At 32.7% G+C, this 64,278-nt stretch overlaps 8 protein-coding genes and 1 pseudogene across 9 annotated transcripts; 4 read left to right on the forward strand and 5 right to left on the reverse strand.

The window, feature by feature from the left end:
- Positions 1–9,792: 9,792 nt before the first annotated feature.
- On the forward strand, positions 9,793–11,562 carry LOC131632777 (heat stress transcription factor A-5-like). 2 transcript variants are annotated; one of them, XM_058903505.1, is made up of 3 exons: positions 9,793–10,108; positions 10,334–10,886; positions 11,091–11,562. In XM_058903505.1, exons 1-3 carry the CDS (start codon positions 9,887–9,889, stop codon positions 11,354–11,356), a joined length of 1,041 nt encoding a protein of 346 aa, XP_058759488.1. In that variant the 5' UTR covers positions 9,793–9,886; the 3' UTR covers positions 11,357–11,562. The 2 variants fall into 2 exon arrangements, with proteins under 2 accessions (XP_058759488.1, XP_058759489.1); XM_058903506.1 differs by having other exon boundaries at positions 11,130–11,562.
- Positions 11,563–11,725: 163 nt separating this feature from the next.
- On the forward strand, positions 11,726–12,335 carry LOC131632774 (protein RALF-like 24). The gene has a single exon (XM_058903499.1). It carries the CDS (start codon positions 11,808–11,810, stop codon positions 12,177–12,179), a length of 372 nt encoding a protein of 123 aa, XP_058759482.1. The 5' UTR covers positions 11,726–11,807; the 3' UTR covers positions 12,180–12,335.
- Positions 12,336–21,467: 9,132 nt separating this feature from the next.
- On the forward strand, positions 21,468–22,265 carry LOC131632794 (heat stress transcription factor A-5-like). Its single transcript, XM_058903522.1, has 2 exons — positions 21,468–21,695; positions 21,831–22,265. The coding sequence occupies exons 1-2, from the start codon at positions 21,468–21,470 to the stop codon at positions 22,263–22,265; spliced, it is 663 nt and encodes a 220-aa protein (XP_058759505.1).
- A 6,076-nt stretch (positions 22,266–28,341) lies between these two features.
- Positions 28,342–29,207, forward strand: LOC131632795 (low affinity inorganic phosphate transporter 1-like; annotated as a pseudogene).
- A 1,162-nt stretch (positions 29,208–30,369) lies between these two features.
- On the reverse strand, positions 30,370–32,363 carry LOC131632797 (uncharacterized). The gene is made up of 3 exons (XM_058903523.1): positions 32,173–32,363; positions 31,358–31,978; positions 30,370–30,415 (listed from the first exon to the last, which is right to left on the reverse strand). The coding sequence occupies exons 1-3, from the start codon at positions 32,361–32,363 to the stop codon at positions 30,370–30,372; spliced, it is 858 nt and encodes a 285-aa protein (XP_058759506.1).
- A 219-nt stretch (positions 32,364–32,582) lies between these two features.
- LOC131632798 (uncharacterized) lies at positions 32,583–32,996 on the reverse strand. The gene has a single exon (XM_058903524.1). The coding sequence runs from the start codon at positions 32,994–32,996 to the stop codon at positions 32,583–32,585; it is 414 nt and encodes a 137-aa protein (XP_058759507.1).
- Positions 32,997–36,143: 3,147 nt separating this feature from the next.
- Positions 36,144–37,233, reverse strand: LOC131632799 (heat stress transcription factor A-5-like). Its single transcript, XM_058903525.1, has 2 exons — positions 37,012–37,233; positions 36,144–36,882 (listed from the first exon to the last, which is right to left on the reverse strand). Exons 1-2 carry the CDS (start codon positions 37,231–37,233, stop codon positions 36,283–36,285), a joined length of 822 nt encoding a protein of 273 aa, XP_058759508.1. The 3' UTR covers positions 36,144–36,282.
- Positions 37,234–39,312: 2,079 nt separating this feature from the next.
- LOC131632800 (uncharacterized) lies at positions 39,313–40,685 on the reverse strand. The gene is made up of 2 exons (XM_058903527.1): positions 40,644–40,685; positions 39,313–39,801 (listed from the first exon to the last, which is right to left on the reverse strand). Exons 1-2 carry the CDS (start codon positions 40,683–40,685, stop codon positions 39,313–39,315), a joined length of 531 nt encoding a protein of 176 aa, XP_058759510.1.
- A 6,491-nt stretch (positions 40,686–47,176) lies between these two features.
- Positions 47,177–49,204, reverse strand: LOC131632808 (adenosylhomocysteinase). Its single transcript, XM_058903537.1, has 2 exons — positions 48,408–49,204; positions 47,177–48,251 (listed from the first exon to the last, which is right to left on the reverse strand). Exons 1-2 carry the CDS (start codon positions 49,116–49,118, stop codon positions 47,505–47,507), a joined length of 1,458 nt encoding a protein of 485 aa, XP_058759520.1. The 5' UTR covers positions 49,119–49,204; the 3' UTR covers positions 47,177–47,504.
- Between the last annotated feature and the right edge of the window lie 15,074 nt (positions 49,205–64,278).

Consider the following 64,278-nt stretch of genomic DNA (forward strand, 5'->3'; position numbering starts at 1 on the left):
CATCGAAAATGAAAATTCACATTCTTGAAGGCCTAACAATGGTGGATCGTGTTTCAGCTATGGAAAACATCAAGCGATGGGTCTAAACTGCTCTAATGAACCTCAGGAATACGTTAGACATGTTAGTTTCAATCAAAGCATCATATAATTAAAAATACGAATTCAAGAAAAAAAGTAAGTAAATGGTGTTCATGCATGGTATAATTCAGAGTGCTTTGACTATAGAAATCGATGCATTCTTACTCTCTTTTACCTCAGGAGCTAGAATATGTGCTTGAAAGTGTTTGAAACTGGCTGCAATATGAAATTCGATGGTGCAATTTTGTTTGGAATTTTTTAGATGCAAACCCTAGTTCCTTGGCTGCTGACTTCGTCCCTTGAGGGTCTGAAAGGCTTGTGTACCTATAGAGGATGGAAATTAGGTCAAGAGATGTGAAGAAAATATATTGCATTGAATAGAAAATATTTGATTTTCCCATCTTTCAAATTTGCATCCAAAGCTTCCAATTTTGTATCAATCTCATGCCAATCATATATTTTTGAAATTGACAGCTATTGATGAGTATCTTGGACCTCAAGAATGCTGAATAACAAGCCTTGCACTTATTGATTTGATTTTTGCATTTTGTTTTAATTAAAATTGAATTAATCCAAAAATAAATAAAATAAATAAAGGCATGGCGTGCCAATAAGCTTTAGAGACTAATGGCAATGTTAGAAACAAGTTTGAATCAAAGAAATATAGGCCCATTTGGAAAATTTCCAAGTTTGGTCAATATTTCCTTCATGCATTTCTTTAAAATTTCCCATTTTGCCCAAGCCATAACTTGCTCAATTTTTATCATTTGGGAATATTCTTGGACTTTTTGGAAAGCTCAAGATGTTCTCTAAGTGATCCTTTTGGTTCCATCTCCATTGAAGTTTCCATGTTCAAGTTCAAATCTTTGGAAAAATATGACTTTTGTTGACATTTAGAAGGACCTATAATGTCTTGATCCATATCTCTCAAATGAAGCATTTTTGGGCAAAGCTTGTGAGTCACAAAGTTGTAGAGAATTGAATTCTATTTAAAATGAGTTTTGGTGGAAAATTTTCTGGTGAACCATATGAAAGTTATGGCTGATCAAAGTTCAGTTACCTTTTAGTTCAAAAACCCTAATTTGGAAACTTTGAGTTTTGTTGATTTGAGCTTTTCTTGATGAATCATGATCAAACCATGATCAAATGATGAATGTGACTTCAAATGATTGATGTTGGCCAAAAATATTGACTTTTGTATGTTGACCATAGTTGACTTTTAGGTCAAACTAGTCGATTGTTGATCATTTGAGCAAATGACTGAGTAATCTTGTGATTCGAGGCTTGCAACTTAGCATGAGGATTCTTTGAAGCATGTGAGACCAAGTGAAATCCATTTGAGGCCTTAGAAGTTCCTTTTTCCTTGATTAAATCAAAACCCTAATTTTGGTCTTCATTGTTTAGGAGGAGAGCAGACATGTTTGCTTTTTGTACATCTTTTGAACCAAAATGCTTTGAAATTTTGAGGGAAAATTTTGGAGTATGACAGGTAGGGAAATAAACCCTAACCCTTGCTCTGATGAAGAATAGCCCTTGGATCTTAAAAAGAAAGAAATCCATGGTAACCATGCTTCAAAACCTAATCCCACAGTCCACTGCTAAATAAGGGACTAGAGAAATCAACCTTATTGAATGTAGAAGCCTTAAACCAATATAAAACCCTAATCTTGCACAAATGGTGATTCGTTGAACCCTTTCCTTATTGAATGAATGAATGATATGCAAATGACCTAGTGAAAATGATGAAAATGAAATGCAAAGCCTAAGCCAGATAAAATCAAAATTAGGAGGGAAAATTTGGGGGTGCAACAATGTTGGGTATGTTGAAGGTGAACAATGATTTTCTTACTAGTATTAAAGAGAGTCATAAGTTAGATGTGAAATTGGTGGATTTGATATTTGCGAGTAATCAAAATGAGGAGGGTGATTTTAAAGTAGATGAGCAAGGTGTGTTAAGATTCTGAGGTAGTATCTCTATACTTGGTAATTGTGAGTTGAAGAAGATGATCTTAGAAGTAGCTTGAGTATCCATCTGAGAGCTACTAAAATGTTACAAGATTTGAAAAAGATATTTTGGTGGTCGAGACTGACGTGTGATGTGGTGCAGGTTGTATATGCGTGTTTGACTTGCCATAAGTCAGAGTTTGAGCATCAGAAGCATACAAGTATGATGCAACCGTTAGACATTCTAGAGTGGAAGTGAGATAGCATTTCGACGGATTTTATGACTGGATTACCGAATACCCCTAGAGGGCATGACGAAATTTGGGTGTTGGTTGATACACTGACAAAGTCGGTCCATTTTATTTCAATTAACATTAGTTTTCCTTTGCAGAAGTTGGCAGAGATTTACATCTGTGTATTGTGAAGTTGCATGGAGTTCAGTTGGGTATTATTTTGGATAGAGACCCGAGGTTTACTTCCATATTTTGGGAGAGTTTGTAGGAGGCTTTGGGTTCCAAGTTGAGGTTGATCTATGCCTATCATCCACGGACAAATGGTCAAACAGAGAGAACAATTAATTCATTAGAGGAATTGTTGAGATCTTGTGTCCTTGAGCAATGGGTGCTTGGGATAGTCATTTTCCACTGATAGAGTTCACTTATAATAATAGTTTCCATTCTAGCATTGGGATGACACCCTTTTAGGCATTGTATGATCGGAGGTGTATGACACATTTGTGTTGGTATGAATTTGGTGAGAGTGTGGTGCTTGGATTTGAGATTGTTCAGCAGACTACTGAAAAGGTGAAGTTGATTCGAGAGAAGATGAAAACTTCACAGAGTAAGAAAATGAGTTACCATGATAAGAGAATGAAGGATCTTGAGTTTCAAGACGGAGACCATGTATTATTGAGAGTCACTTCTTGAATGGTGTAGGAAGTGCTTTGAATTGAGAAAGCTTACTCCTCGATTTATCGGTCTATATCAGATTTCCCAACGGGTTGGAGAAAGCGTGTTAGAATTTTGCGTCATTACGACCGCGTTGGCATGCATCACGATTGCGATATTGAAATCGCGCCCACGATCAGACCATCATGGTTTACGAGAAAACTAGTGGCAAAACTATGTTTTTTTGCTTGCTTTTTCTTCCAATTTTCATAAAGTTCCTACTTTATTCACCTTTGGAGATTTTACTCATTTATTCAATATTTTAGCTTGGATTTTTCTCACAATTCTAATTATTTATCCAAAATTGCTTGCAAGTATTATGTAATGACCGTGTGGCATCACTCACACCCTACTCATTTCTTTAACAAGTCAAAACTTAAAAGACATATAGACGGTTTTATAGGAGTAAGAAGCACTCTCCCCACTTCCTCCTCCATCAAAATTCTCATCTCTATAAATACTCAGTTAGTTAGTTGAGTGAAACATTCACTTATTATGTATCAGAATTTTAAGCCCTCTTGTGTTCCTCATTGCAAGCAAGATAACATCTAACGTACTCACAACAAGCACATTATGCTACATAAAAAAATTAATTTTTAATTTCAAAAGTGTATTTTCGTTATTTTATACAGGTGCATTAAAAATAAGGTTAAATATATTAAGCCTCCTGCCATTATAGCGTGTTTTGCTTTGGGCCCCCTGAAGTTTTTTTTTACTAAAGTCCCCTTATAAAACATAAATCCTAGATTTACCATACCCTTTATCCTATTTCTGATTGGGATTTGACTTAATTGATGATGTGGCAAAAGGGTCCTTGATGACTCTATAATTGCCCTCTTTTCTTCAATATACTATTTTTTCCTATCTTGATCCTAAGCTTAAACTTCAAAAATATCTCATGCCATTCCAAAGAGGTCCCTCACTAATACGCAATACCCTGCACAAAAAAGGAGCTAGATTAAACCTTCAACAAATTCAATCTAACACAATAAAACCGAAACCGACTGCATATCAGAAAAAGAAACGCTGCAACACAAGAAGAGACCAGCAACACTTAAACTAGTATGAAAACCTGCATAAAAATAAACCCAAGTGGGGTCAGCCTGGAACCTCTTCAGAAACTGGTTAACAAAGTTCTACACTAATAACATATAACAGAAGTGGAGAAGGAGAATTAGGGAAGAGATTATCAGAACAAAAGAAAAGAATCGTAATAGAAAGGAGGGGAGAGAGAAATATCAGTATTGTAACAGAATTGAAGGACCATACCTCATAAGAGAAAACCTCCGTGACAGCATAACTTCAGAACAAAATCTCTGAAAAAACATTGACAGAGGAAGAACCATAACTCTCTCGCTCTTCATCGATCTTTTCATCATCATCCTTGAATCATCAACACTCATTGTAATACGGTGAGAGAACTGACTTTTAGAAATGTGCGGATAGCAAGAGTCGCCACCGACTTTTATTTTATCCAATTTTTAGAAAGGCTAAAAGAATAGAAAAAGACCTTTAAAAGAGATTGAGTTCGGGGGTAAGTTATACAAAGGGAAGGTTTAAAGCACCCTTTGTATCCATGGTTATCCATGGGCTCTTAATTTCTTAGCTCACTTTGTTTTCAAAAATGTCGGTAGTGTGTGAATAAGAAAAGATTTTTGAAGAAGAACTTTAGCTTGTAAATAAGCGAAGTCTTTTTGAATTTGATTTTGAAAAGGAGTGGGAAAAGATTTTGAATTTAGAGCAAGCAATTAGTAGCAACTACCCTAAGTTTAAAATTTTTGTTCTTTTAGCTTTTCAGGGCTATCCATACCATAGGAGGGTAGGAAGTCCTTTTATTGGATGTAAAGGGTCATCAGAGTTATCGTTTGCCATAAGACTGACCCTACCATATAGAGGGTAGGTAGTCTTTAGGGAAGGATATAGTAGTCATTAATCTTTTTTAGGCAACCAACGAGGATACCTTAGCAATTGGGACAATCATCATTTACCGAGGCAACTTCGAGGGACAAGATCATTTACTGTTAAGGCAACTTCGAAGGGACTATGATCTTATGATGATGAACTGAGAGTAACATTTTTTTGCTTAGGTATCCTCGGAATCGAGGGACTTGACTATTGTAGGATCGTAATTAAAAGGCAACAGGCAGCATAAGAAGGGTTACCCTAAAGGTGTGTGTGTGGCACAATCAAGTGATTCAGTTCGGATATTTTATCTTGTAATTAGTTATTCTAAGTTAATTCAAGGCTTGCACTCCCTAGGATTACTAACCACGCAGTTAAAAATAAAGGCAGAGTTAAAAGTTCCTACGCTATTACAATAAACACCTGTAGGGCAGAAAAATAAAGGCAGGAATGAAAAGGCAGAAAAATAAAATCCTAAACTATTACAATAAACACCTGCAGGGAAATATAGAGGCAAAAATAGAAACCCTAAGCTATTACAAGGCTTTGGGGCAGATACAAAATTAGGCAAATAAAGATATAATAAAGGCAAACCCCAAATGGGGGAACAAGTTAACCACAGTTAATAGAATAAATAAGGCAAGGCAAATGGTATAAGGCCAACAAAAAGTTTTGAAAAGAGGGTAAGCCCTGATTTTTTAGCAAAGGTTTTTGAAGAAAGAAGGTACATAAAATTAAAAAATAAAAAATAAAAAATAAAAAGAAAAGGTTTCTGGAAACGCCAGGGTAAACCCTGATTTTTAGGGAATAAGATTTTATGAAAAACGACATTAAGTTAATGGAAGACACCTACCTAATAGGGTTTTTAGGATTTAAAGAAATTAAATTAATTAAATAAAAAAACAATTACTAAGTTAATTATAAACCTAAAATTAAATTAAAAAAATCTAATTACTAAGTTAATTATAAACTTAAAATTAATTGATGTTAAGTTTACCTAAAAATAGGGTTAATAGTTAATAGGGGGAAATTGAGATTTTACCAAGGTTATCAAGGGTAGTGGCAAGTGACTGCTCCCCTTTGGCCAAAGGAAGTACCCTTGAGGTCAAGGGATAAAGCTCCTTCCACTTGGTCAATCCATAAGAAATCTGTTCAAAAACCACTAGAAAAGTGATCAAAATAAAATCAAAAAAATATAAAAACCTGATTATAAATCAAATAAAACAAGATAATGAAGCTACAAATTTTTTGAGATTTTTTTGAAAATATGAAAATAGAAATTAAATCAAATAAAATAGAAAAACGAGGAATTTGCGATTTTGAGCGTCAAAATCCTCGATTTTTTTCTGAACTTCAGGAAAAAATTCGGAGCAAATCGAAACAGTAGTGTCAGAATTCGGCTGATAGGCTGGAAAATTTATCACTCTGCTGCAACCGGAATTAGAATGACAGAAGATTATTCGTAACGGTCATAAACGATGGTTGTGGATGGGTGTAAAGTTGTTGATTGTTAGTGTATGGGAACAGAGAATTTGGTAGAGGTGAATGATTGGTGTCCGGTTAAAAATAAGGCTTGTTAGTTATTTATAAGAAAACATTAGGTTAAAAGGAAGATGGGCTTGGACATCACTAAGAGCTTAATTTATTTTATTTTCTTTATTTTGAATTATTTAAACGAATAAATCAAAACAACTAAAATAAAAACAATTTAAGGGATGATTGGATTAAAACTATGGCCCAATAATGAATTTGCTCAATTTGGATTTTATGCACTGACTCAAAATTTCCCAACTTTCATGAGCCATAATTTTCTCAATTCTCATTATTTGGGAATAATTTTGAATTTGTTGGAAAGTTTAGGGTGTCCTCTTCAATTATTTTCGCATTTGAAGATTTTTGTCTTTAAAAATAAGGGGACAAGTTTTGGGGTATGACACTCATCAATCACCAAATCTTCATTCACTAAACGAATCTTCAATTTTCTTCCCAATTCTTCATCAATTCTCCACATCAATCTTCAAGGCGCTCTTCAATCATTCAAGAAAAAGAACCTTCAATCTTCAAACACTGATCCTTCAACCTTCTCCATTTTTTTGTTCACGATTATGCAATCTCTCCATATTCGTTCATGACTAGAAGTTTAACAAAAGAAAAACGTGACAATCATCAGGATTGCATCTTCAATCCATAGTCACACGTTAATCGACATCATCATCTCTTTATCAGTAAGATCACCATAAAAAATCTGAAAAGAAAAGATAAAGGAAGGAACCGACTGGAGAAGGATCTCCGCCGCCGATTATACGTTCGTGGGAGAGAGTAACATGAGGTATTATTGAAATCGAGAGAAGAGAGTGGATGGAGGTTGTTCTGATCTTCAGTTCACGGGGGCACAATATCATCGATCGGAGATGACAAATGAGAGGAGGACAAAGAAGGAGAATCGGAGAAGGGTGAATTTTTTTCCATAAAAGAGGCCAAGTTAGGGGAGAACAAACCCTAGAATAGTATATTGAAGAAAAGAGGGCAATTATACAGTCATCAAGTACCCTTTTACCACATCATCAATTAAGTCAAAGCCCAGTCAGCAAATAGGATAAAAGGGTGTGGTAAATCTAGGATTTATGTTTTATAAGGGGCCTTTAGTAAAAAAAAAAACTTCAGGGGGCCCAAAGCAAAACACGCTATAATGGCAGAGGGCTTAATATATTTAACCCTTAAAAATAAAACAAAATATTGTGAACTTCTTTAAAAGTTTATCAAAATAAATTATATTAAAGTTAAATTATTAATTAATTAATTAATTCTATAAAAAAATCATAGAAAATTTATCAAAAAAAAATTATATACTTGGGGTTAAATTATACTTTTTCTCTTCCTATTTTGATCAACTCATAAAATTAGTCCCTCTATTTATTTTTTAAACAACTTTGATCTCCCATGTCCATTTTTTTTTTCAAAAAACGTTGATGCGTATTATTTTTTAGACACGTGACATATTTTATTAACTCGGCATAAAAAAGTTAATTATTCATTTCATTTTTTACACAGTTTTCTTCCTTCAGTCGTCTTCTCCGATCGACTTCTTCATCTTCTTTTTCTCTCAGCTTATTCGTTCGCCTTCTTTATTTTAAAAAAAATACTCTCTATATTCTTTCTCCAAAAAAGTATGGCATGTATACAAAAAATGACATATCAGCATTTTTTTTAATGAAAAATGGACATGAGGGACCAAAACTATTTAAAAATAAATAAGAAAACTAATTTTGTGAGTTGACCAAAATAAGGGTACCAAAACTGTAATTTATCTAAATACTTAATCAACAGGATAAAAATTTCTCCCTCTGGTCCTTTTTATAAGAGACATTTCACCTTTCTAGATTTATTGACTAATTAATGTATTTGATTTATAATACTGACTAGATACATTAATTATTTAATTAATCTAAAAAGGTGAAGTGTCTCTTATAAAAAAATCGGATGTAGTATTATATATAATTTATTTAAATATTTATATCTCACAAAAAATCAAATGAAAAAACTAGTATGTTAAAATATTTATGATAGATAAAAAATTAATTTAAAAATATTTTTTATTTTGTGACTTTGATATGTATTGACAATGTAAAATAGTTTGATATTGTCGTCCAATAAAAAAAAATTATAGTCTGTTATTGAAACAACTGTAAATTTTACGTATGATTTTGTAAAATACAAATCGACGATTGATTTGATGATATAAAATTATTTTAATTAATATATCTTTGAATAATGAGTTTTTATATTTTGAGTCAATCACAAATACTAAATTTTTAAACATGTTTGATTTTTAGTGACCAAGAACGATTTTTTATATTAATTTATAATATTTTATAAAAAATTATTTGAAGTAGTTTTTGAGTTTAATATTTTTTTAAAAAACTATATAAAATATCCTTATTATTTTAATAAAAACTCATTTTCACTGTTTATATTTTAGTATAATTAAAATAAAAATAAATGTGTATAAAGGTTAATGTTTTAGAAATTTAATTTTTCTTTTTAAAAGATGTTTTTATTTATTTTATTTTTCACAACTAAATATTATTTAGTCGATAAAGGATATCCTGATAGCAATAGATATTTGGTGCCTTATCCAAAATAAAGTATCATCTGTCTCATTTAGAACATGAAATCTTCAACAAGACACATACATCACTTAAAAAGTTGTATATAAAGATCATCACACATTACTTAAAAGTTGTATATAAAGATCATTTGAAGTGTTGAATAAAAGATAGAAAATGCTTAATAAAATGTCACAATTAAGTATTAAAGTCCATATTGATGTTATAATAGTTCCGTTTGCATTGCATAATTATATGCGATTCAATTTGCAAGATAATATAATATTTAATAATATTATATAAAAGATAATAAAATTACTTTTAGATAAAAATCTCCTTTTATATCATTTGTATTTATCAATTAGTATAATTCATAATTTACCTAAAATTCAAATTAATTTATTTAAAAATATCCTTTTATATCATTTGTATTTATCAATTAGTATAATTCATAATTTACCTAAAATTCAAATTAATTTATTTAAAAATATCCTTTTATATCATTTACATTTATAAATTAGTATAATTCCTAATTTACCAAAAATTCTAATTAATTTATCAATTATCCATTATTGGCTCAATTTAATAGTTATCCCTTATAAACTATTAATTATCAATTATCTTATAACTATATTTTACTTTTACAAGATAGAGGCTCCAACAAGACAAACAAATCCTTATTGTAAAAAAAAATATTTTAATATAAAATAACTATATTTGCAAAATAAAAAATTTGAAACAAGGGACAAGCGCGTCAAAGAAGCTGAATGAAACCGAGTCTCATCACATATATAAGAAACGTTGTGTACATTTTTGTTGAACATACCAACTAGTCAAATATACAAGAAATCTGAGTTGATTATTATTCAAAAGAATTCTGTTTAGTTAATTTGTAACAAAAAAAAAATCATGGAGGGTTCCTCGACTGAATCAAGTGGTGGTGATCCTGCACCATTCGTAGTGAAAACTTACGAGATGGTTGATGATTCCACTACGGATGATATGGTATCATGGAGTCCAACTAACAATAGTTTCATCGTCCGGAATCCTGATGAATTCTCTAGTCGTCTTCTTAGTCATTACTTCAAACATAACAATTTCTCCAGCTTCATCCGTCAGCTCAACACCTATGTACGTAATATATCTTCGTTAATTTTATGAATTATTATCATAAAATTCAACTATATATTTTGTGTTATTTCTTTGAGATTTTTTTAACAGATTGATTTGTCACTGTTAAACTGTGGTTGATATTTGGAATAATGTTTTCGCATTAGGCTAGATTGTTTTTGCTCAATATGTAAATATTTGATGTCTAATTTGTTTATGGTTCATTGTTATGTGTTTCAATGTCAGGGATTTCACAAAATAAATCATGATCAATGGGAGTTTGCTAACGAATATTTTGTAAGAGATCAACGTCATCTTCTTATTAATATTCAACGCAAGAGAACTAATAACAATCACTCTGCTGGAGATCCAGAAAGGTTAGCATATGAGGAAGAAATTGAGAGACTTTCTAATGAAAATGCCGCTATTGAATCCAATATTTCTAGCTTGAAGCAACGCATCTCAGCTAGAAAGTTTCATATGGGGAATCTACAACAAAGATTAGATGGAATAGCGCTGAGGCAGAAAAACCTGCTGAACTCGTTTAATAGCGTTCTTCGGAATCCTAAAGCTGTTGAACGAATTTATGAGAAAATTGTGTCTGCAGAATTGATAGGATGTCACAAGAAAATGCGGTTTCCTCCTGTTGGAAATGAAGACGAAAAAGGTGCACATGATAAGGTTATAGGTGAAGGAGAGTTACCAAAAGAAATGCAGACAAAAGCAACTCCTGGATTTGTATCTGGCAAAGAGGGAAGTTTTGTCTCTTACTCTCCTTCAGACAATTCTACTACCTCAGGTACAAAATTTGGTGTCATTTTTCATATATAAAAATGTTTTCTGATGTCCCTGCACAACTATTATCTGAGTTGATTAACGAAACATATGTAAACATGCTTAAATTTGTATCTATGATGATTCTGTTAAATTTTTCTTCCGAAACATTAGAGCATATGGATGACATAGCGGATTTTACTTTTAATATGTATTCATGCTTTATCAGAAGGTGAAAAAAGACTCCCCTCGGAACAAAAAAGTGAAGAAGGTGAAAAAAGACTCTCCTCAGAACAAAAAAGTGAAGAAAGTGATCATGATCAAACAAGCTGTCTTTCCAATCTAACTCTGATATCTTCTGCCAACGATAAGGAATCTGACGGCGGAGGAGCATTATCAAACAAGAATTCGGATGATGCTGTTACAAATTTAGCTTCCTCACAAAAGTCTCCTAGTCCTAGTAACAACCAAGAGATCAAGGCTGAGATGGTTTGAATTGTGTGTTTTGGTCACAGTACCATATAGATGAAGACTAATGTAAACAAAGTTACTAGCTACTTTGCAGATGTATTGAAATTTGTGGTTTGAAAGGTTTTAGTTTAATTTATATGTGGTTAATGTAAACTTCTTAATAAATAACTGTTTGGTTTTTTCTTGGTGTAATGTGAAGTTTACAACATCAAATAAGAAAAATAGTCAATTTTAGCAAAAGTTAAGCATTTAAGATAGATTTTGTGTTTATATTATGAGAAATAAATTTTAGATATGATCTATAAAAATAAAATTAGATTTGAATATTAATACATTAGTACTGTATAGTTTGACTAGTTGTAAATACCTTTATATATGTTACCCTACCATTGTCCTATCCAATTTAAGACCCTTCAACAACCAAGCAATCTCTTTCACAAACCCAAAAACAACAAACCTCCAAACAGAACCAACAATGTTCCAACCCAGATTCACTTCCACAATCATCCTCTCTCTCACACTCCTCCTCTTTCACACCCATCTCCAAATCTGCACTTCTTTGTTATCAACTACTCTGTTGAAGCACACTGAAACCGATGCAGTGATCACAAAGAGGGTCAGCACCAAAAGCATTGGAGATTGTTTGACTGAGACTGAGCTAATGGATTCTGAGACAAATAGGAGAGTTTTGGCAATGCAGAAAAAGTACATAAGCTATGATACTTTGAAGAGAGATAAGGTTCCTTGTGAAAGAGCTGGTGCTTCTTATTATAACTGTCATCCAAGACAGGCTAACCCTTATAGTAGAGGTTGTGAGGTTATTACTGCATGTGCAAGAGGTTCTTGAGAAATTGAGATTTGATGATTTTTAATGGAAAATAGATCAAGGAAAGTCCCTTTTTTCTTTCCTTTCTTTTCCTTAATTTAATCTTCTTTTTTTTTTTTTAATGTTTGGTTTATGAACTTTCCTATGTAGCTAATAAAATAAGATTAGGATTTGATATGTTTTTTTGGTTTATTGTATTATATTATATGACACTATGACTGGTGTATGTATCTATGAAAATATCTTATTTGGTGTTTCTGAGTAGATATATTTATGACTGTTGAACTTGCACTTTCTTTGGCATTATGATGCTTATCTGATAGTAGTAATTTGTGGTTGCAATTTCATTTTTGTCAGAAAGTTAGAGAAACATTTAATGGTGTCAATTTTGGCAAAAAAAAGAGTACAATCAAATGCTCATATAAGAATTAATAATTGGACATGGTTGCAATTTTGAACTTTTTCTTGAGTTTGTGTTGATAACCTTATGTTATTAGGATGATAAAATATGCTGATAGTTTTAAGTTTTTGTTGAAAACTGTAGAAAGTTTCCGCTGATTTGCCACAGTTGTGGTTGTAAAGGCTTCAAAATCTTTCATAGATTTTTGGCATTATCGACTTTGAGGTGATTGAGTTCTTTGTGGTATCTCGTGTTTATATATTTCCTCTGATGTTTCCGGCATTTGATGAACATTATTCACAAATTTAAGAACTCAATCACCTTTGCGGTTTGGATATTCGACCTACTTACATTCCATATATTCGTAAACTTAACACCAAGTAGAAATCTGAATCAAAGTTCAAGATCACAATTAATCCTTGGTAAACGTTTTAAGCTCTGCTATAAGAAGGGTAGAGTGGCATTCTAGAATTTAGACGTGTAGAGCATGGACATCAAACACGACACAAACACGGATACATGTCGGGATAATCACATCTGCTGGTGTCAGACATGCCTTCAATGTGAAATGCCGGTGCTACGTACATAGATTTAAACTAGTATCTGTTGTGATATTTTTACTATAATCAGATCTATTAATTTAAAATTAGGTTTCTTGCATTATCAAACTGTTACTGTATTGAAAAATTAAATTAGTTTATCTGTCACTATCCAAATTTTGTCATTTTAGGACTATATTGGATAGCCTGTTGAAAACTTTGCATCTAGGACTGACTTTTTAGCTCTGGAAATATAAGTATCCAATCTATATAATGAGTTCACAGAAAATTTTACTATAACATCTTGTTCTACATCTGTGTCCCGAATCTTTAGTAATTATTGCTGTAGTTCAGAAAATGGAGCACCATTTTAAATGGTTATACACATGCTGAATGATGAATATCTATATCTTTTGAATTGGTAAAATCTTACTATCTTGTCTTGGTTGGAAAGTTTCAGCATCTAAGATATGTTCAACAGCATATGGAAAGTTTCGTGATAACTCTGATAAGATATAAACAGTCTTTAAATCAACCAGATAGTTGAAGTAGAAAACCAGTGATTTCTTCATATTGATGAAGAGAAGACATAAACTGAAAATATGAACTTCATGACTAACCAACTTATTAAAACAATCTGAAGTTCATAACCAACCAACTTATTTAAAACAGTCTCTTATTGACCCAAACATCAAACTTCATAGGTCTTTGCCGTTATCTAAATCGAGATGATTGAGTTCTTTGGGGAATCTTGTCTGTATTTCATCTAATGTTTATAGCATAGCTACAACATTGCAATGCCAAACAGAACATACAATTAGTCTCCTCAACTCACTGAGTTTTTCGCATAAAATTCAAAATGGCAATATTTTAAAAAAGTGTTGTAGATGACTTGAGGTCAAAACATTTGTGCTAGAAAGAGATCCTAAGTCACCAACGAGATCTAACCGATTCTCTAAGCCCTCAGTTTTAACATGAGTTATTGTTCAAGTACAGCAAAAGTCACACATTGTTTGAGAATTGAGGTTCATAGTTGTTTATAAACATTCACTTTACTCAATCTACTCATGCTTTTTTTAACTAATGACAAAGTTGTGATGACTTACATACACAAGACCAAAAGCAGACAATATTTCAGAAAAATTGTGTAGTAGACTTGGAAATAGGATTGTTTAGATTCTCTTATGTTGTTCATTGTATGTTGTTTTAAAAGGTAATATTCCTATTCATCACAAAAAAAGGTGTCCATATTTTCCATTTGTTACTGGTAAAAGTTGTCTGGAATAATGTTATGTCAAACTCACAAGGCTGGTGTTGCATGTTCCAGGCGCTATTCTAACATTTACGCAACAATATCTTCTCAATGTTATGGAAAGTCCCTTTCAAAATATCATAAATTTGAGTGTTCTTGATCATCACGTGTGACATGTCCATAGAAATAACATTGGTAAAACCATGGATAATATAAAATGGCATTTTCTGTCATATACTGTATTAAACTAGTTAATAAAAATTTGTGTATATTTCATCTGTGAAATGCTTAAGAAAATGGTGATTGAGATCTAAATTAAATTTATAGATTTAACTTCAAAATTTTAGATGTAAATTTTATATAGAAATTATCTTAAGCCAATGCTTAAGCCATTGAAGGTTGGTTTAGTATAATTGAAAATTAAGGAAAATTGAATCTTGGTAACTGATGACCAAGAGTCGGGGCAGACCTATGTACCACTTTAAAGTTGCATTTTTGAAGGTGTCATAGAAAAGCGTGCATCACAAAGAATCAGAAGCTCCAATAATCACAATCTGCATGCTGATCGAGGTGACATGCTCATATGAGTTGTCGCGTCCATCAAACGGGACAGTGGTCCTAAATAGATTTATCTCAAACAAGAAGTCCTTTAAGCCCCCATTTATCAATCAAGCGACCTCAAATTAGAAAGCGGTCTAACATACTCATAGAGCAACTAGAAGAATTGAAACAAGTAAATTCACTACCTGAAAGCAGGCAAATCGATCAACTCCATAATTCCATACCAAAGATAAAGTCTCCAAACTCTATCATTTTAGAGGACTTAGAGTATTTGCATATTCCCTTCCTTTCCCTAGAGGACTTAATCACGTTGAAATCGTTTCCAAGACACCATTCGCCATCCGGAAACAAAGCTTTCAAACAGATCAATTCCATCCACTATTTCCTTTTATCTGAAATGTGACAAGACGAGTAAATGTAAACAACATAAATCAACAAATCTTTCCACAAATAAACCCCCTAGAAATTAAAGAAGACATCGAAAAAGAATAGGATTTCACAATAGTATTGAAGCTGCATATTCCTAGGGGGAGAATGTTGCATGTCCCTAACACATTTGGGGGGAGCACCCCGAATACGCTTAATTGGTTACTTATCTTTCCGCTTTTGTTTATTATCGTTTATTGAGTCTCCCTCAGGATTGCACATCTCTAAATCAAGTTTGAATCGATTCGTTATTCGTTTTAGCATGCATAAATCATTAATTATATTTGAGATTGATCATGATACTTTTAGTGAATTGCATGAGTTAGTGGAATAGGAACCATATGTGTCACTCATGTTAGGTGCAAAAAAAAATCTCAAAGTATTTTGAAAACTATGAAAACTTGAGATTTTGTGTGTTTGATTAGAATCAAGCACACATCCTGACTCAAATTAAATTGAACAAAGGCAAACAAAAGATTTCCAAACACTTTGATTCAAATCAGAATTTACAACTGATTCGAATCAGGCTCTTTCTGGCCACCTTTGCTTGATTTTATTTGAATCAGACTTTACACCTGATTCAAATCATACAGTTTTTCAACATTTTCCATTTGGATCTATTGAAATTGATTCGAATTAGTATTTACACTTGATTCGAATCACAGGGTCTTTGATTCGAATCAAACTTTGTTCTTGATTCGAATCAAACGAGAAATGTGTCAAAAATCGTTTTCCTTCTTATTCCAGTTCGCTTGCTCATTAGACTCAAATCATGAATTGTTCTTGATTCAAGTTTAACTAATTTTTTTTGTGTTTAATCTCAAGCACGTATAAAATTATTTTGTCATCATTCTTCATGTAAGATTTTATCATCAACATTGTGATTTTCTATGAAACCAACTTTCTCTCACTTTTGAAAAAGTTCAAAACCCTTGCTACGAAATTTCTACATCTTAAACCTTTGCTTTGATTTCAAATCTTAATAATGAGAGATTTGTAATTGATTGAGGGAGACACTGTCTTGAAACTAATTGTTCTTGAAGATTGAGCAAAGTTTTTCAGGTTCTTGCAAGATTGAGGTTGCTTACATTGGTACTGACAAATTCCAATGAAAAGAAGTGGCTATTCTCTCTATATTTCCTTGGTAGTGATTGTGTGGAAGGCTATGGATAAGACAGAGTTCTTCTCAAATCTTCAGACAATTCATCGATCAAGTAATATCAAGGGGTTCTTGTTACACACGAAGGCATAGAGCAGATGGGTGATATTGGAAGATTCAATAAGCGTGAATTGAGTGAAGATTATGCAGAAGAGTTTGACATTAAGTTGTATACAGAGCAATATCAATATAGGAGATTTATATTTCTCAGCATTATTATGGATAAGTGATTGTATGAACTTTATCAATATTTGTCAAAAATAAAAGGAACAATACAGGTTCTAATGGGAAACCATTGAAGAGTGCATGTAGGTAAAACAAAGTTAGCACCGAAGCACTATAAATCTCAGTGTCATCTCTCTCTCTCTCTCTCTCTCTCTCTCTCGCACTCACTCTTACATTTAATTTTTGTAGGATATTGCATGCTTAAATTTTTCAATTCTTAAAGTAGTTTATCATTTATTCAATTGGTAGAGATTTATTACATAAAGTTAGGCTTTGTTAGAATTAGAACCTAATCAAGCTTTAGTGGCGATTAAATTCTGAGAATCTGTTGAATTTATAATTCGTTGAAATGAATCATTGTATAAACACATCTCATGGAGTATATAACTGAATCAATTGAATATCTTTGTGTATCATCGTTAAATCATCTTTGATATTTGTAAAGTGATTAAGTTTTAACGTGATCAAATTTCAATATAAGTATAATTCTCATATTTTTTTTCTATAAATATTACATGCGCAACTCTAAAAAACCTCCGACAGTCCATTTTTGAAAAATCGGTTGAATTTTTTTGTTTTAGTCTATTCACCCCATCTAGACTATTTTCTTGCTCCATGTTCTCACCCAAAAAGTATCATACACTTGATCTACCTATTGAATTCTTAAAATTCCATCGCACATCATTGTTTCCCATAGAGAATGAGTTAGGGAACCCTCCATACATTGTTGTTTTGTCTCTTGAACAAAGAAAATCTCCACATTCCCCAAAGAAATAAGATTGTTAAAAACTCCCCTCTTCGGTGAATTTCCACTTCCTCTAATGTTAATGGAGGACAAATTCATTTGAATCCCTTTTAGTTGATTCCTTCAATCTGAAAGAGACTTGATCTTTGCATTTTAGCCACTTGATTTCTGCATTGTAAGTCGTGTCACTATCATCACCCCTAATTCCTAAGTCAGAAGCCTTGTTCCAAATTATGGAAGCTATCACATTATCTTCTTTTGCCCATAACCGAATATTCTCTTGAATAACATCTCAATCCGAAGTTAAGTCACAACACATGATTGAATCCCCAAAGAATCTAACGGAAGAAGAAGAAGGAAGAGAGGATGGTGAAAATTATTTGGTTTTGTAAACTTTTAGAGGAGGGATGGTAGAAATTAAGATGGTTTAACAACGAGCAGGAAATTGGAATGAGAGAACGAAAGGGTTGAGACTTTAGGGATAACCAATAGCGGATCTCTAATCTCCATCAAATTCTTGAACTTTCTGACTGGTTGGGCCACCAAGAAAGGAGAGTGGTAGACGCCTAGCCCAGAAGCAACACAATGGAGGCCTACTTTAGGGACTGAAACTAAAATATTAGGCCTAATAGGTTCCAACGGAAAGTCCAAAGGAACAAGAGAGATAATCAATAACGTTGACTTAGGATCAGAAGGTTGAAAGTCAAATGACCCTACTATTTTTTTTAGAAGTGGCACAAAACTCTGCATGACGAAACATCTCATCCCTTGAATTTACCAAGCTGTCAACCTTAGATCCCTGAACATCCAGATACCTACGATTCTCGATATGAGGATCGAGCAAAAGCAGCTCCTGATTGGACATATTTTTGGCAGCTTCTTCCTCTACTTTCTTGTTGCTTTCAGGGAGACACGCAACATTTTATGATACAACTAAACCAACAATATCATTATCTTCCTCCTTCTTCACTCCCTCAATGACATCTGATTCATTGCATGATAAAGAGTCAAAAGTCATATTTTCTGTCAAGGCAATGCGGAGAGGGCCTTGAGAATCCTCAATAATCTTAATCTTAAATGAGACATCGCTAATCAAAACCTCTAGAACTCCATAAAGAACATTAGAGTGTTTTGTTCAAATCAAAATACAAGCCAAATCCATCTTTACTTGCAATTTGGTGTTATCATCCACGCAAAGGTATGTGCCTACTGAATCCACCTAGGCTTCTAAAAACTCATGGCATAGGATGCTATAGCAGCGTATCTAAGTTACTCTCTCATTGTCCATGTGAGATTTATGCCACACCTGACTTCCTTAAACCATTTACTCAGTCATTTACCACCATCTTCTAAGAGGGACTTTAATTCACCTTCAACATAATCCTCCACCAAACACATATTTTTCCCCAACAAAGTGACAAGAACTAAGAAGTAACTCTCTAGATTAAAAGATTCTTGATCATTGTAGGATGCTCCTAGATTTTTCACTAGCCCTATGAATGCTTGTTGGAATATGGAGAGATCTTTATCTTCAATAGAAAATTGCAATGGCGCTTTTGATGGAGAAAAGCTTTCCTTGAGAACCTATGAATAAGAATGGGCTTCCGAGAGTCTGGGCCTTGTCCCAACAACTTTCCTACCCACCCTATAATTCTGGTGCTTCAAATCCTACTTCATATGGCATGTTTCAGCAAAAAAGGAAGGACTAAAACTTATTCTTTGAAATTTTGGCAGGTTTCCATCAATCTTCCTTCTACCAAGGAAAACTTTGTCGAGCTTCGTAGCCAACAATCTTTCATCCTTAACGTCAAAGAATCTAACGAAACCATACTAGCAACCCCTGATATCATGCTTATACAAGATAAGGACTTCATCAATGTCACTGTATCCTTTGAATTCTTCATACATTTCCTTGACCCCTAGCTCTTTTGAAAAGGATGTGAAGAAAAAGAATGATATATTTGCACGCTTTTTAACAAACCTCTTACTCGCATTATCCCATCATGTACAAAGGATCAGAGGCTTTAAATCTTTTAACATGATTCCAACCTTCTTCTTCTACTTTAACAACCATGGCTGGAGTGATTGCAAGTGTTTGAAGGAGGTAACCAACCCACCAATTACCTCCTTCAAACACTTGCAATCGCTCCAGCCATGGTTGTTAATTAAAGTAGAAGAAGAAGGTTGGAATCATGTTAAAAAATTTAAAGCCTTCTTCTATTTTTGGAGATATTTATATCAAATAAATAAATAGTGTGATGAATATTAATAATCAATAAAAAATTGTTTTTAAATTTAAAACATTAAAATTAAGAAAACATGAAAGCGATTGTGGTGTTATAATAAAAAAAATATAGAAATAGAATATTAATCACAATACTTTAGTATTTTATAACTTTTTGTATGTATAATCATTATGACCAGAATAATTTATTTATTTTTATTTATGATCATTATGACATAAATTCATGATTTCAAAAGTGAATATATTTCTGACTTTCGAATTTATGATCATTTAAATTTGCCAAAAAAAATTTAATAAAATATTTTACTGAAAATCCGTTGGTATCTATGAATTTTAGTTGAGTATGGTACTAAATAAATATAAAATTTATTTTAAAATAAAATAATATTTAAATATAGCATGTCATTGAATGAAATGAATAATATTTTAAAAGAATAATTATTTTAAATATACTTTTGATAAAAAAATGAACTAGGGATAAACATTTTAAAGAAGCTAAATGAAATCAAGGCATAAGCAATTAAGCATTTTGCATATACTTTTTTAGAAAGAGTAGTAAATGTAAAATTTTATCTTATACTCCCTCCGTTTTTTATTATAAGTCGTTTTAGACTTTTCACACAGATTAAGAAAAATAATTATTATTGTATGAAAATAAGAAATTATGAAGGTTTTTATAAAATTATCCTTCATTAATGATATGTGGAAGATAAATTTATATAATTGAAAGGAGAGAGAATAATAAATATTTAAGGATATAATAGGAAAAATAACATTAATTATTCATTGGAATTGTAAAACGACTTATATTTAAATACAATTTTTTTCCAAAACGACTTATAATTAAAAACGGAGGGAGTATTATTCATTTGGTTTCAAATTATAAGTTAGTGTATATTTATATGTTTGTTTCAAGAATTTGAAATATATTCTTAAGAATGTAATTTTATATTTGTATAGCTTTATCATACTTATTCTATATGACATTGAAATTCAAAATTATTATGAGAAAAAAAGTTCAAATATATACAACTTTTCACTTGTATTATCAAGAAATGTAGTTGAAGCTAACTCAATTTTATAAAACCGATTTGTAGTTATATATTATCTAATGTGAAACTATTAACACACATTCTCATGTTCAAAAAGGACAACTGGAGCGTGAAAATAAATAATGGATGACTCGATAGCGGAACTATGCTCTGATACCGTGTTAAGAAATGTGGTTGAGTCTAACTCAACCCTACTAAACTCAGCTTGTATAGTGAAGATTACGCCCACGTATAAGCACATGTTCATGCCATATATTATCCGATGTGAGACTCATTCACTTTTTTTAATTTTTTTTTTATAACTTTAAATTAAAATAAATGTAAAAACATTATGAAAAAATATATAACTTTAGAAATATAGATAAATATAAATGTTATTTTTTAAAATAATAACTCTAAAAATTATAATTCCAAAAAATATTATTTCATAACTTAAAACAAACAAACAAACACATCCTTAATAAAGAGTTTTTGTCAATTTACAATTAGGATATAATATTAATGAATATAAATATTTTTTTAACATAATCCTTATTATTTATTATTCTAATCTTTTAATTACCTTTTAATAAAACATAATAATGTAAAGTTAAATACAACTTTTTCTTTTCCTTTCATAATTAATTACAAATCACTTGTCATTTAGAGAGGAAGAAGTACTATTTAAGAGAATTCTCTTTGGTTAATTTGAAATCAAAGAAAATCATGGAGGGTTCAACAACAAAATTAGGTGGTGGTGGTCATGGTGCTCCAACAAAGTTCCTAGTGAACACCTATCTGATGGTTGATGATCCATCCACCAATGAAATAATATCTTGGGGTCAAAACAACAAAAGTTTCATTATTAAAAACCCTAATGATATCTCTCGTCTTCTTCGCCAGTACTTCAAGCATTCCAATTTCTACAGCTTCGTCCGTCAGCTTAACATCTATGTACCTAATATCTTCCTTTTATTCTTTGAATTATTATTCATAAAACTTGATTATCTAGTGTTATTAATTATTTCTTAGATTTTTAACTAATTTGTTTATGGTTAATGGTTCATTGTTATGCGTTATCAATGTCAGGGATTCCGAAAAATAAAGCATGATCAATCGGAGTATGCTAATAAATATTTTCTAAAAGATCAACATCATCTTCTTGGTAATATTCGCCGCAAGAAAACTGTTCACAGTCGCTCTCATGGAGAATCAAAAAGGTTATCATTTGAGGCAGAAATTGAGAAACTTTCTAATGAAAAAGCCTCTGTTGAATCAAATATTTCTAGCTTCAAGCAAGAAATATCAGCTAGAAAGCTTCATGTGGGAAATCTAGAACGAAGATTAAAAGGAATTGAGAATAGACAAATGAACTTGAAGAATGCATTTGAAATGGTTATGCAGAATTCTAAATTTGTTGGAAAAGTTTATAAGAAAATTGATTCCTTACAATTTTCCAATAAAAGACCTTTTAATGCTGAAAATAGTTTTGTCGACGATGAAATGGATTATTGGAAAAGTTAGAAGAAGTATGAATATTTTTCCTTAAAAGAAAGAGGAAGTGCATATTAGATAATATTATTATTATATTATTATATAATAGTATATATTAATAAGAGTAGTTTACTCCAACTTTTTTATTATTTAGCATTTATATTTTATTGTAATTTTTATTTTATAGATTTTTGTTATTTTAATGGAAATTATAAAATCTGTTCTTTTTCTTTAACATGGTATCAAAGAGTTTGGTGGACTTGATTGAATGTTTGGAACAATAAAAATTCTCTTCTATCTTTGTTAGTGTTTGTTATCTTGCTTATTCAATCGATTAGCCTCGTCAATTTTGTGTTTTTAATTTTGTTTCTCTTCACACACAACGGTTTCTATGTTTGAATTTTAAATTTTTAGAAAACATAGTGAAGGAAAGTAAAAAATTGATTCTCTTCAATTTATTAGTATTCAATAATCAATATAATGGAAAAAATTATGATAATTATAGTTATGTAATGAAAAAAAAATTTAAGAAAAAATGATGTTGAGTTAAGTTGATGAAACTTCTATTAAGCCTACTGATAAAAAAAATGAAGCTGCACATGTAAAAAAGTTGAAAAAACATGAGATGTTAGTAATTCGAATGTCCTCACTTGGATTAATAATTTGTTTCTCATTCAATAGGTATGCAGTTAGCAAAATATGATACTTCTAAGGAGGTTAGGGATCATTGAAATGTTTGTATAATTAGTCTAATTATTAAAAATGGTACAAGTTGGAGAATGACATTAGGGCTCTTAAACAAAATAATATTGCCATTCAAAAACTTTATTCCTAATTTATGGGATCAATTAACTTTTAAAGAATTAGTTGTGAAATTCGGGTGTTTAGATCTCAAATGTCCTAAGAGATGTCAAGACAATGATCTCTAAACAACACACAATGACAATGTATATAAAAGTGTAGTGCAGAAACTTTAAAGAACACAAATAATTGTTCATCCAGTTCGGTATCAACAATACCTACTATGGAAGCTACCAAGTCAGGGATAAGTCCACTGTGTGTTTACCGTGAAAATTGGTAAACAGGCGCTAGTCTTCCAAAAACAAGAATTTTTTGTTACTCACAGGATCGACTAGATTGATCTCAGGACATGTGCTTTATATTTCAAATCTTATTTTTGATAATGAAGAATATTTTAACTGCATTCATACTCTTGTAGAAAAGTTTGTTTAATCTACGTGATTATTTAAAGTAATGTTATAAAACTTGTAAAGAAAGCAAGGTAAAAAAGCAATTAAAAGTAACTTGCAAGAATATAAATTCTGGAAATGATAAGTTCATAAATTCTAGAAAAGGGTAAATTGTATAAAATGGTACAAAGGATAAAAATTGGTGTTAAACGTACATTTTCAAAACAACTCTTTTCTCAACACACAAATACTTTGAGTTTTTTAGAGAGATTTTATACACAAGTGAACTCATGAATCCTATTTGCTAAGACTCCTATATATACTACTTCGAAATAACCATTTTCAACGGTCTTTCGATCAGGGCATGCCACGTTTCACTCAGCATTCTTTCCTTTTGCCCTGGAGCTCCACGCGTCCTTTGATAAAACGGATAAGGACAAAAGGTAATTATATCTTTGTTCAAACTCTACCCTTCTGTTGAATGCTTCTCTTTGTCAAACCAACCACCAAACTTAGAAAATATTTATAAGTCTAAGTCCAACATTTTCTCCAATCAGAGGCGACTTCGACAGGTTTTTTTAGCAACATGCTATTTCGTTGAAAAGTCATATCTTTAACAGATATGTTTCACTAACAATCACGGTGTCAAAAAATCCAGCTAACAAATTTTCCCACAAAAATGTCATTTTTGACATATTGAAGAAAAAGGCATTTTTGACCATTCGTTTCGACACCCAACAATTCAGTTCCAATGGCGTCATAGTCACTATGGCCCCTTTTGCAAAACTTCTTTAAATATGTCGTGTAGATCATCCTCAATCATGACATTCCTAGGTTCTAGGGGATCGTGGGTAGCCTACAATTGCCACCACTTTCTGGAGAATCAAGCGTTTGACGCGCGTCCCACTCAACAATTCATTTTCCAAGCACTTGACGGAAACGATTTCACTACAAGAAAAAAAAGCAATTTACGACACAAAGGCAGCGACAGTTCCTGAAAACCGCCCTCTTCCTTATATAACGATGGTTGCCACAACGTTTTTGGAAAACCGCCCCTGAAACTCACGACGGTTTTGTGCCTAAGTGTCGTCCCCTTAAAGTTGTGACGGTTTATGAACAGTCATGCCCTAATTTTTCCAACAATGATAATGACTACGACTGTTTATGAGCTGTCGTCCCCCAAGGTTTTTACAGCACGCTTAATTGGAGAAGTTTGAGGAAGAGGGCTGCGACTATTGATGAACCGTCGTTCCCCAAATATTTTATTGGCGCTACACTTAACTGGAGAAGGTGCTACACATAATTGGAGGAAGAGGAAAACATTTGTTTTTTATTTTAGGTTTCTGGGTATCTCTCAGCTCACATCTCTCTCAGCTTCCAACAATGATTTATGATTTTAGGGTTTTTGAGCTCACGCATCTCTCTCTCATCTTGATACAAATAAGCTTCCAACAATTGTCCATAACCGCACCTCGGTGTCTCTCTTTCTAAAACCCTAAATTGTTTTTAATTTCATTTTTGCTTCTGTTTTGTATCTAATGTTGTTGTTCTTGTAACTTCTAAAAACTTTCTTGCTTCTGATTTGTATGTAATGTTGTTGTTCCTAAATGGGATTGAGGTACAGGTCTAGAAGATACTTGTTATGTAAAAATCGTGTCTTGTCTCTTTTAAAACTATTTTTCAAAAACAGATTACGGTGGGTTTTTACATTATTAAGGAAGACAATGAAATTTATGGTTTATAAATAAGGAATACAAGCTTGAGAAGTATAGATCCCTTTAGAATTTTTGCTTACGATTTGTCTGTATTATATATTTTAGTATTTTGATTCCAACAATCGATTTGTTACAATAAGCCCCATCTAGAAGATACTTGAAATCTTTATACTGCTTTTGGAAGTTATGTTGTAGTAGTTTTGGTTAGATTTTTGGATAAAAAATACTTGTTTGGAGAGTGATATCATCACATATCAATCAAAGATTCAAAGTTATCCATTATTAAAGATACTTGCATGATCATCTTTGTCCAATGTCTATTTCCATGTTCTTACTAGCTGCTATATATAATTTAATAATTACAGGGTCATGTTTTTAGCCGTGTGACCTCTGTCCATGATTCTCATTTTTGTTGCCTTCTTTCTATTTGCATGTATATTTACAAAATTCACTTTATATCTCAACTTCCACTTATATATATATATATATATATATATATATATATATATATATATATATATATATATATATATATATATATATATATATATATATATATATATATATATATATATATATATATATATATATATATATATATATATATATATATATATATATATATATATATATATATATATATATATATATATATATATATATATATATATATATATATATATATATATATATATATATATATATATATATATATATATATATATATATAGGTATTGTATATGTGATGGCTAATTTGTGATTTGACCACCAATGATCATATGTATGTTTCTATTTCGTAAAAAATTGAATTTCTTAAAGTTATGGATTTGTTTTGTTTTAGGTTGTTGAACAAGAATTGTTCAAGTTATGTCATTTGATTAGAACTACCTCGGTCATCTTCTATCTCAGGTACTAGTAATTTTCATTGCTTAAAATAGTTGATTTCGAATCATTTTCCAATTGTGTTTGGTTGTTGAATTGATGTTGGTCTTAAGGGTGAATGCTAAACAATCCATTCTACACATTATTGTGTTTAATTTCTGTATTGATGTTAGTTTTCATGTTATTTAAAACCATTCAAGTGTTCTATATTTTGACACTTAAAAAGTTAAAAAAGTAACACTCTCGGTGAACAAGTTAAAAATGCCCACTGACTGTTTTGGTGTATTTTCAAACCATGCGTGCCAAGTTCTTAGTCTCAAGTCAGCTGAAGTCTCACTTGAGTAAAAGGAACAAGTTAACTGATATAAATGGTCCCTAGAAACACATTTTGCATCTTGGATACTAAAATGTTCATGCAAAGTATTAGGAAGTATCATTAGATAGAATAATGACAGTAGTTATATAAGTTAGTCTATGTGATTAAAAAAAGAGAAGATCATAGCATGAATTCCTAATATACACTCCGGAACAAGTTAAATGATATCAATGAAGACATTTAGTCAAATAGTTTATAACTTACACTATTGTAATTCAGGTTTGCTTCCATAAAAAAGCCAATTTCAATGAAGAGATTATGTCACACTTATACTAAAAATTATAAAAACTAATAAGAATGATGTCCTAGTGTTGGAAAATTTGTGTTCCGTGTTTCTCTTGAACTTTACGTGCATGGTATGTGAACTAGGTACAATACATGTTTGATTTGGTGGCGTTTACGATAACAAGTAACAACTAGTATGTGATTTTGGAAACGAGTCAAGGCCAATCTCTGTTGTGTTTACCACATTGGAATATGTAATTTTTTCAATATTCTCATATGAACTTCTTATTTTATGCAGGCTACACATTTTGGAGACAAGGTTATACTTGATGACATTTCATTGTTTTAAATTAAGTTGGTTGGACAAGTCGAAATTCTTGTTTTACACAAAGGTTAGAAAACATTCCATTATTTTAAATTAGCATTTAATTTAGAGTAAAAAATAATTTAGATCTTCAAATTCGAAGTGTTGTAATTTGTGGTGTAGCGGCTTATTAATTTCCTCTTTAAATGGTTGTTTCTGACCCAAATAAGAATTGGTTTAGTGATCCCATTATATTGTAATTTGTTACCTACATATACAGAAATAGATTTTGTCTGATTTCTCTAAAAATGTATAACATCCCACCATTTATCATCATCTAATTGCTTAGAGTTGTGTAGTTGCCTCCAAGTGCAGTGATAAGTGTGTGCTTATATACACCCATTGAGATTGTCCAAGTGTCCCAATTCCCTTTGCCTCCTTTTTCTTTGCATACAGCTCTGCTTCAGCTGCTTAGTTTCTAGCATAAAATGCTGCATCTTTCTCTTTTTGTTTCTTGTTCTTTATGGCATGCAAGTGTTTTATAAACTACAATTGCGAAACAAAGATTTGTAATTATTTATTTGTCAACATGTGCTTATGATTGGTCATGATTTTTGAATTATCATCTTTTCCATGAGGCCTGCAAGTAGTATTTTACACAATGGATCTTTTATATTCTTAGGCCAGAGAATTGTTCATAATTTCTCTCTGTTAGGTCTCTTTTTTGTTCCGGATTTAGTTCTTTCTAATGTGTTAATTGATTGTCTTCTGAAGTTCGAAATGTGTGATGATGCAATTGAAGTTTTTCACTTATTATCGGAACAAAAAAACATGAAACCTGATTTATATACCTTTACTTCATTGTTGTCTATAGTTTTTTGGTCGGAAGGGTTTGATCTATTACCCAAAATAGCTCGAGCTTGCAGACATATATGTGGTGATTTAGTGTTCTACAATTGATGAAGTTACTAAGTGTGGTTATACTAAGTGCAATTTTCTTAGTGAGTATCACTTGGTTGCCATTGTTTTTAGATCAACAGTTGTCTAGAAATTCATATTAAATACTTCACTTTATACATATTTTAATGATTAACTGACTAATGTTTATCTAATTAAGAATTATAGTATTACATACTTTGTGATGCTTTAGTTTGGCAAAACTATGTCAAGTATTTGTTACTAGATTTGATACATGTTGTGTATACTGCAGCTTGTGCATTTTGAACTAAAGAGAACCATCGGTTGTTCAAGTCGGTTGTTCAAGTAAGTCTCAGTTTTCACGATTCATTATGGTTTTAGGGATTAGTATAAATTTCAAGTGTTATTTGTGATTTTAAGCTGGTTGAATCTAATTTCTTAGATCCTGGGCGAGATAAGGTTGTTGCTCCAATTGTAAGGTTTGAAAATGTTGATCATGTGTCCGAGTTATCTTCTATATTGGTGTCATGATGAGTTTCCTGCTCTATTTACCAAGTATCATATGTCTACTCTTTGTTTCCTTAGGTTTTGGCTTGGATTTGGAATTGGTGGCGATTACCCTCTTTCTGCTACAATCATGTGTGAGTATGCAAACAAAAAGACTCGAGGCGCATTTACAGTTACTGTTTTTGCTATGCAAGGTTTTGGAATTTTTGTTGGTGGAGCTGTTGGAATTATAGTTTATCTATTTTTAAAGCCTTTTACCCTGCTCCAGCTTTTTATGTTAACCCAATTTTGTCCACAGTTCCACAAGCGGATTATGTTTGGAGGATAGTCTTGATGTTCAGTGTAATTCCGGCAGCGTTGACATACTATTGGAGGATGAAAATGCCTGAAACAACAAGATACACTGCTTTGGTTGCAAAGAATGCTGAACAAGCTGTTGCAGATATGTCAAAAGTTATGCAAGTTGAGATAGAAACTGAATTGGAAAAGGTTCAACAATTGGATCAAAATCAAAGACATGGAGAGAATGATTTTGGTTTGTTTACAAAAAGGTTTCTTCGTCGTCATGGAGTACATTTGTTTGCAACTTCTACTACTTAGTTCTTGATGGATATTGCTTATTATAGTCAGAATCTTTTTCAGAAATATGTTTTCAGTGCAATTTGATGGATACCAGAAGCTAAAACCATTAGTGCCCTTGAAGAGGTTTATAAAATTGGTAGAGCACAGACACTTATTGCCCCTTGCAACTTTGTTCCTGGCTACTATGAGAAAATTTGCCGCACTAGCTTTCATGTTTGCTTGCGTCAAGTGGAATCCTTAATGTCAATAGGATATGGTACAAACTGCATTTAACTTGCTTGTTGATTCTTCTAGTGTTAGTGTTGTTAATTCTAAGTATTTTTTCTTGTTCTATTTTATTAATAAATTTCATAGCTACAATACATTTCTTAATTTTTTTAAAAAAATTCATTCATTTAGCGGGGGTTATAAACCTCCGCAATCAGCATAGAGTTAAAAAGATCATACAAACTTCACGACGGTTTGTAACCGTCGCCACTTACAATTTACAACAGTTTTGTGACTGTCGCGATTAATAACGACGGTTGGAGTGACAGTTTTAACAACCGTCGCAATACACCCTGGCGACACACGTTTTTGCGACAGTTACACAACCGTCGCGCCTTACCTTTTGCGGCGGTTCAAACCGTCGTAACTTGCCAAAACTAACCATCGCGATTTGCCAATTTTCTTGTAGTGTTTCGTTTTTCTTCCTATAAATAGCTTTTCCTTTTTTATTTCAATGTTTCTCTTCTTTCATCCACTTTTCTGTAGATTTCACTCACCAATCTTCATCTTCTTTATCTTACTTTCAAATAACTTCCACCATTCAATGGCGTCCTCAACTATAGAAACTTCCAAGGGCTCCAAGGTATTGCTTCCTCTTACTATAACTGCAAAACATCATGCTATGCTAGGACTAATAGTGGGCCCAAGCGTTGATTAGGAAAAACTCAAACAATTTTTTCCAACTCATGATAGGTATAGACCCATAGGAAACGTTAGAAAACCCAAATCGAAAGATGAAGTTCATACTAATGAACAACCACATCTTGATAAAAAAGACAATCCTTCGACGGATGAGCCTATCAAATTAGGCTTTATGAACAATGGTTTTAGGGTTTTCGTTCCTCCCCTTTATCTAGAGATCCTGCAGATTACTTAGCTTGGCGAGCTAAGGTAGAAAAGAAAAAAATCCCAGTTTTGGAAAGAAATGGGTATCTTCGATCTGATAGAACTGTCGAAGGTAGGACCTACTTATTGCTCAAGCATCATTGTCGACATATGCAAAGTTTTTCGGCTTAAAGTATCAACCACCACGTTAGCTTTACTTGAATGATAATTCAAGCCATAATCATAGTCTTTTAACAATTCCAACCATCTCCGTTGTCTCATATTCAGTTCTTTCTGATCAAACAAATACTTCAAACTCTTATGGTCACTAAATACTTCAAATCTAGAACCATAAAGATAATGCCTCCTTATCTTCAGCATAAAAACAACTGCAACAAGTTATAAATCATGCGTAGGAAAGTTCTTTTCATGAGTTCTCAACTGCCTCGACGCATACGCAACTACCTTGTCATTATGCATAAGCACACCTCTTAAACCCATTTAAAAGCATCATAATATACCACAAAAAATTCTCCTGGATTAGGTAATGTCAACACCGGAGCCATCGTCAACCTCCTCTTCAATTCAGTAAAACTTTCTTCACATTGAATGTCCCACATAAAAGCCTTACCCTTACAAGTTAACTTAGTCAACGGAAGTGGCAACTTACAAAATCCTTCAATAAACCTTCTATAGTAACCGGCTAATCCCAACATACTTCTAGTCTCGGTAGCTGACTTCGGAGTTTTTATTGCAACACATCATCTACTTTAGATGGATCCACAACAATCCCACTACCTAAAATAACATGACCAAGAAAACTCACCTCTTTTAGCCAAAAATCACACTTGGACAGCTTCGCATATAACTTCCTTTCTTTCAACACTTGCAACACTGTTTTCAAATGCTTTGCATGTTCTTCTTCCGACTTAGAATAAATCATAATGTCATCAATGAATACCACCACAAACCGATCTAGATAAGTGTGAAAGAAACGGGTCATGTACTCCATGAATACTTCCCGACCCATTAGTAACATCGAAAGACATCATTGAATACTCATAATGTCCATATCGTGTTCTGAAAGCCGTCTTCTGAATATCTTCATCCTTTACTTTAATCTGATGGTAACTCGGCCTCAAATCAATCTTGCTAAATACACGAGAAGCCACCAATTGATCCATTAATCATCTATTCTTGAAAGAGGATACTTGTTTTTAATCTTCACTTTATTCAGTTGTCTATAATCAACAGGTAACCTCATACTCCCATCCTTCTTCATTACTAACAACAATAGAGTTCCCCACGGCGATACACTTGGTCTCAAAAACTTCTTCTCAAGTAAATCTTCCAATTTCTTTTTTAACTCTGCCAATTCAGATGCAGACATCATGTACGGTGCCATAGAAACAGGTCTGGTAGCAGGTACAAGGTTAATTGCAAATTCAACTTCTCTTTTAGGCGGTACATTAGGAATTTCATTAGGGAAAACTTCAAGAAATTCACGCACCACTTGCAATTCCTCAATTATAACTTGATTCGTCACTGATAATGACACCATCAACGAGAACATCTGAGTCTCTTCGTCTTGTATCAACTGCTGCAACTGTCTACCTGACAACAAACCAGCTTCCTCCTCTTCAGGAGTAGAAAACCTCACAGACTTGTCGTAACAGTTAATATGAACATAGTTATACTCTAACCAGTTCATACTTAAGACCACATCTAACCCACTTAAAGGTAAACAAACCAAATCAACACCAAAGTCCCTATCAAAGATCGACAAAGGACACTTTAAGCGCACAAGAGAAGTAGTCACTGATCCCTTAGCTAGAAGGTCAACGACCATCTCTCCATTCATAGCAAACAACGTAAGATTCAATCTTTCAACACAATCAGCAGCAATAAAGCAATGAGTAGTAACAATATCAATAATAGTTATTAAAGGAGTACTATTAATGAAACATGTACCTATGATAAGCCTTTCTGGGTCCCCGCCAAAGCGAACACCTTTCCAATGCCTGGTGACTTCTTTGGTTTCTGACACTGACTACTAATATGCCCTTCTTCGCCATAATTAAAATAGATAACTTCCTTATGCTTACATTCAAGAGTTGTATGCCTACTTTTTCCACAACGGGAACACCTTTTCATCTCAGCATTACACACATTACTCTTGTGACCAAGTTTCCCACACTTGAAACAGACGACAGTAGCAGGAGCATCTCCCCTACTAGTTCTCTGACCCTGTGCAACTTTCTGTTTTCCTTTCCCAGCTGGAGCGTCATAGGGCTTGCCACGATTCTGTTGGTTCTTACCTCTCCTCTCATTGACCATCTTATAATGAGCATTATTATCCTCCTCATCGATTCGACAACTATCAACCAATTATGCAAAGACACAGATCTTCGGGTATCCAATTTCTTTCTTGATCTCAGAGCGCAACTCATTCTCAAACTTGATGCACTTTGAAAATTCAGCCTCCGCCTCGCTATAATGCGGATAAAACTTGGCTATCTCAATAAACTTCGCAGCATACTCAGTAACTGACTTATTTCACTGCTTCAGCTCGAGAAATTCAATTTCCTTCTTCCCTCGAACATCTTCAGGATAATACTTCCTCATAAACTCCCTATGGAATACGACCCAAGTGATCTCCTCACCTGCAGTCTCCAATCTCTGACGAGTATCTAACCACCAGTCATCGCCCTCGACTACCAGCATATGAGTTCCATATCGAACCTTCTGTGCTTGAGTGCAATCCATCACACGGAAGATTCTCTCAATCTCCTTCAACCATGTCAACGCGCCATCAGGATCATAGGTGACCTTGAAGGTATGCGGATTCTCCCTCTGGAAAGTCGCCAAACTACGAGATCCAGCATTCTCATCAGCGTTCGGTTGATTCTCTAAAGCATGAGCCATAGCCTCCAAAGCAGCAACAATTGCAACATCATTCCTTCCGGCCATTTCAACTTATCACTACAACATAAACATCGGTTAACAACTAAGTAACAACACTCGATTTTTAGACAACACTACGACTCGACAACTTGGTCGGACGGACCGACCTGCTCTGATACCATTAATATAACACCCCATTTCTACCCGATAATATTAATAAAATCAGAGTTATAAAATTCCAACAACTTAAACAGAATGCCACACATACTTTGTAAACAACAACAATTAATCGCATGTAATTAGATACATAACACCTAAACCTGGAGGAACAGATAACCATAATATTCTTAATCTTCAAAATAAAACAACTTTATTAATTAACCACACAGCGGATTCATAAACTTCAGCTTTTAAAGGCATAACATACTTGCCCAACAAAATTAACTTCAAAACAACAAAGTACTTCAACTTGAATCAAATTAAGGTTCATTCAACTGAAACAAATCAATAATAAAACAAGCGTTCATCCCTCCGAGTGCTACGTATCAGAGTGACCACACCGACTCGAACTAATGAAGATAACTAGTCTTCATTTCTGATTACCTGCATGTTATCCACGTAGAGGAAACATTCAAACAGAACGGGTGAGATATCTAACAATATAATCGAGTTTATGATAAACAATATATTAGATCAGATTATATAAAAATCACCACTTCACAACATAACATCATTTATCATTGCAACACAATAATTATTCAATAATTCACACTATGCAATAAAATGAAACCTGTCACAAATGCACATGCATGTGGTACCAACAGGGCTTCAGCCCCCATCGCCAAATTTCCAATTAATAGAGGCATCAACAAGGCATAAGCCTTCATCACAGGTTGCCAATCCAGGCCGTCGCGAAATATGCAATGTATGTGACTCAATGAATGCAACATCACATACTTCACAAAAATCATTCGTCGCAAGGCATACGCCTATATCGTTGTTTTTACCAATAAATAGAGGTAATTCGACATCACCAAGAGTTCCCTGCAACTTCGCATTATTAACAAAATTATAACACACCAAATTAACCAAAATAAGCTACAAGTATATTACGCATTTATTCAGACAATTTCGACTATTTCCGGTTAATTATCTATTGGCTAAAATACTATTAATTCTACTTAATACTAATTTTATTACTCATTAATTTTTCTGTCGAAATTGATATTCTCACTGTTACTCTAAAACCGCGACATACTACTAGTTACTAAAGTTCATATTTTTCCTGTCACTAAAGTATACTGTTACTTGTTACTGCTACCAAAATATACTATCTTTAATGAATCCAACTTACTAATCATGCATATCAATTAAATGGTTTCTGCTGATAAACTAGTCCCTGCAATCTAGACATTGACCCTGCTATTTTCTTCAATTAACCAAATCTGCAGCTAACAAAAATGTCTCTGCTATATGAATATTGTAACCATTATAGTTCTGCCATTACTTATCATTACTTACTTAAACTTGTCACTAAGCAACTCTGCCACATGCTACTACTGAAACTTATCACTGGGACATTAGATTCATCACTAAAACTCTTAATTAAATGTTTGTGTGGAAAAGAACAGGAAGAAACTATCAATCGTCACGCAGAAATACCAAATAAAACACAAAAAACAAACAAAATAACACATGCCCCTTGGCATGCCTATTGTGTCGCTCGGCACATGTGCCCAGGGTACCGATCGTCATGGCCCCTTGCCGGTCGTCACGGCCTCAGCGTGCCCCTCGGCACAGTCCTGTGCTGTCTGGCACAGTGATCTTCCTCGTGTACCTGTAACTTTTCAATACTTTCCAGAATTTCTTCGTTCAGAATTCCTTCGTTCGTGTATCACAGTTTTTCAAACTCAAACCGTTATCACAACGACAAATTCAACCAATCCAACCAACACAGAAACATTATCCAACAGCATATTCATTAACAATAACTAATTTTCAGAAACAACCACAACAATTAGACATAAATAGAGATGATTCTACAAACCTAATCCTACATAAAATTCTTCATATACTCAATTATAGAGTCAAAACCTCACCCTTACCTTGGATTGAAGAAAGCTCTAACTCTCCGATTGGACTCTAGATTTTTGCCCCTTTTTGTTTCTCCTCTTCTCGGTACTCTCACGTTTAAGCTTTTTGTTAACCTAAAAATCTCTCTACTGATACTTCTAATTTCCTTTTATCATAATTAATTAATATAATTTTTTATTCTCTCTTTGGACCTAACATTTCTATACCCCATTATTACTACCTCTAGCCACTAAATAAGCCTGTATAAATAACATAGTATTATTCTACTAATTATATTAATATCATTTCTATTATTAATACTAAATGATATTCTTACTAACCGATCGACTAATCAACTAAGTAGTCGACTTAGCAACTTAATCACAACAATTCACGACAAATACTCGAAAATAATTTGACTAAATAATTAATTAAATTACGGGCGTTAAAACTCTCCCCCACTTAGAATATTTCCGTCCTCGAAAATGTACCTAATTCAAATAACTCGGGATAGGATTCCCGCATCTTGCTTTCCAACTCTCGCGTCATGCTTTCTCCGGCAGCTCCTAGCCTCCTATATGATAATAGTTTTCAATTTAATGAAAACCGTTATTTTTTATTAATGTAAAAGTTTATGTGTGATTTATATGATTATAGTTTTCAATTCAATGGTGAATTTTAGTATATCCGATGTGTCTGTTAGTAAGTTTGACACGTCATTATATATATATATATATATATATATATATATATATATATATATATATATATATATATATATATATATATATATATATATATATATATATATATATATATTGAGAAAACACAAGAAATTTTCTCTCAGAACAACACGTTACCACCAAGTTAGAGAGGTGAACACTTAAATTTGTTAATATGAATTTTTGTTTTACCCTCCTATATTTTTGTTTAAAAAATATAATTATTATTTTATTATTTAAAAATATCACAAAAGTTATTGACAGGAATAAGAGTGGATTTGTTTCCACTAGAAGAGTTGTTTTGTAGTTTTTTTTTGCACTTAGGCCCTCCTTAATATCAAAAAATAATAATAATAAATTACAAAAGTAATAAATTTATTTAAAAAATACTACTATTCTTTTGAAAAAAACACACCAAACCCATTTTTATTGATCCTTTGAGTTTTTTGTACAGACTGAACTTTTATTACATCATATTTTCACAAATAGTCATTAGTAACTGCACTAATTCCTATTGAAAATGTTCCCCCACCATAGCATTCTCTATTCTACTAAATTTAAAAATTGCTATTATTCTCACCCAAAATATCTTCAAAATCCCAAAATTCAAAATTGGTATAAATGTCAGCAAAATAATTCTCAACTTCCATCAATGGAAAGTCGCTATCATTATCACCCAAACTATTTCCAGCTTCGGTAACTTCATTGTTGCTATTCTCTGATGCTACAAATCTATCCACTAGATTTCCCAAATCATCAGCAGCAAAAGACCTCTTATTGGAAAATCCGGAAGAAAAAATGAACTCAACTTTCTCATTCATTTTTTCAACCAAATTAGGATTTTGAAGAACCATTTCAAACGAGTTCTTCAGATTGTTATGTCTATTCTCCGATGCTTCCAATCGATGCACCAGATTTTCCACATGAAGCTTTTTAGCTGGCATGTACTGATTGAAGCTAGAAATATCTAATTCAATGGAGGCTTTTTCATTAGCAAGTTTCCCAATTTCTTCTTCAAATGCAATTCTTTCTACTTCTACACGAGAGTGACTGTGAACCGCTTGCCTGCGGCGAATATTACGAAGAAGATAATATTGATCTTTTCGAAAATATGGATTATAAAACTCCCATTGATCATGACTTATTTTGCGAAATCCCTAACATTGAAACATAAAACAATCAACCGTAAAAAAATAAACCACAGTTTAAAAGTGACAAATACAACGGTTAAACAAATATATCAGAGAAATAACACGATTCAAAGAATAAAAAAAGATATTACATACATAGGTATTGAGCTGACGAATGAAACTTGAGAAATTGCTGTGTTTGAAATACTTATCAAGAACATTGCTGACCAATTTACTTTCATCCTTAACGATGAAACTGTTTTCACTTTCACTCCAGGCTACTATTTCATCCGTTGATGGATCATCAACCAGATGGTATGTTTTCTCTAGGAACTTCGTCGGACCACCACTACCACCAGCACCAGCACCTGACACCATGATGATATTTTTTTTTTTGTTTTCAAAATGAACCAAAGAGAATTCTCTTATATAGTAATACTCAAGTCCCAATACATTTGACTACAACATCTTTTTCACAAAAATATATGCATAACGTTTATGCCTTGAATTCATTGAGCTTATTTGGCATGCATGTCCATCGTTTCAGTTGTCGGTCTTCTTATTTTGTTAATAAAAATAAATTTTTTAAAGTTTTTTGTCTTCTTTTTTTAAATAAAAATAAATTCGTTTGCTGTTACTTTTTCTTTTATTTGACCAAAATTAACTTTAAATTATTATTCTTTCAAAAATATTTTATAAACACTTTTATATTAACCAAACAAGATTAATTGAACATAGTCAAACTTAATATTATATATATATATATATATATATATATATATATATATATATATATATATATATATATATATATATAGGGGACGACTCAGGTGAGAACACTTGGTTATTATGAGAAATGAGAACAATAAATCACTTGATTAATTGGACATGAGAATGATTCTCAACCAGGGGCGGAGCCAAGGCCCAGCTAGCCTGGGCAGGCGCCCGGGCTCAACCCCTATTTCCTTTGTACTCTCTTCAATTTAGTAGTCAAGTTTTGGATAAAATCAAGGGCAAAATTAGTAAAAATAGGGTGTGAAAATTAAAATAGATGAATAATTAATGGTGTAAAATTTTTGCACAGACCGTCTAAAATTCCTGGCTCCGCCACTGTTCTCAACCATTATGTTTTAAAATAAATGGTGAATATTATATATATATATATATATATATATATATATATATATATATATATATTATAACATGTTTTTTATAATTTTTTATTTTAAATTTATTTATTATAATAATTTTTGGTAGAAATAATTAATTTTTGATTTAATTTTAACACTTAATAAAATTCATTTTCTATTTATAATTTTGAAAGTATTTAAGAGATAAGTTAGATATGTTCAACTATCATTTTTTTTCTATGTTATTATGATGAGATAGGTTTTATTTCTTCTCATCCATTTTGTTTTTTTGTTTTTTATTTGATAAATTGTCTTTATTATCAAAATAATTTTAACAAAATTTATTTTAGTCATTACTTTTTGAGTTTAAAGATAGTGCAGTGTCGGTGTAAAACAATTTTATACATACAATAAATAAAAACTCTTATAATTTTTATGTCATTTTAGTATTTAAAAATAAAATTAAAACTTATTGCGATGAATGTTCCTTGTTAGTTGACAGTATAAACATATTTTACATTGACAGTGCATTTCTTTTTTACTCTTATTTTTTTTCAAAAATATATTTAAAATTGTATTTTGTTTTTATAATTCACAAGTACTCCTAACATACTAACAATTTTTTTAATTAAAAGAAATGACTTTTTAAGGTAGAAAAATAATATTAATTAAAAATTATTCCAAAATATCTAAAAATAACATAAATTTTTATTCATACATTTACTTTTATATTAATACTTTTTATTACAATACTTTTTTAAACATATCATTAATATCTCATCAACATATAAAGTTTTTCATTAAATATCTCATCAATACATATCTTCTTTTTTTTTTTGTAGTGGTCAGCACAAATTTAAATAAACACTTTTGAAAAAGGAAAAATGTCTGAATTTGAATTTGGATTTTTCATAAAAGGTGGTCACAACAAAACCAGTTGTATGTTACAATTAAGACCACAAAAGATACATATTTATTTTGATTTTCTGTCCACCAAATATTTCCTCAGCTTTTTAAAAGTATTTTTAACATAAATTCTTTCAATAAATTTAAATATTTAACTTTAATTTAAAATTTTGAATTACTAATAAATATTATTTCAAAATTAAATTAAAGAGTCATTTCATTATAAATAATATTTATTACTAATTAAATTACTAATTTAAAATTCTTTTATTTCATTACTAATTCTTTCAATAAATTTAAATATTTAACTTTAATTTAAAATTTTTTTTTTTTTTTTTTTGGAAATGAAAATACCTTTATTCAAACCAAAAAACAGTGTAAGTACAAGGCGATCAAAGAGATCCCGCCACTCAGAGACACACTATGGCATCATTAGCTTCGCAACATAGTGCCTAAGCTTAATATTCAGCCAGCTCCTATAGACAATAGTATCAATAATTTTCGGTCCTATTCTACTATTCTCACTATCAAAAGATCTACCAAAACAGCACCGATTTCGGAACAGCCATGTTTCATAAACTGTTTCCGTAAAAGCACACTTCAGAATTGAAGCTTTACTTCCTTTGCCTTTGCTCTTCTCCATGACCCACTGGATTTCCTCATTCCATCTAGAAGGGGTATGAGTTAGCTGCATCCAAGAGAGGACATATATCCAGATCACACGAGTAATACGACACTCAAACAGTAAATGGTTCAAAGTTTCTATCTCATTGCAAAACACACATTTGTTGTTACTAAGGAGACCGAATCGGTGCAACCGCTCTTTGCAAGGCAATTTGTTGTTACACGCAATCCACAGGATGAACTGGGCTTTTGGCCTAGCAAGGTTCTTGTCAACTAACCTATGCCACTGCACCACAGGAAGCACTTGCAGTAACTTATAGATTTTAATTTAAAATTTTGAAAAAAAATTCAATTTTGTAGCCATATGATAAATTAGTAATGAAATGATTCTTTTATTTCATTATTTCTAAGATATCTAAATTAGTAATAAATATTATTTATAACACGAACTTTCACTTTATATATGTCTAACGATAGAAATATCGGTACAATAGTTTCATATTCCTTTTTCTAAATCAGTAATTTAATTTAATTTTTTTTTATAATTGTAATATTTCCATATTCCTTTTTCTAAACTAGTAATTTAATTTAATTTAATTTTTTTTATAATTGTAATATTTTCATATTCCTTTTTCCATGAACAAATTGTATCTTTATTTCCATAAGTCATAAATAAATGAAAAGAAGAAAATAAAAGAGGATTGGAGGGATTAGACCAATACCCTATCCAAGATCGAAACCAAGAGGAAAACTATGAGAATCTAAATTAGTAAGAACTAACTTGTTTCTAATTTGTATAGGATGCTTAGTCCATCATTGAAAATCATGGATTGACAAATCTATGGAGGCAAGCTTGTCCGCTCATAACTGATTTCCTTCCGTGTAGATATGGCTAGAAACATACAATTATGCCACCTAATGGAGATTTGCCAAGGAACTAAGTTGGGAGATTTATAAGTTAAGGTAGAAAATAAGCATCATGTTTCAATCTATAAAACTTTCAATGTCTATCATGATCATATTCAATAGCAAGAGTGGTGACAATGAACTATGTAAAGTAAGCATTTTGAATCCCAATATAAGAAGCAAAATAACCTATGCAATCACTATCGTCGTTTCTAAAAATACCAGTATCTGCAGCCATTCCAGGGCATCCAAGTCCAATCCCATCAGTATTACACTTGATCCAGTTGAAGGAATGAGGGTGCCAAATGACTTCTATGATATTTTAATACTTCTCAACTTTGAAGTTTTTAAGAATCCTTAAATCAGTCATTGAAGGGCTATATAAAAGTATTGAAATGTTACCCGAGCAGGATGTTGATGCAATCACTTTAGAAAAGGCTTGTTGGATGTTGAAAGTTAATTAGTCTTAAAATCTGATTGCATTTATATATTTCCAAATAGCCTTGAGAGTGAAGATGATAGAAACTGTTATGACAAGTGAACATGGATTCCATCCACATTTTATGGTATTGAATAGGGAAATTGTAACACCCCGAAGATTAGATTAATTATTTAATTAGTTAATTATTTAATTGATTTAGTGTGAATTTACGAGTATTATCATTTGTTTGTAAATATATGTGGTGTTTGGATGAATGTGACGTGTGATGTCTATGTGTGATGCATGTGGAGTAGTATGGATTAAGGCGTTAATTAGAATAATATAAATGTTTAGAATTTCTAATTATCATTATTATTTAATTAAATAAATAGAGATAATAGTATGGTGTAGAGGCTAAGAGGGCAAGGTAGTAACTTGTAAGAAATTAAGTGAGGGTAAGATGGGAAAACCATAGAAAGGGTCCAAGGATTAAACTATGAAGAGTAAATGTCGGTGTTCATTTTGTGAAATCGTGAGATTTTGGAAGAAACGGTGAAAGAGAGCTAGGGCACAAAGAGAAGAGAAAAGAATCAACCGTAGAGCTTGAAAGAAGAATCAAAACTAGAATCTAAGGTAAAGGGTGTAATTCTTGTCATTATAATTGGTATGAGTTAAGGTACTGGTAGATTTGTATTTGGGGTTTTGTTTGATGATAATAATATGATAATTTTTGGTGAAAATGACGATTTGTGACGTGTTCATTTCCCTTGATTCAAGTACCATATGATACGATATGTTTTAGAGGTCAAAACTAGGGATTTGGGGTTTGTTGAAATGTTGAAAAACAAGAAAATCGCATAAAATTGCGTGAAAATATGGATTTCTGGGCTCTATTACGACTGTAACAGCCATTACGGGTGCCTGTAATAGTCCTCTGGACTTTTGTACCAGAAACGTGCAAAAAATTAAATTCTCTATTTTCAGCATTACGGACCGTAATGCCCATTACGGGTGAGGTAACAGCCCGGGCCCCTCGCAAGACGCTCCCGACACTATTACCTCACGAACTTCTTTACCCCCCTCACTAGTAGAGTTTTTGCCTTTCGTGGGAATCGAACCCTGTACCCTGGGGTTCAAGTACATGTTCATTCCATTCTCACTACCAATTAAGCTGGAGAACCACAAGTTAAGGTGGATTTTGTTTGTTAGTGGCAAGTGTGTCGTGATTTGTTTTAAATAAAAACTATTTCCGCTGTATTATTAATTTTTTGTGAGAAATGAATAAATAAAGTATTGAGACTTTAGTTTCTGGTTTATTGGAAAAGTGTGACATTCCACTTGTGTTGAATTACTCTGATAATATTATTACTATTTTACCGTAATTTATAATTGGGAAAAGTGGGGTGTTACAGGTGCCCGTAACAGCTTTTGGGTTTTTGTACTGCGAAATTGTTTTGATCATAACTTTTGATCCGAAAGTCTGTTTGATGCCCCGTTCGAATCGTTAGAAAGCTAACGCGATGAACTACACTTTAGTAAAATAAAATGAATCATATGATGTATTTTACCAATAATTGTGCTAAGCTAAAGTGATGTGTTTATACGTTGATGTAACATGGCGTATGCTTCTTATGATGAATTGTTGTGATTGTGCCTTGATGGAATATGACATATTTTTCCTATAATGAATTGATGATGTTATGCTGAAGATGTATGTATTATGAAGTGCGTGATGATATTATAATGATTACATGGATGATGGTGCATTTTGATTAGTAGTAGTCATGTTTTATTATGTTGTTGCGCATTATGCATTCATTTCACATGTTAGGACATTTGGTCCAGTGATTTTGATTAGGAAGGTTCGTCCAGTGATGGCCGCAATCCCATAGTGTGGATTGAGTTCAATATTGGGAAGTTTTATGGTTCCAAGCGGGAATCTATTCTATTGGTGGAGATCTTTTGAGAGCGATGATTGAGTCATCAGTGAAGTTTTGGTACCACATACATGAGTCAATAGTGATGCATTGCATTCTTTGTGACATTGAATAATGATTGATTAAGTAATGATTTGATGATGCGTGAATAAATGATGTTTTGATACTGATTGTGAATTGATTACAAGATTATGTTGTGAATGGTGTAGTGACATGAAAGTGTGTAGTATGATAATTTATATGTATGATATCTTTGATGACCGTTGTGTTTCTACTATATTTAATCCTTATGTCATTTATAATGATTTTGAATTACTCACCCTTTCTGCTTGGAAATATTGTCTCGATACGTGGGTAACTTGCAGGTAATTAGGTATAGACGTAGAACCTCGAGGATAGCTTTATGGAGTCTTTTAGTTTCTTTATTTCAATAAAGAGGGTTTTGCTCTGATATGTAACATCACGGTATTTGGGATCGTTTGAATTTGAACTATATGTTCTTTGTTGGCATGATGTATTGAGATGCTTTATTTTGTTTTAAGATGTTCTAAGCATGGCTTATGAGTTATGAAGTGAGATGATATTTTTATTTGAATTATTAAATAAAGATGTTTTTCAAACTATAATTTCCGTTGCGATGCTTGAAGTTATTGATGATATTTTCAATGAGACAAATGTTTCAATTTTTGAAAACCCGTGTTATAGAGCAGGATGTCTTATTATGATGTTTTATATGAACATGTGGTGCCCTTGTTGGTGATTTGTGATCGAATATTTATTATTTATTCGTGAAAATTGTTTTAGGATTTAGAAGGGTGTTACAAAAATCCCCAAAGTTAGGTCAAGAGAGTGGTTTATGGAGGATTTCATCCAATATCACATCCTTAGAGCAACATGGCATTGCAGGAAAAGATGAGTAAAAGACTTTTCATCCTTGTTGTAAAGGTTGTACATTGATGGAGTGAAGATCCCTCTAATCTTGAGGTTTTCATCAAGAGTAATTTTCTTGTGGATCAACTTCCAAACTATTGTTGAACAAGAAGAAGGAATGCTCTATTCCATTTAATTTTAGTCCAATATTTTGAAGTTGTGGTTGGAGAACATAAATTGTATGCGTATTTTAGAGAAAGCATGCTTGAGATGATATGTTTCTATATAAGCCTATCTTCCAAATTGCCCAAGGGAATTGTGATGTTTTCAATATTGTTGACAAAGATAGCAAAAATAGATTGAATTTCCATACGTACAATCCATATGTGATTGTTAATGAAATCTTGGACTTCTGATTGCAGCTTGTGATAGAAATCATGAGAAATTTTTATGAGCATCTTGAAAGTAGGAGGCTTTAGGTCTCCCTTTTAAAAATGGGACACCCAAGTAATCAAAAGGAGTGTACCAAGGTTGAAACCAATAGACGAAGCAATTAGACCAAGTCTTGAGTGAGTGATGGCCCATCATATATGGTTGGTTTAAAAGGATTGGCATTTTTACCTAATATATGAGCATACTTAGCACTGAAATAATATAGGATCTGGATGTTCAAAGGAGATGATGTACAAAACAACATGAGATCATCTACATAAAGAATTTGATAAGGAGCATGCATAGTTCTAGTATACTTGATAGTTTTAAGCTTATTTGAAGCCACCAAGTTTTTTAAACCTCTACTCAAAACTTCCTCTGCAAGGGAAAAGGGGATGAGAGAGAGAGAGAGAGAGAGAGAATGTCTCCTTGTCTGACTCCTCTTGAAAAACTCAAGAAGCCCACTTGCTTGACATTGAATGGGATAGAGAGTTTAGCATATTTAAGGATTGTAAAAATCCAGGCACATAAGGTTTTGCAAAAACCAAAGGCCTTAGGAACTTTAATTATGAATGGTCATTCCACTAGGCCAAAGGCTTTTGAAATATTCACTTTGATAGCAAGATTTTTGACCCGGAATGTTGATGACTTCAGAGATTATGTAGATGTAATCCTTTATGTGAATGTTTTGAATAAACTTCCTTTGCTTTTTATAGATTATGTTTGGAAGAATTTGAGCAAGCATATCTGCTAGCCAAAACTTTTGAAAATAATTTTGAATTAAAAATTGGCCATGGCAATTGTCTAAGCTAAAAGATGGAGTTTGTATAAGAAGATTTAGGCAAAAGAACCACAATATTTGAATGGAAATTAGTAAAAAATGTGATGGTTGAGAATAACTCAAGGACTACATTACTAACATGATGTTGGATGATCTAGAAGTTTGTGGAAACCATTATAAGGCTAGAACTTTAGCCTCAAAGGTCCTTAGTTCAAGATAATGTTTGCCAACATTATAGTGGCATTTTCACCTTTTACTTAGTGGCAAACAAAATTCCTAATAGCTTAAAGGTCTCCTTTGTCCTTGAAAGGAAGTTGCAAATAAATAAAAAAGTAAAAGCAAAAGATAAAATTACAAAAAAAAAAAATCTTGCGATGGATCCTTACGAAAAGTCATGACTCGTGGATTGATTAATTTCCTTTTGTGGTATAGAATCATTGATCATTAAAAAATGGATTATCATAAGCATTTCTCGGACGATAATGCCTCTACTCGGTTGAAACGAAGAGAACATGCAACGAAAAAGTCTCTCATCTACAATGCTAGTTATGAATGAAAGAAAGCCTTGGAGAAAACATTAACTCAAAATCCTAGTGGAACTAGGGTATTGAGAATAGGTGAATGAGTGACTAAAATCCTAGTAAAAGAATGAAGGTCAGGAAACGAGAAGAAAACGCGTATAAAATCGGGCACAACTTCAGAAAGACATACATATATCCCCCAAGAGACCGTGTACCATCTGGTTTCTAACATAAAGCATTTTTCCCTTACATGTCTCATGCTTGAGGGACTATGTACAATCTGGTTTCTCACATAAAGCATCTCGTCCTTACATGCCTCGTTCTTAAGGGATTGTGTACAATTCCGCTTCCCACATTAAGCATTTCGCCCTTACAATCCTCATGTTTGAAAGAGTGTACAATTTGATTTCCCACATTAAATATCTCGACCCCATATGTCTCGTGCTTAAGGGACTATGTATGTGTCAAGAAATGTGGTTCGGGTCTAAACCTGGATTTATAAGAGCCTGCATTAGTTTCAAGACATCCCTTCGGGCTTAGTCAAGTTGGATAAAATAAATGGGCTAAATCATATAAGTCGAATCAAATTTGATGTATCCAATCGACGATTAGGATGCCTCAACATATAGATAAATCCTTAAAGACACGTTAACATCCATAAATGATCGGTCCCATACGGAAAGACAAGTAAATTAATTTTTACTAAATGACCTTAGACAGATAGGGAGACATAGATGTTTATGACACGTCAAGTGACTTATGAAGACAAATCCAGCAAAGGCAATATGAAAACCAACAGCCTAAAAGAAGAGAAATATTTATTTCTTATGACTTATAAATTATACCTAAAGCGATATTGTGACTCTAACTGGTTTAACCTAAGTTAAACTACTTTTATTTATTTATTTTCTTTTTTGCACTCTAGTTCTTAGGGAAAGGGGTCCTAGTAATTCAGAGCTCGTGCCGAGAGGTCATGGCACTGGCCAATTATTGTTCCCACCAGAAATTGAACTCGGTATTTCCCGAACCTTCGTCCCACCAAAAATTGAACTCGGTATTTCCCGAACCTTCGTCTTTAATAGGAGTAAATTACTTTTATCTCCTTTATAAAAGAATATTTATTTCATATGACTTATACATGCGATATTGCGACTGCGACTCTAACCGATAGTTAAACTACTTTTATCTCCTTTATAAACACTAAATGTCTCAAAAGTTGAGTTAGGTTGATGGTAATTTATATTTTAAAAGTATAAAATATAGAAAATAAACATAAAAGTTTTGATATTAGAAACAATAATTAATTTTAAAAAAAAAATGAATGTAACTTTTAACATTTTTTTTATAATTAATACATTAAGTTGCATCCTTAGAATCCATGATAGCATTTTTATTTTTTTTATCTAAGATAGCTGCCCAAAAGTATTTCTTTGTTTTCAAGTGAAGCAACCTCACCACCGACACATTTCCAAGTTCAACAAGTGGTTGTCATTGGGCAATGTTTGGTGAGGAACTAGAAAATAGACAATAGAGTGGTTGATATTGATGACTTATATATGCCTTAGCATGTGTTTGTCTATATGCTTTGTTTATAACCTACCCATGAGAATGTCTCTTCTAACCTACCCAAACACATGTTGAATCCATTTTCTGTTAAAAGTAGTTCATTCTGAAATAAGTTTTAATTACATAATCATACATAGAATAAAAAAACAACAATTGGACTTGGATAAAATTCATAAACCTAAAGCTAAAATCACGTTTTTTGGTAAAAATTCAACAAATCGAAAAAATTAGCAAAATATAAATAAATTAAAACAAATCGAACGTCATACAGTAAGTATATATTTTTCTAATAATCAATCAGAAACCACACAGCCGCAACCAAAACTTTATTCATACCCAATTGGTCTCATTTAACAGAAACCAATATGTGTTCTTGCTCTTACCCTTCAACCCAATGTGGAGTTGAGATTCTAGGATAATAATAATCCAAAAGAATCCTCAATCTACCACAAATCTAAAAAAATGTAATGAGAAAACAAAAATATTCCACAATGGAATGAAAAACAATACGGATAGAATAGAATCATCTTTATTCTTTCCTTCTTCAACAATCCTTCAATACCTGTAGTGAGCAGGCTTGTATGGACCCTCAACTGGCACACTGATGTAATCTGCCTGATCTTTGGAAAGCTTGGTAAGCTTAGCTCCAAGCTGGTTAAGATGAAGAGCAGCCACCTTCTCATCAAGGTGCTTAGGCAAAACATACACCTTCTTTTCATACTTGCCGGAAGTCCTTTCCTTCCACAGCTCAATCTGAGCAATCACTTGGTTAGTGAAGGAGCACGACATGACGAAACTGGGGTGTCCAGTAGCACATCCCAAGTTCATCAAACGACCTTCAGCCAAAACAATGATACCAGAGTTGTTTTCAGGGAAAACCCATCTGTCAGTCTGTGGCTTGATTGTAATGCGCTTCACGCCAGGGTATGTCTCGAGACCATGCATATCGATCTCATTGTCGAAGTGACCAATGTTGCAGACGATAGCATTGTTCTTCATTTTCTTCATGTCACTTAACATGATAATGTCTTTGTTACCGGTGGTGGTAACGAAAATGTCAGCCTCAGAGACAACATCTGCAAGAGTCAGAACTTGTAGACCTTCCATGAGTGCTTGAAGTGCACAGATTGGATCGATCTCAGTCACGATCACACGAGCACCACCTTGTTTCAAGGCAGCAGCACAACCCTTGCCAACATCTCCGTAACCACATACAACAGCAACCTTCCCGGCAATCATCACATCAGTAGCTCTCATGAGTCCATCAGGGAGAGAGTGACGGCAACCATACAAGTTGTCAAACTGTTATCATCACAAAAACAACATTGTGTTGTCTATTAGATCACACATAAATAAAACAGAATTGAGACTCGAATTCATCACAAATTTAACAGATCTGAACAGATCAAAGATATGAACAATTTACAAAACCAAAAATAGAAGTTCAAGAAAAAAAACCTTGCTCTTGGTGACAGAGTCATTGACATTGATAGCAGGGAACAAAAGAGAACCATTAGCTTGCATCTGATAAAGCCTCTTAACACCGGTGGTAGTTTCTTCAGAAACACCAACAATTCTATCCTTCATCTTGTGGTAACGTTTTGGATCGGTTTTCAATCCATCTCTGATAATGGTATAAACGATCTGCATTTCAGCATTATCAGTTGAAGAAGGATCAGGCAACGTACCATTCTTCTCAAAAAGCTGTTCAGCTTTAAGACCTTCATGGATCAAGAGTGTGACATCACCACCATCATCAACAATGAGATCTGGTCCACCGGAAGGACCCCAATCGAGAGCGCGTTCAGAGCACCACCAGTACTCCTGGAGAGTCTCACCTTTCCACGCGAAGACCGCGGCACTGTCGCGAGCAATGGCGGCAGCGGCGTGATCTTGCGTGGAGAAGATGTTGCAGGAGCACCAGCGGACTTCAGCGCCGAGAGCGGTTAGGGTTTCGATGAGGACGGCGGTTTGGATCGTCATGTGGAGGGAACCGGTGATTTTGGCGCCTTTGAAGGGCTGGGATGGGCCGAATTCGGCGCGGGAGGACATGAGTCCAGGCATTTCCACTTCGGCCAGCTCAATTTCGAGACGGCCGAAATCGGCCTGGGACATGTCTTTCACTTTGTATTCACGGCCGCTTGTGGTGGTTTCAACCAACAACGCCATTTTGGAAGAAATGTGAAGAGAGAAAATGTGGGAAAGGTAGAGAAGAGAATGAGAGTGTGTGTTTGAGAGAGTGGGGATGTGTGAGTATAAATAGGTTTGAATGGCTCAAATGAACGAAGCGTATTTTTTTACGTGGTTATGGTTGAGATTAATCTAAACCTATTCTTACTTCATCTCCATTCTAAGATTATTAACTCTTAACTAACTCTAATTTTAATCTAATTTACTGTGATGACTCGGTCAATTAAAAATATAATACGTTAAAAAGCATCTTTTTATCTTAACGCGGATCACGAATTTTACTGATCTCAATTTGGCAATAAAAAAAAACTAGAGATGATATCAACCTTTTATTTACTTTTTAATATGCCGTTAAAATAATGGTAATGAAAATTTACTTTAATGATAAAGATTAGTGTAATAGAAACCAAACGAGAGTGAACGCTCACTTTACTTCAACATCAAATAAAAGACGTAAGGACCTTTCTCACACACCAATAACACACTAACCTTACCTACCCTCTTTTCTCTTGTTGAGAAAAACACTCTTTTATAAAGTACATAAGTCTTGTGTAGTAATGCATTTTTGTGCAAAATGTTTTATTGTATACTCGTATAACATAAAGAAATCAAGAGTGATCGATGTGAAAATATTTTAGGAAAGTGATGTGATAGAAAAGGAAAGGAAAATAATATTTTAAATACATGTTTGAAATATTATGAGCGACCTTTGTCAAATTTTTATTCCCCGCAGATATTAGGGTAATGTGCGTAAATAAAATATTAAATATAATTAAAATTTATATAAATTATTGGCTATTATTTAATAAAAATTTAATTGGCATATATTTGGGAATGTAATTAATTATAATTATTAAATTTTTAGAAGTATTTAAATTTTACTTTAATCACATGTAAAAATATTATTTATAAATAATATATAATGTGTGATTATGTAAAAAAAATTAAATAGATAGAACATGGTAATTAAATTTATTTTATAAATGAATTTTGTAAATAATGAAGTACGTCCAAGATATTATTGTATTTTTTTAATAGAAAATGTTTGTATTATTACTTTTTTATGAAAAAATAATGTTTTATGTTATCAGTGAGAATCAAATCAACAAATTATTAACTTTATTATCACTTGTGTACATGTTTGATTTTCTTTGGAGTCAGGTTACTAAGAGTAAGTCATGTTATAGTTCGAAATCAATTGAACTCAGCCTAAATGATATCTTACCCAACTGAGCAATTTAGCGTGGGGCAACTAATAGGCAAAGTTGATCGTGTCGAGCCAAAACAAATGAGGAAGTAATATTTGATTGGGATATGAGATATAACACATTTGGCGCTGATTAAGGATTATAGCTTGAAATTTGATAATCGGGTATGATTGTCAATCACCATTAAAAGATTAAGGACTTCACACCATTTTCCAAGAACACAATACTTGCACAATCAAATTGTGCAACTGCGAACACCCTTTTGTCTTATGCAGTTCCATCATCCCATGTTCACTGAAATGACCCAAGTGCATGTGCCACAGTTTGGTTGCATCATTATCAATTTTAACATATGCTACATCAACGTGTGCACGCCACCATCGTCCAAAGAAATTTTAATTTTTCCTCTTTTCTGTTTATTATGGTACAAGTTTTATCATCACCTAAATTGACAAAACCAAATCACCTGATTTAAACGAGTTAAACCACTCCTGGTGCAACATCATATGGTAGGAGCACCCTGAAATTGCGCCTTCCGTCAAATCGAGTCACTTCAAATTTCGCACTTCCAAGATTAAGCGTCATTTGATACCAATTGTTAAAACAATAACGCGAATACATATCAGGATAGAGAGAAACACACAAAAGCTTTGTTCGCGCAGCTTGACAAATGGTGCCTACCTCTGCGACTCAGGGCCGGATTTGGGCCTGTGCAGTCTGGTCTACTGCATAGGGCCTCAAAAAATACAGGGCCTCAAATTTTTTTATTTTTTTTTGGAAGAAAAGACTTTTATATTCCAAAAAAAACAGGAGAATACACGGCGATCGCTAGGATCCAGCCAACCAAAAGCCAAAGCGACAAGAAAGAATCAAAAGCCTAACATAACATTAATCTAACAATATGAGGCTTTAAAACTGAACTATGCCATCCTCTAAACACAATTTTGTCAATTATATCTTGAGCCATGGATGAACTATCACATTGACTCCCAAAGCATCGCTTATTGCGAAGCGTCCAAGCCCCATAAACCGTCTTTGCCGCTGCCAGCTTTAGGAGGGCAGCCTTCCACCCTTTGCCTTTGCCAAACTTATTGATCCAATTAAGTTCTTCATCCCACTTTTTAGGAGCATGATCCATTTGAATCCACTTAAGGATAGTACACCAAAGCTGCCTCATATCCTCACAATCAAATAGAAGATGTTGGATGGTTTCAACATTGCTGCAAAAGCTACATTTGCTGTCCTTTAGCATCCCCATCTTAACCAATCTGCTTTTTGTAGCTAACCGATCGTGACACGCAAGCCAGAAAATCAGTTTAGCCCTCGGTCTAGCATAATTATGTGTCAGCAGTTTATACCAGCTAGTAACAGCACCTATACACAAGTTATCATATATAATCTTCATACTAAACTTACCTTTCTCAAGCATGGAATTCCAGTCATCCTCAAAGTAGGGAATGGATGCCCTCTGTGTCAGAATACTACGCATAATCCATGTGTTGTTACCTTTGATACGGACCTCCATAACGTCTTTGTTTTTGAGATAATAAGCATTTACCCATTTGACCCACAGACTGTCACTTTTGTTACAAATGTTCCACAAGAGTTTCAACATAGCACATTGATTCCATATGGACAGATCAATAATGCCTAAACCACCTTGTTTATTTGGCTTGCAAGTATCAGACCAAGCAACAGGACTTTTCCTGCTGATTGTTGCAGAACCACTCCACAGAAAAGACCGGCAGATAGAATTAATTTTCTTGATAACAACCTTTGGTATAGGAAAACACATAAGCCAATAATTCGTCATAGCGAAAGTGATGCTTTTAATAAGATGCAGTCTTCCCGCGTAGCTAAGGAACCTAGCAGACCAGTGACGAATACGATGCACAATTTTATCCACCAACACCATGTAATGACAAATGGCTAGTTTTTTGCATGTGAGAGGAACTCCTAGATATCTAAACGGGAGGCAACCATCTCTAAAACCAGACAGATTAAGAATGCTATTTTTGGTACAGCTATCCACATTACCAAAATAGATATTACTTTTACTAGTGTTAACTTTCATACCTGTGGAATTAGCAAATGCATTGAAAGCTGTTAGCATAATCTCGACAGAGCGGGTATCACCTCTGGCATACAGTAGGATATCGTCCGCAAACATCAAATTAGTCAAGCTTAACTTCTCACACTTCGAATGATGATTAAAGTCTGGATTTAGTTGCATTTTGTGGAGGCAGCGCTGCAAGTATTCCATAGTGATGCAAGTACGCACCGTACACGTCATAATAGCTAGCATAGAAAGATTAAAGCTGCGCTTGCGTTTTCTAAATTACCAGGTTCATCACTTTTTTTATATTTTTATAGGTTGTATAAATTTTACTATTAAAAATAATGTTTTTATTATTATTATTATTATTAGTTGTTGTTGTTTTAGTGTATTTTCATCGTTAATTTATTATAAGTTATATAAACTCTTTAATATATATAAATTCATAAAACTTTTTTTTATAATTTATTTTTTAATTGTTAATTTGTTAAATTATAATTTTATTTTTTTGATTATTCATTGTCTAGAAATATAACTATTTTAATGTTATTTATAAGGATGACTATTTTTTATGTTATTTACAATTTAATTAAAGAATACTTCTATTTAAATTATTTAAATTTTTTATTTTTTATTAAAGGTCCTTTTTAAATATTAGAACAGGGTCTCCTAATTGTTTGAGACGGCCCTGCTGCGACTATATAGTGCCTACTTTATATATGTCTTATGAATTGATTGAATTACAGTGTTACTGCCATATGTATAATATCATGGTTTAGTTTATTTAAAACGTTAATCTCTAGTTTCCCTCTACAACAATTATCTCTACCTATAATCATCTCAACAATATGAGTTATTTTATAAATAACTTATAGTTATCTTAGCAACCCATAATTATTTTAACAATATAAATTACACTCTCAACAACTCATAGCTGTTTCAATAATCTGTAATTATCTCAACAATATAAGTGACTCCTAATGAACCTTAGGTATAAGACGTGTCATAATAGTTATATAAGAAGATAGTTATAACTTATAAGGAAAAAGATAGAGATAATTCACTTAACAAATATTTGATCAAAAGACAACTTTAACTTTCCTTATTCTTGTTGGTAAGTTTTTTTTTTTTTTTGGATTGAGATGTAGCATTTCCTTTTTATGATTTCAATTATTTATTAGTTAATGTCATGTTAAGTTTTTAAGATTTTAAGTAGATTAGTAGCGATTTAATTATAATAAAATAAATATTTTTTATCTAATTACGGTTTAATTATAAGACTATATTTAAATATAGAGTGAAGACCTATTTTGGTCCCTCACAAATATTATATAGGTCAAATTAGTCCCTCACAAAAAAATTGACCCAACTTAATCCCTTACAAAATTTAACCGGATCATATTAGTCCTTCTGCTAATATTTTTCTCAAATCGGTTTTTTCCTACTTCTAAACCGGTTCTTTTCATACTTTTAAATCGTGATTAGACTAACATGTTGGATTTTTTATTTTTTATTTTTTAAATACTAAATTAATTTTTATTCTTAATTTCATTTTTAAACAGTTATCAATGAATAATATCAAAAAAGCCAAAATTATTTCTTATAATGTAATTTTTAAATAAGTAATTTTCATGATTTCTACTAATATTAACAAATTTTATACATAAATTTTTATCTATGAGGTCTCAAATCCAAGTCCCTTCAAGTTAAATGATTTTCACTTTACAACTAGACAAATCAATTTCTATCGTTAATAAAGTGACTATCTTTTACAACTAAAATAATCAATTTCTATCGTTAATAAAGTGACTATCATTTACAACTAGAAAAATCAATTTCTATTGTTAGTAAAGTGACTATTATTTACAACAAGACAAATCAATTTCTATTGTTAGTAAAGTGACTATCATTTACAACTAGATAAATCAATTTCTATTGTTAATAAAGTGATTATCATTTACAACTAGACAAATCAATTTCTACGATTAGTAAAGTGACTATCAATAACAACTAGACAAATCAATTTCTATTGCTAGTAAAGTGATTATCATTTACAAATAGACAAATCAATTTCTATTTTATTAAATTGATTGTCATTTAATCTGAAAAGACTTAGGTTTGAGACCATATTGATACAAATTTTGTATCTTTTATTTTAAATTTAGAATTGTTTAAGATTAACCTCATGGGTCTGAGTTCAACTCCTTATAAGAAACAATTTTGGCTTTTTTTATATTATTAATTTATAATTGTTTAAAAATGAAATTAAAAATAAAAATTTTAAAAATGAAAAATAAAACAAAATCCAACGTGGCAATCCAGTCACGGTTTAAAATTGGAAAAAACTGTTTTGAAAAAATATTAACTGAAGGACTTATATGATCCGGTTAAACTTTATAAGGGATTAAATTGGGTCTATTTTATTGTGAAGGACTAATTTGCCTCGTGTAATATTTGTGAGGGACCAAAATGGGTCTTCACTCTTAAATATATTCAAAATGATTTATGGGTGACAAAATGTATATTGTTGTTGTACCTCACACTGCACATCTCTAAAATGCTATGAGAGTAGTAGTCCATATTCTCCAAGACTCCAACAATATCTCAAATCCAAGGTTTACTCTAATTCATTTTGAGGTTTGTCTTCTATAGAAAAATGTACTACTTGTTTAAACTTCAAGGTTAGGTAGGTGATATTATATGTCGTGGGAGTCATTACTTCCTTAGTTAGGACTCAACGTACAACGACCCCCCGATAACGATTGCGCGGTTGGTGGGTCTCAGATTCAAAAAACCATACATCGTGGAAGCTGCGGTGCCACTACACACACCACACCAACTTCTATTCAATACCTTTCTCAATTTCACATGGGAAAACAGGTCTAAATCTGTAAGAATTTAATATAATCAAGGATTAATAAATACAAGTGGAGTGAATTCAAAAATTAAAAGCAATACACTAAAATAGTGCTACTTAGTAGTAGAGGAGTGCTGTTGCTGCACGGATATATTTTAATTGTCGTGTTAACCTTAACCACTTAAAGACAGGAATAATATGAAATGAAGGTGAGATTTAGGCTCTGCGTGTGGGGCCTTCAATAAAGTAACGAGTTTTTGAGATCTCATCATTCATGGAACGTGCAGGGTGTCCCATTTTAGGCCAATTAAAGTGTCGGCTCACATGATTTAACATGGGGATGCTTGTCGGTGATCTAGTAAATAAGCATAATTCATCAAATATAAATGCAGGCTGTAAAGGCTAGGTTTGTGTGGGTTATTGGAATGAATTATGGATGGATCCATAAAATTGATGGTAGTGTGAATGTTTGCCAAAAACTTGTACATGAATATTAGAGGCCAGGATCTTAGAGGTAGTTTTTTTTATCTAAAAAAATATGCTTACTTGTGTTTAGTGATCTTTTTATACGGTTTAGAGATTGAAATTCGGTCTTATCATATTCTATTTAGGGTTAATTATGTTAGTAGTTTCTATAAATATGACACTTTTCAATTATAGTCCCTATAAAAAATTTCATCGAATTTTGATCCTCACAAAATTTTCCGTCACGAATTTTGGTCCCTCTCGTTAGATTACTCTAACGGAGGCTTACGTGGCACGCCACGTCAGTAACTATTAGAGTTATATCTTAGGATATGAAAAATCATCGCCACTATAGAATAACTAAGGCCAGCTTTAATTTAATAGAATAAGAATAGTTATCCTTAAATGTAGAGCTTGAATGATTCAACTCTTGAATGTTCAACTCCTCTTGTATAAATAGAGCATCATGCTCCATTCCAATTCAACAATAACATAATCAGTTTCTCTCTTTTCTCTCTCATATCTCACTTTAATATGGTATCAGAGCTTCGGTTCTATCCATGGCAGCGACTCAGGTAACTACAACTCCGACCACCGCAACATCTATGTCGTTCCAACTCAAAATCACAGAAAAACTTGATGAGAAGAATTTCCTACTTTGGCGCCAACAAGTAGATCCTTTCGTTAACGCGAATAATCTTCAAAACTACCTTTACCTTCATGACATACCGAATCAATACCTAACTGATGAAGATCCTGCAGCTGCTCGTGAGAACCCTGCGTATCGCACCTGGATTACGCAAGATCAGTGGCTTATGACGTGGCTCCAATCCACGCTTTCTTCGATTATTTCACGTGTTCTTGGATGCGTTCATTCCTACGAGCTCTGGGAACGTATTCTTGCGCATTTTCAAAAGCTTACACGTGCGAAAGCAAGACAACTACGAGCAGAACTCAGATCTACAACACTTGAAGACAGATATGTTGGTGATTATCTGGTTCGCATCAATGTTCTTGTTGATGCGCTTGCTTCAGTAGGAGATCCAGTTCCAGATCAGCAACACATTGATGTGATTCTTGAAGGTCTTCCTCAATACTTTGCCTCTATTATTTCAGCTATTGAAAGCAAGTTTGATTCAGTAGAACTTGAAGAAGTTGAAGCTCTTCTTCTTGCTCATGAGATGAGATTCAACAAGTATAAGAAACACTCTCAAATGGAGGTGGTTGCCTCAGTGAATCTCACTAAAGTCAATTCTCAACCTGAAATTCATAACTCCAATAAAAAGAACACTGAACAAACTATGAATTCAACCTTTAATCCAACCTATTCAAGAGGAGGTCGTGCAGTTGGCCGTGGTGGTGGACGCGGCCGTGGGAGAGGTAGGTTCAACAACATTCAATGTCAAGTTTGCTTCAAATATGGTCACCTTGCTGCTAATTGCTATCACAGGTTCAATCAACAGTTTCAACCTAACATACCTGCTGGCTGCTGATTTTCAAACAATGAACCTACAAAATTTCTACAATCCGTATCAACCAATTGGTGGACCTCAGTTTGCTCAACCCATGGTTAACACTTAGTCACGCCCAAGCTATCAACCAAGACTTGCTCCTCTCTCGGTTCCTTAGTCACAGATCATTCCCAATGCTATGATTGCCAACACAGCTTCTGACGCATCTTCCTACTATCAACATATCAAGTCTCTCTTTGATCAACTAGCTAATATTGGTGCTCATGCATATAATGAATGTTTGGTTCTTCAACTCATTAGGGCTAACCGATGCATATTCTGTTGTAGGATCCCAAATTCGTCACACAGATCCACTTCCTCATTTCTATAAGGTTTGTTCCATGATAATTTTGGAAGAAACATCACGACTGAAAAATGTGTCAAACACAATCGAAGACTATTCTTTCATGGCATCTCACAATAACACATCAACTTATTACTCATCATTTCTTCTTAACTGCAGTGGCAGCAATAAAATCATGGAGGCCGAATTGATGGCAGAAGCCATAGTGGACGAAGCAGAGGAAAAAATAATAGACGTGGTAGAGGTCGTGCTCTGCAACAACAATGGCCTTTTCCCTACTACCCACATCCGCAATGGGCTTATATGTGGTACCCGAATGAGTATCAACCGTAGGGCTCTCCATTGTGGCAGCCATGGGATACACCGCCTTCTATAAGGCTTGTTCCATGATGATTTTGGAAGAATCATAACGACTAAAAAATGTGCCAAACACAATTGAAAAACTCTTCTTTGATGGCATCTGACAATAACGCATCAGCTTATTACTCATCATTTCGTCTTAACCGCAGTGACAACAATAAAATCATGGAGGCCAAAGTGATGGAAGAAGCCATAGTGGACCAAGAAGAGGAAAAAATAATAGATGTGGTAGAGGTCGTGCTCTGCACAACAATGGCCTTTTCCCTATTACCCACATCCGCAATGGGCTTATCTGTGGTACGCGAATGAGTATCAATTGTAAGGCTCCCCATTTTGGAAGCCATGGATATACCGCCTTGTCCATATCCAACAAGAGGTCATTCTAAAGAATAACCTAATATCATTGGTCCAGAGCCATCTCACCAAGCTCACGTCTCTAGTGCAGCGCCAACATCCTCTTATGCTCCAATGGACATTGAAACTACTATGCATACTCTCTTATTTTCTTCTCATAGTAATCAATGGTACATGGACACTAGAGCCACTTCATATGACGGTGAACGGAAGTAATCTCACATATTAATTTAATATGAGAAATAATAATATTGTCGGTAGTGTTAAAAAATTCATATAAATTGTTGTATACATGCACCATTATCTAATTCCTCTCATCCTCTAAAATTACCTAATGTTTTACATGCATAAAAACTCATTAAAAATCTTATCTTTGTTCGCAAATTTACCATAGGTAATGATATTTCTGTTGAATTTGATTTTTTGGTTTTTCTGTGAAGGATTTTCAGACATGAATATTGTTAATGAGATGTAACAGTTATGATTATCTATATCCCATTGCCACAAAATTATGGCACCATCCATATTTTTTGTTTTATCCACTAAATTATGGCACACCCGTTTAGGACATCCAAGAGCTACTATCTTAAGCTCTCTACACCGAGACAATTTTCTAAAATGTAATAAGTCTCAAAATAATTTCTTTTGTAATTCATGTTCTCTTGGGAAACAAATAAAATTTCCCTTTTATAAATTTTTATCTCATAATTTTGTGCCTTTTGATATTATGCACATACCTATGGACTTCATCAATTCTTAGTTCAGAAGGTCATCATTACTATGTGTTATTTTTGGATGATTACACAAATTTATATAGACATTTTCAATGTATACGAAATCTCATGTTTAATCCATTTTTATTAAATTTAGATCCCACATTAAAACATAATTTGAAAGAGAACTTAAATGTTTTCAATATAATAACGGTAAAGAATATGATAAGACTCAGTTTCATAAATTTTGTGAATAAAACGAAATAGCCTTTAAATTTTTGTGTCCTCACACCTCCCCACAAAACGGAAAAGTTGACAGAAAAATGCATACCATAAACAACATCATTTATACCCTTCAAGCCCATGCCTTTTTACTGTGAGTGCATACCTAAAGAAATTAATTTTGAGTGATGTCAAAACTAGGTCTTTAGAAGTAGAATGTATTAGACGATATCCTCTTAGTCTAGGGTGTACTCTTGCATGAAAATGTTTCCATAATCATTCTAAACTTGTTCATATGCATGTGGATTAGTTTCACAAGTTAAAAATATGGTTTTGGGTGAATATGCATGCCAGAGGTTGATGTAAAAAAGTTGTAGGTTGACTTATAGCATGATGTAGGTCATTTCTGCCAGCCAGAGGTCGACGCACAGAAGTTGTAGGTTGACACATAGCATGTTGTAGGTCTTTTTGCCAGCTAGAGGTTGACGCACAGAAGCTGTAGGTCAACGCATGGATCCCAGAGGTCGACACATGCTGTGCATTTTACCTTCTAACCTCAGTGCCTTGTAGAGGTCGATGCATACAGTCATGGAGGTCGACGCATGTTGTGCATTTTACCTCCAGACCTCACTGCCTTGTAGAGGCCGACGCATACAGTCCTTGAGGTCGACGCATCGCTCCTTTTTTGGCATTTTGTGCACGAATTTTCTAGATTTAGCCCTCTTTCACACTCACATATAAACACATTCATGAATCCATTTCAATACAACTTTGATACTTGAAATAGACAAAATTACTTCTCATATTCATTCTTTCTCTTGTTCATTCATCAAATACACATAATCATTTTTGCTTGAGTGACCATAGATAGAGAGTGATAACTCCAAGGTTAGGAATTTGTAGATTCCGATTGGGTGAAATTTTTTGGGGGATTCATTGAATAAAATCATTGAGGTTTTGTTCTCCAAGATCAGATTAATTTCGGGGTTTTTGACAAGAAGCTTTGGATTGGATTCAGACGAATGAAAGTTTTGAAGAACGGTGGGTTCGGTCAAGGGAGTAACGCTAGATAGAGGATCAATCAATGTTCTTGGGTGACAACAATTTGTGATTGCAATTAAGTTGAGATAAAGCCTTGAAAAACTGTGGGTTCGGTCAAGGAAGTATCGGTAATTAGAGGATTGATTTGAGATTGTTGGGCGACTCGTTCTTGCTTTAAGGTCAAGGGGAGAGAAGATAAAGAATTGACATCAAAATTGAGTTTGTTTGTTTATTGCTTTAACTTCTCTTGTAATAACATTTTACAAAGAAATAAAAATTATCTCAATTCCTGTTTGGAATTGGAGGCAGACGTATTCGTATCGAGGACGAATGGCGAACTGCCTAAACAAATCTTTGTGTTCCTTTCTGCCTATTTTCTCTATTAATTGCTATTGATATTTGTATACAATTGTTAACTCGATAATAATTCTAAGTGTTAAATTGTGATACAAAACTGCTTTTGAATAGAGAATTGCAATTGTTAACTGCAATTGGATTTCACAATCAACCACACTTAGATTACATTGACTTGTTAACTATTGCACGCCAAATGTTTGTGAAATTTTTTTTGCATAACATTTGCACAACAAGTGTTTGATAAATTGACCAAGTCAATTTATCAAATATATTTCATTGGAAGTAGGTGCTTGAGTGTTTAAATTTTTCAAATGAATATTTTTGTAAATCAATTGATTCAAGCTACTTCTCATCTCTAGTAATTCTCACATTTCTTAAAGGTTTAGCCGCGTATCTGATTCTACCAATAGCGGTTCAAAATAGACGCGGTTCAAAATATATCTGATTCTACCTATATTGATAGGAATGTATGGAAATCTATCCTTAATGGCCCGATTGCAATAACGGTGCTCAATAAGGATGGTGTTACCATTCCTAAACTCGAAGCAAATTGGGATGCAAAAGATGAAAAAAAGTACTCATGTGATCGGAAAGCGAAAATTATTCTAATCTTCACCTTGGGGGTTGATGAATATTACCGCGTTTCACATTGTATTACCGCTAGGGCTTTGTGGGACACATTGCTAGTTGCCCACGAGGGCACGAATGATGTCAAACTAGCTAGAATCAATATTTTAACCCAAGAGTTTGAACTCTTTCATATGGATAATGGTGAAACCATTGCGGATATGCAAAAGTGGTTCATACATCTTATTAATCGTTTGAACGCACTTGGGAAGCCCGTTTCCAATGAAACGACAACTAACAAAATTTTGAGATGTTTGAACAAGGAATGACAACTTAAAGTTACGGCTATAAAGGAAGCTAATGATCTCTCAATTTTGGACATCACAACACTCTTTGGTGAGCTTGAAGAACATGGGCAACATCTCATGTGCTTAGACGAGCATGAGAAAAGAGTAAAGAAGGAGAAAAACAAAGATAAGCAACATCTCATGTCACGTGTCATTTTGTCCCCATTTTATATTTAATATAAAATTTATTTATATTGACAGATATTCTGTTGCAAAATCCGTCGCTAATATGAACATCATTAAAAAAACCAGAAACCGTAGCTAATTTGTAGCTAATCTTTCGCTAGTCCGTAGCTAATTTTTAACTAATTCAAACACATAATTCTTATGACCTAGACTGCTAGTTTTTTTTCAAGAAAGTTTATCACATTATAAGCATTTGTCTCACTTTTTTTACTTGGGATAAATTAAATATGAATTTTTTCACGAGTCAATTTTCTTTAAAATAGAAACAAGAAAAACATTAGCATACGATTGAGTGTTATGCTATTATTTCGCAGGAAGTTAAATCATAACACATAAAAAGGATCAATAAATATTCATGGCATTTCTAACAAGTCTCGATTTATTTTGATTTTTGTATTAAAACACATATATATGTTTTGATCGGAAAATCAAAATAAATCGAGACTTATTCTAAATGTCATAAAACCTTGCAGATAATATGTATTATTATCTAATTCATTTCAAAATATTAGTTCAAAACTCAATCATATTCCAATGTTGCGTTGTTTTTATGTCATGGAAAATTAGCGCATAAAAAAATTATTATTTAATTCACCTCATGCCTAAAAAATTCAATTTTTGTGGGAGAAATCCTTATGATTTGATACACTCATGTGAACAAAAAATTAAAACATTTCAGTCCGCTTTACAATTAATATGATTAAATTTCTCATTTCGTCACTTGAAAAAAACACATTTATATGTGTTTTGATAAAAAAAATCAAAATAAATCGAGACTTGTTCGAAATGCCATGAAAATTTTTAGATCCTTTTAATGTGTTATGATATAACTCCCTGCAAAATAATAGCTTAAAACTCAATCATATGCTAACGTGTTTCTTGTTTTCATTTTAAAGAAAATCGACTCGTAAAAGTATTCATATTTAATTCATCTCCAGTCAAAAATTTAAAATTTTGTGAGAAAGATCCTTGTAATTTGATAAACTTTATTGAAAAAATAATTTAAAAAAAAATGAAGCTTGGGTCATAAGAAATTAAGAATGGTGTGTTTGAATCAGCTACGGAATAGCTAAAAATTAGCTACGATTTTTGGATTTTTGTATGATGTTCATGTTAGCGATGAATTTTGCGACGTAATATCTATCGTTATAAATAAAATTTATAAAAAAATATAAAATGAGGATAAAATGACATGTGACATCCACGTCAGCAACTTTGTCACGCTAACATTGCCATGTGTCATTGCAACGTCAGTTCTGTTAAGAGACGTTGGTAGAAGGGATCAAAAGTGTGAATGAAAAATTTTAAAAAAACTATTCTTTAAAAAAAAATAGAGAGACTAAAATTGAAAATTGACATATTTATGAAGACCACTAACTTATTTAACCTATGAAAATATAATGTAATAAGATACTTAACCTATAAATATATAATGGAAAAACAAATCTTGAAAGCAATTCTATATCACATTTATCATTTCTAAAAGAAAAAAAATTGACTGTCACCACTCACTCCCAATATCTAGTCAAAGACAAGGGACTCGTGGTACGATAATAGACAATCTTCGCAACAAAATATCTTTATTATAATTACTAGGGGTGGATATCGGACGGATTCGGATGATAAAACCTCGATCCAAAGAAACCCACGGATGATAATATCTCATCCACTACCGTCGGTGTGGTGCCATCAGTTTTAATTTTGGCGGTTTGTCGGTTGGGTCGGGTGAGTTTCATCGGTTGAAAATCAATTGCAAAATGAAGAATGAAGAATCAATATGAAAGTTTTATAAATTAATGGAGAATGATAGAATGAATTCATGAATGAATAATAATACTTATGGCAGAGTAACATAGATAAAGAATTGATGAAGAAATCTGAACTAACATTAAAACAAATAAATATCAAAGGAGGTGATAGTAACTTATGTTTTAGAGAGAAGACTGGTGACGAATGTTGTGTTTGTTTTAAGAGAAATCAGGAAGAGAGAGTTGGCAAAGAGAGAAATAGAAGAGAGATGTCCAACTTCTCTGGTTTGGTGTGCAGAGAAATAGGATAGAGAGACTAAATTTTAGTGGGACCCACACCTTTTTAGACTCTTCTCTCCTGTAAGAAGAAATGTGATAGAAACATGTTCTTTAATTATTTTTCCAATTATAGCCTTCTTAATCTTCTAAAAATCAATTGCAAGAATTTTTACATCAATATATAATATTGAGGAAGGTTATATTGACTCCAAGAGTAAGTGTTCAACACTTACTCCAAATCATAAACATTGATTTTCATTAATCTAACGGTTTTAATTGTTCATTTAATCTAGTTATTTTTGGAAATATTTTTCTATATAAAATTTTAACCTAACAGCATGTTGATAAAAAAATTGATTTAAAAATTAAAATAAAAAGTGATGTAATAATGACAATAATTTAAATTAAAATAAGTAAAATTAAATAAATATACAACAATATATAAAAGTAGTATAATTAATTGTCAAATTAAAATTAAAAAATTAAAAAGTATATTTTTGTATTTTATTATTAATATGAAATGTTTTTAGATATGGGCATTTTTGTCATTTCATAAAATTATTT

This window comes from Vicia villosa, unplaced genomic scaffold (assembly GCF_029867415.1).
Source record: "Vicia villosa cultivar HV-30 ecotype Madison, WI unplaced genomic scaffold, Vvil1.0 ctg.001020F_1_1, whole genome shotgun sequence".
Taxonomy (NCBI): domain Eukaryota; kingdom Viridiplantae; phylum Streptophyta; class Magnoliopsida; order Fabales; family Fabaceae; genus Vicia; species Vicia villosa.

Bases quoted from the DNA above. Each gene is read 5' to 3' on its own strand.
- LOC131632794 (XM_058903522.1), top strand. From the start codon at position 21,468: ATGGAGGGTTCAACAACAAAATTAGGTGGTGGTGGTCATGGTGCTCCA. The intron at 21,696-21,830 runs GTACCTAATATC...TATCAATGTCAG, and splicing joins TCCGTCAGCTTAACATCTAT to GGATTCCGAAAAATAAAGCA.
- LOC131632800 (XM_058903527.1), bottom strand. From the start codon at position 40,685: ATGGGATTGGACTTGGATGCCCTGGAATGGCTGCAGATACTG. The intron at 39,802-40,643 runs GTATTTTTAGAA...CCTGTGGTGCAG, and splicing joins TGGAATGGCTGCAGATACTG to TGGCATAGGTTAGTTGACAA.
- LOC131632799 (XM_058903525.1), bottom strand. From the start codon at position 37,233: ATGGTGTCAGGTGCTGGTGCTGGTGGTAGTGGTGGTCCGACGAAGTTC. The intron at 36,883-37,011 runs GTATGTAATATC...TTTCAATGTTAG, and splicing joins TTCGTCAGCTCAATACCTAT to GGATTTCGCAAAATAAGTCA.
- LOC131632777 (XM_058903505.1), top strand. From the start codon at position 9,887: ATGGAGGGTTCCTCGACTGAATCAAGTGGTGGTGATCCTGCACCATTC. The intron at 10,109-10,333 runs GTACGTAATATA...TTTCAATGTCAG, and splicing joins TCCGTCAGCTCAACACCTAT to GGATTTCACAAAATAAATCA. The intron at 10,887-11,090 runs GTACAAAATTTG...ATGCTTTATCAG, and splicing joins AGACAATTCTACTACCTCAG to AAGGTGAAAAAAGACTCCCC.
- LOC131632798 (XM_058903524.1), bottom strand. From the start codon at position 32,996: ATGGCCGGAAGGAATGATGTTGCAATTGTTGCTGCTTTGGAGGCTATG.
- LOC131632797 (XM_058903523.1), bottom strand. From the start codon at position 32,363: ATGGTCAATGAGAGGAGAGGTAAGAACCAACAGAATCGTGGCAAGCCC. The intron at 31,979-32,172 runs GTGTTCCCGTTG...TTTCATTAATAG, and splicing joins TGTAATGCTGAGATGAAAAG to TACTCCTTTAATAACTATTA. The intron at 30,416-31,357 runs GTTTTTGAGACC...AACTTGTTGCAG, and splicing joins GAAGATTTACTTGAGAAGAA to TTGTTTTTATGCTGAAGATA.
- LOC131632808 (XM_058903537.1), bottom strand. From the start codon at position 49,118: ATGGCGTTGTTGGTTGAAACCACCACAAGCGGCCGTGAATACAAAGTG. The intron at 48,252-48,407 runs GTTTTTTTTCTT...TGATGATAACAG, and splicing joins ACTCTGTCACCAAGAGCAAG to TTTGACAACTTGTATGGTTG.
- LOC131632774 (XM_058903499.1), top strand. From the start codon at position 11,808: ATGTTCCAACCCAGATTCACTTCCACAATCATCCTCTCTCTCACACTC.